Here is a 72,089-nt window from a genome sequence, read left to right as displayed (position 1 = left end):
TTTTTTTTTTTCACATACCTGGGAATAATATTTTGAGAGGAGTAGTCATCGTTGAGCGATTGGCGGAATATTTTTACTCTCAAACACTGATTCTAATTTCCAAGTAATCCTTGAGCGAATGGAGGAATATTTTTACTCACAAACACTGACATTAAATTTCAAGGGTTTGAGCACTATCCAAGAGAATTGGTGAATGGATGAACATTTTTTTCGTTTTCTACAGTGTGAATATATATATATATATATATATATATATATATATAGAATTGAAGTGGACTTTGATATCTTTGAGCACTTTTTTGCTTATTTACAGTTTTCATTTATGGATGAAGAATATATGACAAATGGATTAATGAATGGATGAACACTTTTTAATGTAGAGTTATTCATTTTTTTGATTCTCTTTCTAAATATATTCGTGGACTATTATCAATATTGGGATTTTTTGGGTTTGATACCTGGGAAGATTTGGTTATATTTATTTTGATCATAAGTTACGTTGGCTGTTATCACCATCTGTCAATTTGAGCATAGAGCCTTTATATATTATGTGCTTATCTATCTACACCTGTACAGCGCACCACCCCCTCTTTTCACAATATTTTGATTACAGGAATACCCCGTTTTACATACACTCACTTTACGTACACTCGCGAGTACGGACATACCCGAGAGTGTATGTAAAGTGCCTCGCAAGTATGGACATTCCCGCACCGCGCAGCCGCAGTATAGCCTGGAAGAAGCGGAGCTGTCGCCCGGAGTTGTGAGGCCGCTAGTGAAGTCTACAAATGTGAATATCCCCCTGCTTAACTACACTATGGAGATTTCTTTTTAAATTACATGCATACTGTACTCGGCATTAAGAGCCATATGGATAAGGACTCTGCACTGCATTTATTTTAATATAGGATAGACATCTGATATCACCAGGAAGACAGGAATATCCATCACCTCCTTATATGCTAGGATATCATTAGAGGCCCATCTCTCTATTTGTTCTGGTGAGTGGGTTCACTATTGTTTGGAATACAGCACCAGCACTTTTCTATGAACTAATCCTTCAACACGGTTTTCCAGTTGAAATGTTAAGGACTATTATTTCACTCAGCACTTTATTTATTTGATGTGTTAAGATGCTAATGCATTTATTCATTTCTATCAGCATTTTGTTGCACATTCTATAGATATTGGAGGGATACCTTTGTACCTATAGCGAGAGGATATATTTACCACTATATTTATAATCTTTTTTACTATGTTTATTTTAGTTATCAATGCATTATTTATATCAGTTGTACATGTAAATACAATGTACAATACCCCTGAATAAGGTTGCCAGCCAATCATAAGAGCTGTCAAACCAAGTCTCTGAAATTACCAGAAAATTGAAAATAAACAAAATATAGCCTAACACGATAGAGCCATTTATTCCAAACTGCACAGAGCTGTCTCAGGCTATTTGGCCATCATCAGTAAATTGTATGGAAACCATAGCTTGAATGGAGTAGGGCTTAGGATCCAATGAGACAGTATAACCATAAAGGGTTATTGTGAGATGGGATTAAAGCAATCAAAACACACTCCTTCTAATTACGGTGTAGCACAACAAAGTCTTCTTAAAACAGAAGGTGTTAACCTGCAGTATCTTCTCAAACTATGTTCTCAGGTGTGTGTAGCACTGCCCCCTAGGGAGCTGCTGAGATTGGATTCCCCTGGGTTACCCATAGCAACAGTCTGTAAAACGTATTACTTTATCGCTTGGCTCAGACAATGAACAGTCCAGGGGATTTGGTTTTTATGTTTTATTTTAGAACTTGGATGGAAGAAGGGACGAGAGGGATACTCCATCTTGAACTGTGCACAATTTCTGAGGACAACTGACTGTAGTGTGTGCGGCAAGGCCGCTGCTTCACCTTGCAACTGAAGTGAAGTAGAAGATATGTTCCTGAATGAATTCCTCTTCAGGATCCTAACTTGGCACCCCCTTTCTCACTTCCCATGCATGCTAGCCCCTTGTCCACTGACTCTCCATTGGAGTGGTCCCCTTCCTGGGCAGACCCCTGGCAAGCTTCCCGCTACTCATGGACACTGTTTTTCCCTGGGTTGCTCTACCTTCAGCTCCACTTGTCAGTATCCTGGACCTCCTGGCTCAGCATCACACACTTGGTCCACTAGGCCGACTGCCTGTGACCATCTTCCTTGCTGACAGGAGGAGAGACGGACGTCACCCTCTTCCTGGGACCTGGTGTCCCCCCCAAAGAGGAAGACGTTCTAAGATTGCTGTCTAAAGTGAAGACAAATAAGTCACAGGGTCCTGATGAGATACACCCAAAATTATTAAAAGAGCTTAGTGGTGAGCTGGCAAAACCATTAACAGATTTATTTAACCAATCTTTAGTAACAGGAGTCGTCCCGGAAGACTGGAAATTGGGAAATGTCGTGCCCATTTACAAGAAAGGTAGTAGGGAGGAATCGAGCAACTATAGACCAGTGAGTCTGACATCAATAGTAGGCAAATTAATGGAAACCATATTAAAGGATAGGATTGTGGAACATCTTAAATCCCACGGATTGCAAGATGAAAAACAACATGGGTTTACTTCAGGGAGATCATGTCAAACAAATCTTATAGATTTTTTTGACTGGGTGACTAAAATAATAGACGGTGGAGGTGCAGTAGACATTGCATATCTAGATTTTAGTAAGGCTTTTGACACTGTCCCACATAGAAGACTTATCAATAAACTGCAGTCATTGAACATGGACTCCCATATTGTTGAGTGGATTAGGCAGTGGCTGAGTGACAGACAACAGAGGGTTGTAGTCAATGGAGAACATTCAGAACAAGGTCATGTTACCAGTGGGGTACCTCAGGGATCTGTACTGGGACCAATTTTGTTTAATATCTTCATAAGTGATATTGCAAAAGGCCTCGATGGTAAGGTTTGTCTTTTTGCTGATGACACAAAGATATGTAACAGGGTTGATGTTCCTGGAGGGAAACGCCAAATGGAAAAGGATTTAGGAAAACTAGAAGAATGGTCAGAACTCTGGCAACTGAAATCTAATGTGGATAAGTGCAAGATAATGCACCTGGGGCGTAAAAACCCAAGGGCAGAATATAGAATATTTGACACAGTCCTGACCTCAGTATCTGAGGAAAGGGATTTAGGAGTAATTATTTCAGAAGACTTAAAGGTGGGAAGACAATGTAATAGAGCAGCACGAAATGCCAGCAGAATGCTTGGATGTATAGGGAGAGGTATAAGCAGTAGAAAGAAAGAAGTGCTTATGCCGCTGTACAGAACACTGGTGAGACCTCACTTGGAGTATTGTGCGCAGTACTGGAGGCCATATCTCCAGAAGGATATAGATACTCTAGAGAGAGTTCAGAGAAGAGCTACTAAACTAGTACATGGATTGCAGGAAAAAACTTACCAGGAAAGGTTAAAGGACCTTAACATGTATAGCTTGGAAGAAAGAAGAGACAGAGGGGATATGATAGAAACTTTTAAATACATAAAGGGAATCAACTCGGTAAAGGAGGAGAGCATATTTAAAAGAAGAAAAACTACCACAAGAGGACACAGTTTTAAATTAGAGGGGCAAAGGTTTAAAAGTAATATGAGGAAGTATTACTTTACTGAGAGAGTAGTGGATGCATGGAATAACCTTCCTGCAGAAGTGGTAGCTGCAAATACAGTGAAGGAGTTTAAGCATGCATAGGATAGGCATAAGGCTATCCTTCATATAAGATAGGGCCAGGGACTATTCATAGGATTCAGATATATTGGGCAGACTAGATGGGCCAAATGGTTCTTATCTGCCGACACATTCTATGTTTCTATGTTTCTATGTTTCAAAGATGCCCTGTCACATGTGCCCGTGACTTTTATAACATATCCTAGGATGCACCACTGTTGTGCCAAACCACTGGGATAGTCATAAAAGCTTGTGTGTTACTGGCTGGGTTTTCTTCACCGTCCAACAGGCTCCCCTATTGGATACAGTGGGGACACTCCCTCAGACCAGATAAATCACAAGTGGACACATGCAACAGGCAAAGCTAACAAAATCAGACTCCCCTGATAAGCTGGCAGAGCAAACAATGCTTTTACCTAGCATCTACCTAGGAGGGTGCTACATCTGGTAGGGCTACAAAACACCTCCCTCTATGTGATAGAGCTGAAAGATGGGAAGGTAGTTCTGTACCACACTTCCTGTCCCAGGGTGACAACACTGTTCCTCTATTGAAAAAGGTATGCCAGATCATCGGGTATTGTTCTGTACTTGCAATATTTTGTAAGAGGTAAACCATGGGGAAAGGTGAATGTATTTCCAGTATGCACTGAATACTGTGTTTTTTGTATGCATAGACACTATATTATGACTTAGGTAAATTCCAGCTGGTGTACAGAGGATGAGGGGATTTTCAAAGAATTACAAACTACACATGAATAATTTTTCTTTTCAATGGACGTGCACCGGATTACAGTGGAACGTTTACCCTTTCTGTTACCGTAATTGCAAAGGAATAGTATATACAGTACATATTGTTACTACACACATCCTGCTATTATGAATGAACCAGATATAATTCACACATTTCACCCTCGCAGGGCCAAGTATTCTTTGTAGACAAACGTATCCTGTCATCCTTTGTGGTGATGAGCTGTTTTTCCTACCTCATTAAAAGCAGTTCTCAAGAGAATATTTGCTATTTGAGGATTAATAACACAAGGCTTCCTTTATGTACATGTCATGGGGGAAAAAGGAAGACGTAATTGTAGCAAATGGAATATTTTAATGAGAGAAATGATCTAAAGACATTTGTATGATGTCTATAAATAATCATTAGTAAAGAGGATCATGAAAAAGGTGAACAATTTTATAATCATTTTTAATACTTAAAGTATATAGTGAATCAGTGCAACTTATAACATCCAAATGAAAGATATACCACCAACATGTAAGAAAAAAAAATCAGTTGGAAAAAGGATCACCCCTTGTGTTAGTATTTTTCTGAACCACATTTTTCTTTAACTATAGCCTTTAGGCCCCTTTCACACGGCTTTCCGATCAGGTCTGCCTGTCAGTTTTTCAGGCTGACCTGATCGGATGCTCAATGTACCTCTATTGAGCATCCGCTGACATCTGGTGCTCTCCAATCCGATGTTGTCAGTGAAACCCAGAGGGATGGAAACCCAATTTTCCATCTGTCTGGAGGATCGGATTGGATGAAAACGGACAGGCAGTCCGTTTTTATCCGATCTCCCATAGAGGGGAGCGAGGACCTGACAGCTCCGTCTCTGCAGAGTAAGCAGACGGAGCTGTCATCCGGCTGCTTAGAGGGGATCACCGGATCTATCCCCACTGAGCAAAACGGAGCCCACCGGGAGGAAAGATCGTGTAAAAGGACCCTTAGTTTGTTCAGATATATCTCTACTAACTTTGCATATCTAGACTTTGCAATACTTGCCCCCTCTTCTTTTCAGAACTGCTCATGTTTGTGAAATTTGATGATGATTTGTTTGTGGACTGCAGTCTTCAAGTCATTCCACAGATTTTCAATGGGGTTTAAGTCTGGGCTCTGACGAGGCCATGCAAGGACATTTACCTTTTTCCCCTTCAACCACTGTGTTGTTATTTTTGCTGTGTGCTTTGGGTCATTGTCATATTGGAAAGTAAACCTTCTTCTCATTGATAACTTTCTGGTAGAGGGTAGCAGATTTTCCAAAACAATTTGACAGTATTTTGTCCCATCCATTTTTCCTTCTATGCTGACAAATGCTCCAGTCCCTGCTGCAGTGAAACACCCCCATAACAGGATATTACCACCTCCATGCTTTACTGTAGGAATGGTGTTATTTGTATAGTGAGCGGTATTGGATTTCCGCCTGACATATCATTTGCTGTTGAGGCCAGATAATTAAATTTTAATCTCATCTGACCATAACACATTTTTCCATGTGGCCTCAGAATCTTCAGGTGCATTTTGGCAAAGCTCAGTCGTGACTGCATTTGGCCTTTCTTGAGGAGTGGCTTTTTTCTTGCAACCCTCCCATACAAGCCACATTTGTGGAGAATTTGTGATATTGTTGTCACATGCACCACTCTTTGTCATAAAGTCCTGCAACTGCTTCAGAGTTGCTGTAGGCCTCTTGGTAGCCTCTCTGACCAGTTTCCTCATGACTCTTTCATCCAGTTTGGAGTGACGTCCTGATCCAGGGAGGGTCTGTGTTGTATCAAATACCTTCCACTTCTTAATTATAGACTTCACTGTGCTTCTAGGCATTAATAATGCATTCAAATTTTTTTTTTGTATCTATCTCCTGACTTGTGTCTGTCCACAACTTTATCCCAAAGATCTTTTGACAGTGCCTTGCCACCCATAGTTGATTGTTTGCTTCAGTTGCACTACCTGGGGACTGAAATGCTCCAGGAAAGCTCTTTTTATGCTGAGCTATTCACAATGACCACCGCTGATCACAGTTGAAAGTTAAATGGCTTTGTGTGCCATTGAGAAGGTGATTAGCTATACCAAATTGTGTTTTTTCCAACTCTTGAATCTATTCTTGATTTTTTTTTCTTATATGTTGGTGTGCAAAGTTAGTAGAGACATATCCCAACAGACTAAAGGCTATAATTAAAGCAAAAGGGGGTTCAACAAAATGCTAATACAAGTGGGTGATCCTTTTTCCAACTCAGTGATTCTGTTTTTAAATTTTTTACATTTTTTTTTCTGACATGTTGGTGTTATATCTTTCACTTGGATGTTATAAATACAGCTGGATAAAACAAAAACTATGTATGTCTTCATTTCAGACTGCAAAACAAAAAAATTTGATTATTTAAATTATTTGTTGTCAAATGCTGATGACTGATCTCCTGTACATGCATGGGAGTTGCATCATCTGATTCCACGAGGGCCAATCAAAATGGCCAATGACTGTTACCCAGAAGAAATCGGAGAGAAAGTGTTGACGCTGGCAAAGGACCATTGAAACTAAGGTAAGTATTATGGATGTTAGGTGAGAATTGGACTTAGCAAAGGCACATTGATATGTACTAAATGTTAAAGAGGAGCTACAGTGGCGAAAATATTTATTTGATCTTATGCAAATTTTGTAAGTTTGCCCACTTACAAAAAAAAGCTCCATGCAAGATTTCACCTCATGGGGTAAGGATGATCATGAGAAAAGCGAGGGATCAGCCCTACATGGGAGGAGCTTGTGAATGATCTCAAGGCAGTTGGGACCACAGTCCCCCTCCTCAAGAAGGCACATGTGCAGGCCCATCTAAAGTTTGCCAATGGACATCTAAATGATTCAGAGAAGGTTTAGGAGAAAGTGCTGTGGTCAGATGAGACCAAAATTGAGCTCTTTGGTATTAACTCGATTGCAGTGTTTGGAGGAAAAACACGCTGACTATACCCCTAAGAACACCATCCCTACAGTCAAGCACTGAGGTGGAAAAACAATATGCTTTGAGGCTGTTTCTCTATTTAAGGTACAGGCCAACTTTGTCATATTGAGGGGCCAATGGATGGGGCCATGTATTGTAAAATCTTTGAGAACCTTCTTCCCAGCATGACAATGACCCACAACAAACCACCAAGGCAACAAAAGAGTGGCTCAAGAAGAAGCACATTAAGGTCACTGAAGGGCCTAGCCAGTTTCCAGATCTTAATTCTATAGAAAACTTATAGAGGGAGCATAAACTTCAAATTGCCAAGTGACAGCCAAGAAACCTTAAGAATTTAGAGAAGATCTGTAAAGAAGAGTGGACCAAAATCCCTCCTGAGATGTATGCAAACCTGGTCACCAACTACAAGAAACATTTTACCTTTGTGCTTGCCAAAAAAGGTTTTTCCACCAAGCACTGTCATGTTTTGCTTGGGGATCAAATACTTATTTTATTCACTGAACTGCATTTATAACATTGCCGCTGTGGGCAATAACAGCTTCACAGTAGTACACACTGGATGAATTGATGGCATTCATAAAAAAAGTATTGCTTATAACACTTATTATCACTGCTATAAGCAATCACAGTGCAGAAAACAAAAAATCCTGATCACCTCTCCAGAGTAGTACGGCATCACTATAGCAGAACTGTACTGTTTTGGTCACTGTTTGTCCAAAAAAAATTGTAAAAAAAAAAAAACTTTTGTAATAATAAAGACAACAATATGTAAAAAATAAAATAGTGAATTTTTTTTAATTTCCTAATTTTCCAAAAAAATGTGCCAAAAATTACCAGCTAAAAAAACTGGCCATGCCGCATACTAAATACTTTGGACTGTCTACTTTCCAAAATGGGATTATTTGGGAGGTATTTGTACTGTCCTGGCATTTTAGGGCCTCAAGAATTGATATAGGCCTTTAGTACATCAGGATTTTCATATATATATATACCATAGTTTGTGGACTCTAAAGGCCTGTACACACGATAAGAAAATCTGAAGGGAAATTTCGTCCAACGACCGATCTGCCGATTTTCGGATTGTTAGTATGGTGCTTTGGACAGCCGACTCCGACTTTTCGGTCGACAAAATCCTGATGTGCAGGCTATAAAATTTTTGTCGTCCGTCAAAACAACGTCCGATTTTTGTCTCATTAGTACAGATTTCGATGGAAAAAAATCTTAAGAGCAAGACTAGGCATGCTCAGAGACGAAAGAACACATACAAAACAATCCAGCACATGACATCACTTCTGAAGTAGAATTCTGTTGTACGGAAAAATAACCTCTTCACTTTCCACATCAGACTAGCATGCCACAAAAAACGGACGACAGATCGTTCGATAATCTGATTGTGTGTATGGGGCTTAACTTTCCTACAGACTAAATAATATACATAGATTTGGGTTATTTTTACCAAAAAAAAAAATGTAGCATAATACGTTTTGGCTTAAATTAATGAAGAAAGATTATTATTTGCAACATTTTATAACAAAATTTAAAAAAAAATGTTTATTTCAAAATATTTGGTCTTTTTATTTAGCAAAAAATAAAAAAACCCAGTAGTGATTAAATACCACCAAAAAGTTCTATCTGTCTCAAAAATGATAAAAATGTTATTTGGGCACAGTGTTGCATGACTGAGCAAGGGTCCTTACACATGAGTGGTCCGCTCGGCGGACTCTGCTTTGCTCAGTGGGGGATCGTTTTGCTGATCCCAGCTGAGCAGGTGGATGACAGGTCCGTCTTCGCTCACTGTCAGAGTCCCGCTCTCTTCTATCTAGCTCTTCCGTTTTCACCCGATCCCATACCATCCGATCCTCCAGACAGATAGAAAATAGGGTCAGAATCGAAATTGGATAGTGGCGGTTGTCAGTGAACATGTCACTACTGACATCTGCCGCTCGAAAGGTGTGAATGGAGGGTCTGATCAGGTCTGCCTGAAAAACTGACAGACAAACCTGATCAGAAAGTCCATGTGAGTGGGCCCTAATTATCATTCAAAGTGTAACAGCACTGAAATCTGAAAATTGGCCTGGGCAGGGAGGGGGTAAAAGTGTCCAATATTGAAGTGTCTGCCCTTACATGTTGGAGTCTGCACAATTTCTATACAATGTATTTTATAGTTACTGACAGTTTACAATGTGATTGACTACCTACCATGCCACATCCATGATATCTGGGGTGGATGCATAAATCTCCCTGCCAGGCTATTGTATTTTAAATACTATATCTGATTGGATGCAGCTGCTGTTTGCCCTACAACTTTCTGCCCAGCTCCTTTGACTTTTTAATCAGAAGACGTCGGACAGGAGTGGGCCAGCAAGGCAATTCCAGCGAATTGTGGCCAGTTCATTAGAAACCAGCCAAAAATCACACATTATATGACCAGGTTATGGGTAGCTTTAGATTTACAAACAGAAATCAGATAGGTATTGGCACTACATAGTTTTATAGGACTGTACAGGATAAGTATCAGAAAAGTGTATTTATCCTTTGAATTTATGCTGTCATTGCCAGGTAATCATCTGTTTGGTGCATTGTACTTCAATCTGTATAGAAGAACACAGCGTGGAGCTGGGAGCTCTTGACACCTGATGGTAGAGATAATTGTTCTCAGCGGCTGCGCCCAGAGAGGAGTTTGTAGTCTTGGTAACAATTTCCTTAGAAGAAAGAGGGAAGCAAAAAGCAGTTGTAAACCTACATGAACATAGTCACATCGTGCATATACAGTATATGTGTATATAAAAAAGCCTGTACTGGATGACAGAGGATGACTTCCTCTGAAAATGCTAATTTCCTGGCTGTCTTTGGCCTCAAAGACTGTGGGGGAGATTTACAAAAACTGCTGTACTCAGAAACTGGTGCAGCTGTTCATGGTAGCCAATCAACCTCTAACTTCAGCTTGTTCAATTAAGCTTTAACAATAAGGCCCCTTTGACACAGGCGGACCGTTCAGATCCGCCTGTTCGCTTTTTTGGCGGATCTGAACGGTCCCCCCATGCATTCCTATGGGGCATCGGATGTCAGCGGAGACATGTCCGTTGACATCCGACCCGATCCGATCCGTCAAATCTGGACGGATGAAAACCCTATTTTCCATCCGTCCAGTGGATTGGATGGGATCGGATGAGAACGGACCGACGGTCCGTTCCCATCCAATTCCCCCATAGAGATGCATGGGGAACTGACAACTGTGTCTCCGCACACAGCGTGGAGACACAGCTGTCATCCTTCTGCTCAGCAGGGAATCGGCGGATCAATCCCCCGCTGAGAAAAGCGGAGTCCGTTTGATGGACACAGTGTGTGAAAGAGCCCTAAGGCCCCTTTCACACATGCGTACCATTCAGATCCACCTGTCAGTTTTTCAGGCTGTAAGAATATTTAATAATATCTCGCACTCGTACTTCATTATGTCAGAATATTTATACTGCTCTGAATATAACAGTGTCTATTTATGATTAATAAGCAAAGATCTATGAGGAAGGAGAATCTTCACTTATTTCCACAAATCAATATGAAGCAAATTCTTTTTAATTGATTCATTTCTTTTTAAAAGCATATACCAATCTTAGTGAGTACAGTCTACAGTATGGAATATATATAAAATATTTATTCACAAGACATGTAATCACAATAAATGATCAAACAAGAAGTGACACAAAGAAACAACTCTACATAAAATACTAACTTCAAACAATCAATGCGATGTTATGTTTAGCTCAATAATGAAAGTGAAACTGAAACAAAGTGAAAGCAAAACGAAAGCAAGATTACCATATCTCCAGGTATAGTATAAACCATAGGTAAGTGTTCTATATAAACAGACCACAATTGTCTGCGAATCGCATGGCCGAAAGTCACTTCACTGCAGATGAAGCGAGAATAAGCCATGCAAAACGGAAGACTAAATTTGCAATAATGCGCTAAATCTGATATTAATAAAAATGTATAAAAACAAAAATCAGATTTTTAGAGAAAAATCTACTATGGTTCATACGGCTGGGATTGTAATCTTATTACCCTTAAATATGCAATATAAAACATATAAGGAAGGAAAGAAACAATATTGAATAAAATCAAATAATACAGCAAGGCATATTTACCACACTTAAGATGGCTGCTAGCTTCAAATGGTCGTTACCAGAGTCCTAAGATGGGTGCCTTTCTTAAGATGGTGGATAGTGAGGGAGGAGTTTCGTTTGGCATCCCTCAAAGTTTCAGATGAATGATGGAGCAAAGATGGAGTATGTCTGGATGAGTATATCGAGGGATGTAGTAGTGTGTGTGATGTATGTGTATTGTATGTTGGGCAAATGTAATGTGTCCTATCTCTCATCTGGGTTGTTCCTTTTATATGGTATTGTTAAATTCATGTTAGTTTCAAATGTTAAGTTTGAGCCATGAAATAATCTACGCCAATCAGGTTTGCATTCGTCTCCATATGTTTACTCAGAATATACGCCATACAGCGGTTCACACCATCCTTCAATGAATGTGTGACACAGATTAAATTTGTTACAGACTTTTTATAATACATAAATGGGCACAAGCCCAAGTTACAGACTATACAAAGTTTCACAATATTGCACAAGATTTCATAATACAGTCTAATTACACATACGGTCATCCTGACATTATAATGACGTTGAGTGAAAAGTTAGTCTGACAATTAAAAATGATTGATTGGGGGATTTTTACATTTTACGGTAATAAGGGGCTTGTTTTCATAAACATCTCTTTCCGGGAATCTTATCATTTTTGGAAGAACATTTCATGTTATACTTGACACATATTCATAATAAAGACAACATAACAAACAGACTCAGACTGAAATCCTAAAACTTATTATTTTGAAAGTATATTCAAGGATTAAGAGGGGACTCTAGACTGCCATACTGAATATGGATATATGAACATATAATATAAAAGTCTTTAAGAGTCCTCAATATATTCTCATCTCGACAGTCCCTCCTGAGTTTAGAATTCATCTGTGTCTTTTCTTTTATACTTTTAAACTTCTTCTGTGTCTTTAGGTTGGTTTTCAGGTATGCGGGTAACCATCTCATGGGCCGTCTTTATGCGAGACCTCGAGAGCTCAAAAGAACCAGTATTAGTACAATCATCACAAGTATTTGAAGTAATTTTCAAGCAGCATTTGCATAGCATTGGTACGCATTTAACTACCAGTATAATCAATACTATAACTCCAACAATATACAGGATACCATGCAATATACCTGCGAACCACCCTCCAATACCAGTAAACCAGTTGGCAGGATTTAGCCAAGAAAGCCAGCTTTCCCAGCTACCTCCAATCCAAACAGTTTCGGTATGTTCCTTACAAAAATAAAGCTTTAATTGCTGCACCCTTTATACATGTGAAATGATTGCATCTTCAGCTTTCGTATCATTTCCTATGTAATTGCAGCATGAGGTTCCCACTACGGTACACATTCCTCCCTGACTAGCAGTAAGGTAATCCAACACCAGCCGGTGTTGCAAAACCTCCTTTTTAATCATTTTTAATTCAGTGGCCATTAATATGAAATTTCTGTTATACAGAGCAGTTATGCTATCCATTAAGTCAGCTAAATCTATAATAAAACTGAAGGCTTTTTTGATACAACATCTATTCACCCAAGGTATACAAAATATTGGTCTTATCTCTCTATCATGGGACTCAATATTAATATCATCATCATTTCTTTCTGGGCCTTCATTCTGGGTTGGAATAGGTGTTAGTATTTCAAGATTAGTCTCTTCTTCAGTGTCATCTGCCACTTGTCCGAGGGTAGCCTGTACTGGAATATCCTGTTCAGAATGGGCTCTTTTGAAGAAATGGGCAGGGATTTTATGCAATTGTGTCTCTTTAAACTCATTGTCACTCATGTACCATGTAGCAGGCACAACCCTCCCAAAGTAGCAAACTCCCATGGAATTTAATGGAATCCAAGTGTAAGCTTTCTTTCCACACACGAAATAGTAACCTGGGGGAGCAGCACATGCCTTTCTGTAGTAATATCCCTGCAAACACATTAATAACTTCAAATTGTTCTGGCGTGAATGTTGGCGGTGTGTGAAATCATGCAATTCCTGATATCGATCTGTACTTCACATAACATCTTTACCATCAAACCAATACCTGACATCCGCATTATCCATTCACTGAGAGTCTCCAATCACTCGATCAGTATTCTTGAAACCTTTCTCAAGTAGTTCTGGTGGATAGATGCGGGTAAAGTTAATACATACTGCTGGTATTCTCATTGGGGCCTTGGTAAATAGTAGCAGTGAAATGGCCTTGTCAACCATCTTAGCACTGATATTGCTAAAGTGAGCACCGTCCTCTATCTCAGCTAGGGTACTGGGTATACCTAGTAAGGGCAAAGTCTTGTGTGAGATAGGTGAATGTGTGCATATCCAACACTTAGTGATTTCCAACTTCTTGGCAGCTTGCAACTGCATAGCCACAAAGGAATTATAGAAGGGTTGTCTCAACTTAGCATGTAAGTCTCTCTTCAGCCTTTGATCAAATCCAGACTCTGGGGTAATGTGTAACTTTTTAGTCATTACAGTAGCATTGAGGAAAAAGGTATCATGCGTCTCACCTTTTTTTATCATGTGAGTCCATTCATACATCATGACCGTGATCCACACCAAGGCTCCTCCACTCAGGATAATTCCTCAGAGATCCATATCAGCTCTAGGTATTGTAAGAGACATTCTTCCGTATTCGTAGTCTTCTGGCTCGAGCCCGAGTCAGTGGTGGAGATGACCTAGAAGGTAAAGGTACAGAAAAGTCCTTGCCAGCAGTACACTGGCCTGTATGTTTGTTCAAAGCCACTGCTTTCTTACAATGGGAACCATGCACCCAATACTTGTAATCCTTTAGCTTTACAGCTGTGGGAGACACAAGAATAATCTGGAACGGTCCCTTCCACTTAGGGGACAGAGTAGTCTTCGGGGTGTGATTCTTGATGTACACCCACTCTCCAGAATTTAGTCCATGAGTCTTTTCACTTAGGTCCACTGGTTGTCCTGCTTTGGAAAAAGTATCAGAAAACACATTTGTGTTAAAGTCTTAAAGTCACTGTTTCTGATGTTACAGATGCTGTAGGAAGTTTTTTAGGAGGGTGCCCAAACAATACATCTTCTCCTTTGGGGTAGTCCTGATAGTTGCTAGGGCTATAGGCAATGCTTCTACCCATGTGCTCTTTCCATTAGTATTCATCTTGGCCAGATACCTTTTTAGGGTTTGATTACTGCGTTCCACCATCCCACTAACCTGTGGTCTATATGTGGTGTGTAACTGTTGTTTCAGACCTAAGATATCTACTACCTCTGCTATTAGTTTGTTATCAAAGTGTGTACCTCTGTCTGAAGAGATCACAGCTCCCATACCAAACCTAGGAATCAATTCTCTAGTAAGACACTTAACTACTGTTCTGGCATCCTTATTCGCAAACTAAAAGATACTTAAATAGGCCACAAGGGGGCATATCTGAGAAGTCAATCTGCACAAATTGAAAACGGCTCCTCAGTATGCGGAATGTGTTTCATAGGGGAAGGCACTGGTTTACTTATGTTATGCATTTGACATACAGTACATTCATTAACTTGTTTAGCAGCATATGTGTAAAAACCTGGTGCCCACCACTGTTTGTTCATAATCCCTCCTGTTGAGACATGGCAATGCCCATCGCTCAAGGCCAACAATGAAGGAAAAAGAGTCGGTGGAGCAACCAGTTTATCATTCAACCTCCACAGGCCATCTGGTCTGCAAACAGTTCTTTTTGTAGACCAAGTGGATCAGTGGGGTGAACTTTCCTGTAGGGCCTTGACAACCCCATGGTCCACTTGAAGATTTGTGACCAAAAATATAGGGACTACATGTGGCTGATAAGAGTAAATAGCTTCTTTTGCATATTTATCACCAAAACATTCCCAACCGATACACTGTGATTAAACCCGGTATGTACTTTACATTTAATTACTGTTACTTTAAGAGGCGATTGGACTGCAAACAACAGTCTGTCAATTAACTCTTTGTGTTGAATGGGTGTTCCTGTTGCTATCAGGTAACCCCTTTCCTGCCATAATTGTGCAAAGCTGTGCAATATACCCACAGCATAAGCAGAATCACTGTAGATATTTACCGTATCTAATTCTGCTAGCTCCAATGCAACACAGAGAGCTGTAAGTTCCGCAGCTTGCGCTGACTTAGAATTTAGCAGAATTTCAGTATGCAGTAGTCGGCTCTCACCGTTTACTACCACACAGGCAGCTAATGTTAACCCATCAGGTCATCTGAGGGGGATGAGCCATCTACTAACAAGCCTGCACATACAGGCAGACCAGCAATGGATTCATCCTGAAAATCATATGTGGGTTTTCTTACTTCATCAATAAAGGTAGCACAATCATGTATTAGGTATTCAGAACCATCAATTTCCTCACCGTCAGCTTCCGATAGAAAAATAGCTAGATTCAGAGTCTGGCAGCGCTGAATTTTTAGATTAGAAGCTGATAACAAAATCAAATGATAATGTGCTATCCTTTGTGAAGTGTTTAGTATAGGCACTATTTAACATAGCCTCCAAATTACTGGGGCACATTAAATACAAAGTGTTGCCTAATACAATGTCTACAGTCTTTTTCAACCAGTAGCGCAGACGCCGCTACTGCTTTTGGACATCCAGGTAGCCCACTGGCTAAGCTGTCCAATGGGTAACTGTAGTAACCCACTGGGCGATGTCTGGCACAGAAGTGTTGCGTTAACACCCCATTCGCATGTCCATTTATTTCTGTGCAAAATAAATAGAAATCTTTGCTATAATCCGGCAAACCAAGACTGGGCACTGTTAGCAAAGATTGCTTGATTTGTTTAAATGCTTCCATAACTGAAGGGGTTAACTCTTCTAAAGTAAATTTATAATTGCTTTTTGTTTGTCCTTTTAACAATTCCTGTAGGGGTGCTACACTGCCCCTCTTTGGATCTCCAGTTCTCCCTTTTGACCTGGGGACCCCAAAATTGGAAATGTACACTATTCCTGATGGGGGATAAGGGGTTTCCGTCACCTGTACTGTAGAAACTGACATTCCCCTGGGTTTATGTACCTTTTCTCTAACCTTAGGGACTTGCATTTTCATTATTTTAGTTTTTTCCTTTCTCTCTATTTTTTTCCCTCTCTCTTTTTTTATAACACTTCACAAGCTATCTGTGCTATGTCAACCAACTCGGGACAGGTTTAATTCTCCAGCCCGCTATGCGGAGCTTCATTTTCTTTTCTAATCTCAGACAACAATCCACTTACAAAAATTTTTATCACTTTAGGTTGTTTCATGTCATCTTCACTTTCAGTCACCCAATCACTTTGCTTCTATATCGCATCTTTGAATCTATTCTAATAGTTCAACATCTCCTCACCTTCCTTCTAAACAACATCCAATAACATTCGCATATTCTGTCCTTTATCAAACATACTTGTTACCCATTTCTTTAGAATTTTATTGTATCAATCTTTGTTTCCTACGTATTTTGGCCATCTGCCTGTATCCCCAATATCCCTGATTCATGCACACTTATTTATTTACTGCAAATGTGTTCCATACATACACATATATTTTTCTCTTTCCCGGTACTGCACAATCAATCAAAATCCACATATCTATATATGTAGCTTGCTAAGTTTTCTCCATTCACATCAACCTTTTGTACCATTTCTTTTAAGACTCTTGGCAATGTTTGGGAGATCTTCTACAATTGCCCTAATTTCTTGGGGTTTCTAAGGGACATACAATTTCCCTATCCTTGCTGTATACTAACCTCCATCACCTATTTTTAAGGGCATTTCTACACCAGGTCAGTTACCCGGACTGAAAAACAAGAAACAAAGATGGCTTTGTCTCCTCGTCCACTAGGACGCTAAAAAAAACACATTACTTCACTATAAAAGTGAGTAGCATCGGATGGTATGGCCATCAGTAAAGATGGCACATCAGATACCACTTGTATGCTAAAATCAGTTAAAACTATAAAACTAAAACATTTTCTTGGCTCCGTGCCAAACTTACAAAAAAACTTTCTACTTTTTTTTTCTTTTTTTGTGTAATTTTTACAAAAATCTGACCAGAGGTTCCCCTCCTTCAATAGAGGACACCCCTAAAATACCATTCAAAAACTATAATCAGATAAAAAGTTAATCTGATTTAAAACTTTTGGCTTGGTGCCAACAGGGTCCAATGGTCACACTAATTGCGGTAACCCTTTCTGTGCAAAAATAAATTCCATAATTTTAACGGGACCGAAGATATTTACTGTTGAACCCTTAATTGGCAAGTAGCCAATTTTCAAAATTTTGCAGCAGAGCTCCCTTTCATACAGGGACTTGTGAGCAAAATGTAAATTCTCATTATCTATAATTCTATATATAAAAAATAACCTCAAAGTGTCCTGCCAACTATGGCGAACTACGTTTTCCCTGATAAAACTGTTTCTATTACTCTTCCTTATCTATATGTTAAAGCAGCTTTTTCTGAACACATTTTATAGGGGGGGCTTCACCTATATATTTTTCTTCCCATGCTGCTAGACATTTAATTCCCCCACAATCAGACATTTTAAATAGCAAGTTAAACAAGGCATCAATTTTTAGGCATACTCAGAATAGCCCTCTGGTGGCCACCATTTAGAGGGATCCTCTTCATACGCTTTTTTTGTAATTCTGCACCACTTCACATGATGTTTGAGGGCGTCTGAATCACCACTCACCATCATCTTAACGATGGGTGCATCTGAATGTAATTTAGCAACATTTAAGCCTCTTTTCTTTGCTATTTTTAATACATTTTTGCTTTAGTTTTTGTAAGCCCGAAGTTTTTCATAATGGGCAAAACATTTTTATCAATTAAATTTCCCATTTTATTATTTCTCGTTACCACTTTAAGAAATGACAATATTTGGAGATTCTGGGATCAAGAACTCCGTTTCTTTATCACAACAGCTGCTACCAACAGCCCGGTACTTTATCATTACGACATGTCTTTAATCTGTTCTATACACGTTCGAACGTCTTCTGAACGAGTGAATATAGGCTAGTCTTTCTCTGACTCCCTAATCCAAAGAACACTCAGCAGGTTATACAGACACTGGGGTTTAAGGCAATACCTGCCCTAATACCTCCACATTTGTCTTTCAACACCACACACACACACTCCAGAAAATATTAATATCTCTGCTGAAATCGTCCCTTATATATATATATTGTCATTTCTTGTAATAAGGAGAATTAAAAAAAAATATTTTTTTTAGAAAATAATATTTTTCATACATAGTATTTCCTATTGGTACCATTTAATAATCTCAGTAACCATACACAGACAGAATGCAACTAAATTCAAAGGATACGTGTTACCTTTCGTAGCCGCATTTCCCCCAACCGGCACACCACCACACATCAGAAAAAGACAGTTTCATCATGAGAAATAAAAATGTTTTCTCACCTGAGGCCTCTGTGCTGTCCCTCCTGTTGTACGGTGGCAACCGGCGGTTTCAATGCGAATAGAAAGACACGGTTCTCGGGGTCACCAAATGTTAAATTCATGTTAGTTTCAAATGTTAAGTTTGAGCCATGAAATAATCTACGCCAATCAGGTTTGCATTCGTCTCCATATGTTTACTCAGAATATACGCCATACAGCGGTTCACACCATCCTTCAATGGATGTGTGACACAGATTAAATTTGTTACAGACTTTTTATAATACATAAATGGGCACAAGCCCAAGTTACAGACTATACAAAGTTTCACAATATTGCACAAGATTTCATAATACAGTCTAATTACACATACGGTCATCCTGACATTATAATGACGTTGAGTGAAAAATTAGTCTGACAATTAAAAATGATTGATTGGGGGCTTTTTACATTTTACGGTAATAAGGGGCTTGTTTTCATAAACATCTCTTTACGGGAATCTTATCATTTTTGGAAGAACATTTCATGTTATACTTGACACATATTCATAATAAAGACAACATAACAAACAGACTCAGACTGAAATCCTAAAACGTATTATTTTGAAAGTATATTCAAGGATTAAGAGGGGACTCTAGACTGCCATACTGAATATGGATATATGAACATATAATATAAAAGTCTTTAAGAGTCCTCAATATATTCTCATCTCGACAGTATGAACAAAGGGCTATAAAAATTACCATAAGTTAAGCCCAGAGGGATGAAGCATTATCCCCATTGGTTGGGATATTCTATACCTTAACTGGTGAGGTCAGAGTCACACCTCTCCCTCTCCTAATAATTAACCCCATGTTTGATAATAAAATTAAATGATGATTTCTCTATATTTAAGAGTAATCATAAAACACAACATAAAACTTTGTCCATACTTCCAGTACATACATAAATGTCCATCTGTGTCTCCATCATTCACCTTGGCAAGTAATGCCATTTCAATAATTATATTTTTAATACAATATATATTTTTTTATTGGAAATATCTGAATTATCCCAAGACTGCATTTATTATTATCTCCACAGAGGGCAGTATTGTACCGTTCATTAGATTTTGTAGTTATAATAATTAGAATATATCCTTATCTGATGACCTTATTGACCTCTTGCTAGTGAAAGTCCATTAATTATTTGAGCATGCCATATGCTGTTACACACTTCAGACATTTAGTCTGGATTGGAAGATCTATTCCTTAGTCCATTCTAAAGCAACGCTTATATAAACACTCCTACCACATGCCTTAAAATTAAGAAATTTAAGTGGAATTACTTTTACCTAAGTTAAGATTTGTTATTTAGCAAAAATATAAACCCAACATATGGTAGACAAACAATTTCTAAATATATATGTATATGCCTTACATAATATAATGACATAATTATTGCTAATATCTTCTCACACATAATAATGTATCTTTTAAAACTTATATAGTTTAAATGAACCTATTGTTTATCTTTAAAATACAGACAATTAAGGAGACATCACCCCCTTAACATAGCGTCAGGCTGACTGAGTCTTATCTAAAAGAACCTCAGTTTTCCACTTATTTATGCCCAAAAGAAAACAGAGACATCTGCTGAAAGTATAAGACCCTATTGTAAGAGGACATATATGAACTTTCTTTCACCTTAAAACAAGATGGAAACTATACTGTTCAGAATCTTATATGCATAAGAGGGCTTTTTAAATCCATTTTTATTCTATTAGTTAATTTTCAATCACCCCAATAATCCCGACAAGGCGGATCTGAACGGATGCCCCATGCATCTCTATGGGGCAGCGGATGTCAGCGGAGACATGTCCGCTGACACGGGCTGCCATCCGATCCGATCCTGTCCATCAAATCCGGATGGATGGAAACCCTATTTTCCATCCCCCTGTCCGTTCTCATCCGATTCCCCCATAGAGGACAGCGGGGATCTGACAGCTCCGTCTCCGCACACATCGATCCCCCGCTGAGAAAAACGGAGTCCACCGACGGAGTGGACAGTGTAAAGGGGGCCTTAGGCTCGGTTCACATATATGCGATGCGGGAACCCTGTGAATCCACTGCAGGTTCCCGCATTGCATTCATTTTGCAGGCAGTTCACACTGTCATATGCTAATCGCTGGGGGTGTCAATACAAAGTTAATGACACCCCCAGATCAGTTTGCATATCGCAGTGCGAACTGACAGTTTGGACATGAATTGGATCGCATTGGTGTGAACCACCATGCAATCTGATTCTGCTGCAGACCCAAAAAAGGGTCCTGTGTGTGTTCTGTCCGAATCAGATGCATAGCACAGACATTGCATGTGATTTTCAGAGCAGTGCGCTGCGAATCATATGCAATATCTGTCATTGCTATAGTGTGAACCGAGGCTAAGCCCCCGTTGACATCAGGCCAATTTGAAATGCGATTTGACATGTCAAATCGCATGCTAAATGGGATCCTATTGCCTGCAACGGCACCGTCCGAAATGGTGCGACACCGACTTTGCAGGGCTGCACCAATTGCCAAAAGTAGCTTCTATACTTCTTTTGGCGGCTTTGGGGGTGATTTCAATAGACATCTGTGCAGAATCCCGTACAGATGTCTGTCAAATCGCCCCCGAACTCACATTAACATGCGGTTTTGAAATCGTGCGAGTTCAGCTGGTTTCAAACCCACCCTCAGTGTTAACGAGGTCTAAAACCTGGAAGCTAATTGGTTTCTATGCAGAGCTGCACCAGATTTTGCACGCTCCAGTTTTAGTTAATCTCCCCCACTTTATCCAGAACAAGTATACACTTAATAAAAACAGAAGAACTCTGTAAAAGTAAAGTACAGAGGCTTTGGATCAACATAACAGCCAGGCAACTATCATCTTCAAAATGGGAGTTTAAAGTGATTGTAAAGTCTTCTTTTTTTCTATTAAAATAACAAACATATTATACTTACTTGCTCTGTGCAGTGGTTTTGCACAGGGCAGCCTGGATCCTTCTCTTCTTGATTCGCTGGCTGGAGCTCCTGGCCCCTCCCTCCTGTTGAGTGCCCCCACAGCAAACTGCTTGCTTTGGGGGCACCTGAGCCGAGCTGCAGCTCCGTGTATCCATTCAGACATGGAGCTGCCGTTCAGCCCCACCCCCTCTCTCCTGATTGGCTAACAGTATTTGATTGACAGCAGTGGGAGCCAATGGCACCACTGCTGTGTCTCAGCGAATCAGGAAAAAGAGTCCCGGACGGCTGAGGCACTGGCCGACATCGCTGGATAGAGAGGGGGCTCAGGAAAGTAGGGGCTGAGGGGAGCTCCTACACACACAAGGTTTTTTATCTTAATACATAGAAGGCATTAAGATAAAAAAAACTATTGACTTTACAACCCCTTTAATAATGGCAGATTTTCTTAGTACAGGTTTTCTTTTCTTTCTTCCTTGGTTTACCTGAATGGACTAGTGTCTTTTTTTCAACTGAACTATGTCACAAAAACGCTGTTTTTATTGTATTTTCATATGCTATCAATACTACATCAGTAGTTGGTTGGTTTTTGTGCTAAACATTCGTATCAACTTAATTTTTTTTTTTTTAATTTGGTATGAAAAGGTGTTATTACTATGTAGTAGTTGTGGCTGTGTGTGAAAATGAAGCACACTGACTGTCTACTTTTCTTCCAGAACACAATGGAGCCAGAGGAGAATACACAAAACAAGCATTGTGTAAACCATTTAATAATAAGAAAAAGATAATTCTCTGACATTAGTGTAGGAAACTGCTTTCTTCTAGCGTTTGTATTCGTAAATAGATTTTGACTGGTAATTATTATAGAGTTAGTTGTTTATAGAGCGATACTTCCTGTCCCTTCGAGCTGGGTCAGAAACTCTGACTGGAAAACTGTGATATCTTGAAAAGGGGAGTTTCCTGGAAGTAGTGACCGAATTGGACCACATGACCTTTCATGTAGAAGCAGCTGCTGTATTTCATTCAGACCAGAAGCAGAGACTATTAGACAAGTGTTCCTGTGTTTTTAGTTTAACAGTCGTTGCTTATGTATCTGACTACTGTTGACATACAGTAAGTTTCATTGTCATATTGTTATTATTTTACATATATAGTGCCATGCCATATAGCTTGATCTGTGCTACTGTGTGTGTGCAGTGGTCATCTTGCAGTATATTACTAGGTGAACCTCTTTTTTTAAATAGAGTTTATATGCAGCTCAAGTTACTTTCATTCTTCTAGCCTGCTGTCCCTTCTAGCCTGAGACTCTTTAGCTCAGTGCTCAGTAAACAGCATAGGGTAGAGTCAGGTTATGCATCTGATGGCTTTTTAAGCCTCAGGCACCCTGGACGTTTTTACAGCTGCTGTTTTTGACTTCAGGCATTTTTTTTCTGCAGCCAGTAAACTCCCCAGCATGTTATGCTATGCGTCCGTGCACAGCGTTTTTTGGCAGGGGCTTTTTCTGGCTGGAAAAAAAAACAGAATAGGTGGGTTTGAAGAGGAGTTTTTCAGCTGTAAAAGCGCTCTAAGTCTGAAAAATGCAGAAAAACGCGGCTATTTGGCATTTATGAGCATTTTTGAGCCATAAGCTTCTGTGGGGTTAGCATTTTGATAGAAAACGCAAACGCTAAAAATAGGCTGATAAACGCTACTGCAAAAATGCTGCAAAACTCATTCTACAGCTACAGTTTTCTACAGCTAATGCTACTGGCATTTTTATTACGGCCAGTGTGCATGTGTAAGATTCTGGTACCTTTGGTACCCTTATTGCCCATTTTCCTTTCTATATTGCGTCCCACCTTTTTAGTTAGGTGGAACGCATATACCTTTAAGCCGGATGACATCATCGCTGAGCGCCGCTCTGAGCGGCTATTTCAATCGCCGGCTTTCTCTCTCACATTGTTCGTTCAATGTTACCGCAAGCTCACAAGCCTTGTCTTATGCTGCCGGAGCCTCCAGCTATTCTCTTAACCTGGAACAGACCGGAACCTCGCTACTGATCCCGTATCTCGCTACCGGATCACTCCCTCACTACCGGACCCCTCTACTTACTAACCTTACTAGTGATAAGTACCCCACAGGGGATTCCTCCATAACTAACTTACACTATCTACCTCTGCACATTAAGGACTGTTACTATCTATGCATACTAATTCTATCATCTGCACTGTTACATAGATTGCTAGCTCTTGAGTCTACTACCATCTATCCTTGCACTGGGTTAGTCTATCCTGTATATATCATCTGCTGTCCTCACCACCTGTTACCATACATGATCACTAACCTATCTGCATTCTACCTATTACCATCTACTACTCTCCTGAACATTTCTATCAAGTGCTTATCATTGCTGTCACTGCTCACACCTGTCCCTTCCGCACATCACCTCCATACTGTCATATACATCCCATCACTCCAGGAACATCTTATTGAGTGTGTGTATATCTGTTTGCTGAAGCAGACAGGCCCACAGTGATGAGTCTGGAGAGTTGGATCTGGTGTTTCAACACATCTCTACATGACTACTGAGTGGAGATTCTGCAGCTGCAAATCCAGCTTACTATAAAAACACAGGAGCGTTACAGATTGAACGAACCTAAAAAATGGATTCAGCAGAATTACCCACTCAAGTGACACAATTAACACAACAAGTAAATGCATTAATACTTGCTCTTACTGAAGTAAAAGATGAAAACCAGACTCTGAGACAGCAGGTAACCCGTCTTTCACAGCTTACTGCTGCTCAGCCCCCTGAACCTAAAATAAACCCTCCTCTAGTGTTTACAGGTGATCGGAAAAAATTTAGTGAATTCAAAAACACATGTCAATTGCTTTTTTTGCTAAAACCTCGTACTTACCCTACTGATCAAATTAAAGTTTGTACCGTTATTTCATATTTAACAGGTGATCCACGGGCCTGGGCAGACTCTCTCTTTGAGAAAGATGATCATCTTCTCAACTCCTATCCTTTATTCCTAGCGGAACTCGCTAGCTTACATGAAGACCCCAATAGGCAGAGTACTGCTGATATCCAATTGAGGGCTTTAAAACAAGGAAGGAGACCTGTTGAAGACTTTGTAGCAGAGTTCAAAAGATGGACCCTTGATTCAGGGTGGAATGATACATCTCTGCGAACTCAGTTCAGACTCGGGTTGTCAGAAGCCGTTAAAGACGAGCTCGCCCGAGCGGATTTACCTGGCACTTTGGATGCCTTAATACAACTCAGTATCAACATTGACAGGCGACTGCGAGAAAGAAAGGCTGAAAAAATGGGAATGCCATTGTCTAGTCCTTCTTGGATTTCGGCCGTTGACCCTACTCCTATGGAGGTAGGAATCATACGCCCACCTTTATCAACTACTGAACGAGCCAGGAGAAGATCCAGAAACCTCTGCATGTACTGCGCATCCCCGGATCATTTGATAAGCGTCTGTCCCCTTGTCCGCAAAAAAGAGGGTGAGTGTTCACATGTCTTGCTAGGGGGATTAACGACTTCCTTTTCTAATCCCTATCTCTTTGTTCATTTAACATTACAGTGGGACCAGACTAGGATTACCACCAAGGCTATGATCGACACAGGATCTTGTGGGAATTATATCGATACACGTTTTGTTACTTTAAATAAAATACCTATTATTTAAAAACCTAAACCTGTCTCTGTTAGTTTCATTAACGGTATTCCGTTATCTTCTGGTCCAATCACCAATCAGACACAAGCACTCCTTGTCACTGCTAACGAGTCTCATACGGAGACCACCACTTTTGATGTACTATCTTCACCCCATTTTCCCATTATCTTGGGACTTCCCTGGTTACACACACATCAACCAACCATAGATTGGAAAACACGGACTATAACTTTCCCTTCTCACTATTGCGAGATTACATGTAACCTCCCATCTTATGGAAAGATCCTGTCTGTGGTGTCAGATGAGATTGCACCACTATGCTATCAAGATCTGTCCGAAGTTTTCCTTGAGAAAAATGCTCAAGTGTTGCCTCCCCATAGGGATTATGATTGCACTATCGATCTACTCCCTAACAGCAAATTGCCTTTCGGTCATGTTTATCCTCTTTCACAGGATGAACTCTCTCATCTCAAGGAATACTTGGATGAGAATTTGACAAAAGGGTTCATCAGACCCTCTACTTCTTCCACAGCTGCAGGACTTTTCTTTGTCCGCAATAAGGATTCAAGTCTTAGGCCTATTATCGATTATAGGCAATTAAATACCATTACGATAAAGGATCGCTATCCTTTACCGCTCATCCCTGAACTCATTGAACAAGTGCGTGGGGCTACCTACTTCTCTAAATTGGACCTAAAAGGGGCATACAACCTAATCCGAATCCGTGACGGAGATGAGTGGAAGACAGCATTTAGAACCAGATACGGGTTATTCGAATATCTTGTGATGCCATTCGGGTTGTGTAATGCTCCCGCAGCTTTCCAACGGTTCATAAACGACATCTTTAGAGACTTACTTGATGTCTGTGTTGTGGTATATCTGGACGATATACTTATCTATTCTCGATCTTTGTCTGAACATATAAAACATGTAAGACTTGTGTTATCCAGATTACTCGCACACAATCTATACGTGAAATTAAAAAAATGCCTATTTCATAAAGAAGAAATATTATTCCTAGGATACATCATTAGAGATGTCCCGAACTGTTCGCCGGCGAACAGTTCCCAGCGAACTTCGCGTGTTCGCGTTCGCCGCTGCGGGCGAACATATGCGATGTTCTGTCCGCCTCCTATACATCATCATTGAGGCAAACTTTGACCCTGAATCTCACAGTCAGCAGACACATTCCAGGCCAATCAGCATACCTCCCTCCCACACCCTCCCACCTCCTATAAATAAGCAAGGGCAGCATCCATCTTAGATCATTTCTGTGTTACTGAGAGCAGGGAAAGTGCTGCTGCTGCTGCTGTTATAGCTAGGGACAGTTAGTCAGTGTTCCCGGTCTTGTTAGCCAGTGTTCTTGGTACACTCCTGCTGTAAGGACAGCACCCCAAAAAGCCCTTCCTAGGGCTGGTATTTGAGGTTTTTTTAGGATATATATATATATATATATATATATATATATATATATATATATATATATATATATATATATATATATATATATCTATTGTCCCCAAAAGCCCTTTAGAGGGCTGGTATTTGTGTAATTTTTTTTGTTCTGTGATATATATATATATATATATATATATATTGTCCCCAAAAGCCCTTTTGAGGGCTGGTATTTGAGTATTTTATAATTTTATATATATATATATATATATATATATATATATATATATATATATATATATCTATTGTGCACTGCAGTTACCTGCCCGCTGTGTGTGAGAGGCCACAGACCCACCACAGACTGTACTGTGTGCACACCACACTCATTTCGGGTGGCACAGGCACAGTACCTTGCATTTTAAAAAATATTTTTTCTTTTCCTCTGTCATAATTGCAGTGAGTGCTGTGTCAGGTCCACAGAGTGTACTGTACCCACTGCAGTGCACTGCCCACCACTGATATATATACGGTGGCACAGCATCTTGTTGCAAATTGAAAAAAAAAAAATACCCACTGCAGTGCACTGCCCACCACTGATATATACGGTGGCAGGCATGACTTTTTTTGGATTAGTGTCTGGGGGGGTCTAAAAAGCGTACCTGTGAAGTTTCAGCTCTGTAGCATGTCCAGAACCAGAAAAAAAAGATCATATAGGTGTAAAAGGGGTTCCCACCATCCCTGCTCTATTGAAAAATTATCTTTTTTTCTGGTTCTGGACATGCTACAGAGCTGAAACTTCACAGGTACACTTTATAGACACCCTAGACGTTAAATCACACAAAAAAGTTCTTAAAAATTGTCATTTTTGATAGAGAGACAATTATTGGAAAAATTAAAAAAAAAAAAAAAAACTTAAAAAAAAAAAATTCTTTGGATTTATTGTCTGGGGGGTCTAAAAAGTGTACATGTGAAGTTTCAGCTCTGTAGCATGTCCAGAACCAGAAAAAAAAGATCATATAGGTGTAAAAGGGGTTCCCACCATCCCTGCTCTACTGAAAAATTATCTTTTTTTCTGGTTCTGGACATGCTACAGAGCTGAAACTTCACAGGTACACTTTTTAGACCCCCTAGACACCAAATCACACAAAAAAAGTTCTTAAAAATTGTCATTTTTGATAGAGAGCCAATTATTGGAAGAAAAAAAAAAAAAAAAAAACTTAAAAAAAAATTCTTTGGATTTATTGTCTGGGGGGTCTAAAAAGTGTACATGTGAAGTTTCAGCTCTGTAGCATGTCCAGAACCAGAAAAAAGATCATATAGTTGTAAAAGGGGTTCCCACCATCCCTGCTCTACTGAAAAATTATCTTTTTTTCTGGTTCTGGACATGCTACAGAGCTGAAACTTCACAGGTACACTTTTTAGACCCCCTAGACACCAAATCACACAAAAAAGTTCTTAAAAATTGTCATTTTTGATAGAGAGCCAATTATTGGAAAAATTAAAAAAAAAAACTTTAAAAAAAAATTTCTTTGAATTTATTGTCTGGGGGGTCTAAAAAGTGTACCTGTTAAGTTTCAGCTCTGTAGCATGTCCAGAACCAGAAAAAAATAGAATTAGGGTTAGGGCTAGGGTTAGGGCTAGGGTTAGGGTTAGGGCTAGGGTTAGGGTCAGGGCTAAGGTTAGGGTTATTTTTAGTGCTTAGGGTTAGAGGGTTAGAGTTAGAGGGGTAGGGGTAGGGGTAGGGCTACTAACTCTAACCCTAAGTATCTCACCGTAACCCTAACCCTAGCCCCTAACACTAAACCTAACCCTAACCCTCTAACCATAACCCTAACCCTCTAACCTTAACGCTAACCCTCTAAGCCTAGCCATAAAAATAACCCTAACCCTAAACCTTTTTTCTGGTTCTGGACATGCTACAGAGCTGAAACTTCACAGGTACACTTTTTAGACCCCCCAGACACTAAATCCAAAGAAATTTTTTATTTTCTTTTTCTTTTTATTTATTTTTTTTAATTTTTCCAATAATTGGCTCTCTATCAAAAAATTACAATTTTTAAGAACTTTTTTTTTGTGTGATTCAGTGTCTGGGGGTCTAAAAAGTGTACCTGTGAAGTTTCAGCTCTGTAGCATGTCCAGAACCAGAAAAAAAATTAGAATTAGAGTTAGGGCTAGGGTTAGGGCTAGGGTTAGGGTTATTTTTAGTGCTTAGGGTTAGACGGTTAGGGTTAGAGGCGTAGGGGTAGGGTTACTAACTCTAACCCTAAGTATCTCACCGTAACCCTAACCCTAGCCCCTAACACTAAACCTAACCCTAACCCTTAAAGCCCAGTTCCTGTCCCATTTTGGTCGGTTCTGATCTGTTTGCGGTTGTTTGCGGTGCGTTAAACGGGGAGTTTGGTCTGTCACTGTGAAGCGGGCGTAACCCTTACACTACCTGATCGATACAACATCATACCTGATCGTATACACACACTGGATGTTTTAAAGCACGTTATTCAAAACAATTTAGGAATGTTAGGTGATTTATGCCCTTTATGGAATAAAACCCAACTCTGCTTCAACTACGTAATTTTCCATGGGAGTTTTGCCATGGATCCCCCTCTGCCATGCCACAGTCCAGGTGTTTGTCCCCTTGAAACAACTTTTCCATTACTATTGTGGCCAGAAAGAGTCCCTGTGGGTTTTAAAATTCGCCTGCCTATTAAAGTCTATGGCGGTTCGCAATGTTCGCCGGTTCGCGAACATTCGCCGATGTTCGCGTTCGCCGTTCGCGAACGGCGAATTTTATGTTCGCGACATCACTATACATCATATCCAAAACCGGAATCAAGATGGATATGAGCAAGATATCCTGTATTCTGGATTGGCCTATACCAACAACTCGTAAGGCATTACAGCGATTCCTTGGATTTTCAAACTTCTATAGGAAGTTCATCAAGAACTTCTCTGCTATTGTGAGACCTCTCACACAACTTACAAGTATAAAGAAACCATTCAAATGGTCAGAAGAAGCAAATGGAGCTTTCCGCTTGTTAAAATCAAGCTTTACTTCTGCTCCCATACTACGCTATCCAGACCCATCCCTCCAATATATTCTGGAGGTAGATGCGTCAAACATGGCAGTAGGAGCAGTTCTCTCCCAACGACCAACAAATACTTCACCACTCCACCCAGTTGCTTTCTTCTCTAAATCACTAAGCAGCCCAGAGGTGAATTACCCAGTGGGTGAAAAGGAGTTGCTTGCCATAAAACTGGCACTGGAGAATTGGCGACATCTACTTGAAGGTACCCGATTACCAATACTCATATATACAGATCATAAAAACCTTCAATACCTCCAGACTAACAAAACTCTTTCCCACCGGCAGGTACGATGGTCATTATTCTTCCTAAGATTCAACTTCCTAGTGACCTACACGCCTGCAGACAAAAATAAAAAAGCGGATGCGCTATCACGATTAACCGAAGATAACTGCGCCGAAATCCCTTCTATTCCTATAATACCCTATGAACGTATTATTGGTGTTGTTCGTTCCCTGAAGGAAGAGATTTTGCACAGTATAGGATTGGATTCACCTCCACCACAACTAAGTACTGATGCAGAAGGCTTCCTCTATTACAACGACAAACTCTACATACCCCCTACTATGCGCACCAAGATCTTGGAATTATCACATGATGTGCCTATGGCAGGACATATGGGTATGACGAAAACCCTTAATTTGCTTACCAGGCAGTTTTGGTGGCCTGATATGAAGACGTCTGTACAAAAATTTGTTTCTTCATGTGACATCTGTGCAAGGTCCAAAATTGACACTACAAAACCATCTGGTCTACTCTGCAGTCTACCAATACCCCAGGTTCCATGGGAAGTTGTGTCCTTAGACTTTATAGTAGAACTACCACCTTCCAAAGGATTTAATACCATTCTAGTGTCAGTGGACCATCTGACAAAGATGGCACATTTCACTGCTATTCGCAGACTACCTTCATCTAAACAAACAGCGGAACTACTAATGAAACATGTGTTCAAGTTACATGGAATTCCAAAGACTCTTTTATCCGATCGTGGTTCACAGTTTATCTCCAAGTTTTGGCAAGCTCTATGTCAAATACTACGGATTGGGCGAAAGCTCACTTCTCCTTACCACCCTCAGACCAACGGACAGACTGAAAGAGTCAACCAGTGTATAGAACAACATCTGCGTTGCTACACATCATACCTACAGGATGATTGGGTGGACCTCCTCCGTCTGGCGGAATTTGCTTATAACAACGCAACCCACAGTACTACTAAGCAAAGTCCGTTCTACTTGAACTATGGGTTTCATCCCACACTTCTTCCACCACGCATCCTACCATCAAGTAACCCAGTAGCCTCGGAATTATCTTACCCAAATAAAAGACTCTCTGGGTTTACTTAATACCACCATCTCACACGCTCATAGTCAACAAAAAAAGTACTACGACCTTCGTAGAAGACCTTCTCCGCAATATGCTATTGGGGACCTCGTTTGGCTATCGACAAAAAATTTAAGGTTAAAGATCCCTAGCAAAAAGCTTGGACCTTTATTTCTGGGACCCTTCCCAATTAAGAAACTCATTGGTAAAGCTGCAGTGCAACTCACCTTACCGGCAGATCTCAGAATACATCCCATCTTTCATGTGTCGCTACTGAAACCACATGTTCCTAACCAAGGAATAAGGCCTACCACCTTGCCTCCACCTCCAATACAAGTTGAAGGCGGAGAAGAATATGAAGGGGTTGGGAGGTGTTGGTATGGGGCGCTACCACCTTTCACAGCGAATTTCTTCGTTGTATGTGATCCAAAAGTGAAAGTGCACAGTGCTTATTGGTGAGCAGATATTGTGCAAATTGAAATTATTTTATTGTATAAAATCTTAAATGTGCAATATAGTGCAAATATAAAAATATAAAAAGACGGTAATTATCGTGTATCGATTGGATTGTACCGTATATGTATCACTCATAGAATGTAAACAATCATATATAAGTGACCAGTGCCAAAAAAGTGCTAAGTGCAATTGAGTGATTAAACAATAAATTCTTTATTGTGGCCTCCTTTAAAGAGGAAACTGACATCCGTGGTGAATGTTACAAACACTATGCAGTGTAAAGTGAGAGAATAAAACGCCTGTTGCGCGTGTTGAGAGTGAGGAGTGCTAATACCGTGGGTAAAGCACTTACCAATGTCCTCTCCCTTCTCACTCTAGTATACTGTATCACCCTTCTCCTGATGCCTGTAAGAGCTGGTTGTTCCGTGCATGTGGTTGCGCTTGCATCTAGGGAGTCAGTGTACAAAAGACCAAGAGAGCTTCCATTGCGTAGTATAGTACAACATTGAGGGAAAAAATTAGTATCGACTCACTGTTAGGAAGTTCACCGTCAGCTTGTTTGGTGTGTCTCCAGTGTTCGGCCGCGCGGTGCTTCCGCGTTCCACCGACCGGAGCCACCTAACCGGAAGTGACGTATGACGCTGCTTTGCCGCTCTACGCGTTTCGTCACTGCGACGTCATCTGGGGCGGTCAGAAGAATATGAGATTAAGGAGATTTTGGATTCTCGTATACACAGAGGAAGACTCCAATATCTCATAAGATGGAAGAACTATGGACCCCAAGACGACACCTGGTTGGATACTTCTGATGTTCACGCACCTAGGCTTATACGAAGGTTTCACTCTAAATACCCGGAGAAACCAGTACTATAGGCCTTCCGTAGCCGGCCTTAAGGGGGGGGGGTACTGTAAGATTCTGGTACCTTTGGTACCCTTATTGCCCATTTTCCTTTCTATATTGCGTCCCACCTTTTTAGTTAGGTGGAACGCATATACCTTTAAGCCGGATGACATCATCGCTGAGCGCCGCTCTGAGCGGCTATTTCAATAGCCGGCTTTCTCTCTCACATTGTTCGTTTAATGTTACCGCAAGCTCACAAGCCTTGTCTTATGCTGCCGGAGCCTCCAGCTATTCTCTTTACCTGGAACAGACCGGAACCTCGCTACTGAGCCCGTATCTCGCTACCGGATCACTCCCTCACTACCGGACCCCTCTACTTACTAACCTTACTAGTGATAAGTACCCCACAGGGGATTCCTCCATAACTAACTTACACTATCTACCTCTGCACATTAAGGACTGTTACTATCTATGCATACTAATTCTATCATCTGCACTGTTACATAGATTGCTAGCTCTTGAGTCTACTACCATCTATCCTTGCACTGGGTTAGTCTATCCTGTATATATCATCTGCTGTCCTCCCCACCTGGTACCATACATGATCACTAACCTATCTGCATTCTACCTATTACCATCTACTACTCTCCTGAACATTTCTATCAAGTGCTTATCATTGCTGTCACTGCTCACACCTGTCCCTTCAGCACATCACCTCCATACTGTCATATACATCCCATCACTCCAGGAACATCTTATTGAGTGTGTGTATATCTGTATGCTGAAGCAGACAGGCCCAAAGTGATGAGTCTGGAGAGTTGGATCTGGTGTTTCAACACATCTCTACATGACTACTGAGTGGAGATTCTGCAGCTGCAAATCCAGCTTACTATAAAAACGCAGGAGCGTTACAGCATGAGGCCTTACACTGCTGTATTCTCTGCAGTATCTTCATTCTTGTAAAAAAAAAGCTCCAGCGTGTGAACTTTGCCTCTAGTTAACTGGATCTAGCCTTGTTATTTAAAACCTTACTGTTTTACTGTATAGCCGATATACATATAATGGGGCCTACATGTAATGGCAGCTATAGCATTGGGGGGGGGGGGGGGATATGTGGGGTTTTGGTGCATACTACTTTACTGTACGTGGTGACATGTTGGAAACAAAGGGCAGTCTGTGTCAGCAACAAGTGTATGCTTTGCTATCCCTAAATCAAAAAGGTCATAAAAAGAGAGTTTAAAAAAAAAAAAGCCCTCTTTTTGGGGACAGGCAGACAGCCTTTTGCTATAGGATTTTGACCTTTTTTTTTTGCTGCTGCCTGCCCTTACTCCTTGCTGTAGGATCTCCCCACTTCATTTTCTGCTGCTGCCTGCCCTTGTGTTAAGGACAAAAGCCTTTCCTTGCAGCCTCTACATCCAGTGCACTGACTATAATTCATTTTCAGAAAAGTGAAGATTGTCCCATTCCTTCTTCCTCCACATCACAAGGACCCAAACCTTCCTCCTTTTCATAGTTTGCGGTAGTCAGCAGTCTTGTGGGTTAGGAGCTTCCTTCTCCAGGGAGAATAAATTAAGCGATTGTAGACGCTCTTCATAACTAACCACTTGCCGACTGCCGCAAGTACATATACTGCGGCGGTCAGCCCCTCACAGGCAAAGTGACGTATGGGTACGTCACTAGCCTGTGAGGCTCTGGGGAGCGAGCGCGCGCCGCCGGAGGCACGCTCCCGCACGGTCACGGACCCCCCCGCGCGTGTGCCCGGCGGACCCGATGTCCGCCGGGCACTGGCGATCGTCCATGACAGCGGGAGAAAGGCAGGCGGCTGATGTAAACAAGCCGCCTGTCATTCTTCCCTGTGTATGAACAGTGATCATACGGTTCTACTATGTAAGACCGTTGATCACTGTTCCTACACTTCAAGCCACAGCCAATCACAGTTATAATCACGCCCCTAGGGACACACACCACCCCTCCCTCTCAAATAAAGTTAACCCCTTCACTACCAGTGTCATTTTAAAGTAACAGTGCATATGTATAGCACTGATTACTGTAGTAATGTCACTGGTACCCCCAAAATTGTAAAAAATGTCAGTCAAGGGTCCGATCTGTCCGCCGAAATGTCGCAGTCCCGCAAAAAAAATCGCAGATCGCCGCCATTACTCGTTAAAAAAAAACAACAAAAATGACAAAAATCTTTCCCTTTGTTAGTAAACGCGATAACTTTTGCATAAACCAATCAAAATATGCTTTTTGCGATTTTTTTTACCAAACATATGTAGCATAAAACAAATCGGCCGAAAATGTTAAAAAATTTTGATTTTTACATTTTTTTGGGGAATTTCATATAAAAAAATGTGAAAAATATTGTTATTTTTGCAAAATTGTCGCTCTTTTTTTGTTTATAGCGCATGATCAAAAAATCGCACAGGTGATCAAATACCACCAAAAGAAAGCTCTGTTTGTGGGGAAAAAAGGACGTAAAATTTGTTTATGTACAGCATCGCACGACCGCGCAATTGTCCGTTAATTCACGCAGTGCCGAATCGCAAAATACCCCCTGGTCAGGAAGGGGGTAAAATCTTCCGGGGCTTAAGTGGTTAAGAAAGGGTGGGCAGCTTATGACCCTAGGATTCTACACCCAACTTTGTGTCGCTGCTTGTCCTTCCCTTCCTGCACATCCATTATGTGAAACTCCTGTTCCACCACATCCCAAAGGTGCTCTATTGGATTGGGATCTGGTGACTGTGGAGGCCATTGGAGTACAATGAACTCATTGTCATGTTCAAGAAACCAGTGGTGAGATGATTTAAGCTTTGTGACATGGTGCATTATCCTGCTGGAAGTAGCCATCAGAAGATGGGTACACTGTAGTCATAAAGGGATGGACATGGTCAGCAACAATACTCAGGTAGGCTGTGGTGTTTAAACAAAGCTCAATTGGTACTAAGGGGCCCAAAGTGTGCTAAAAAAAATCCCCCACAACATTACACCGCCACTAGCATCCTGAACTGTTGGTACAAGGAAGGATGGATCCATGCTTTCATGTTGTTTACGCCAAATTCTGACCCTACCATCTGAATGCCGCAGCGGAAATCAAGACTCATCAGAAAAGGCAATGTTTTTCCAATCTTCTATCATCCAATTTTTGTGAGCCTGTGCGAATTGTAGCCTGTTCTTAGCTAACAGGAGTGGTACCCGGTGTGGTCTTCTGCTGCTGTAACCCATCGTTCAGAGATGGTATCTATCATCCCGAACTAGTCTGCCCATTCTCCTCTGTCCTCTGACATCAACAAGGCCTTTTTTGGTCCACACAACTGCTGCTCACTGGATATTTTCTCTTTTTCGGACCATTCTCTGTAAACCCTAGAGATGGTTGTGCGTGAAAATCCCAGTAGATCAGCAGTTTTTTAAATACTCAGACCAGTCTGTCTGGCACCAACAATTATACCAGGTTCAAAATCACCTAAATCCCCTTTCTTCTTCATTCTGATGCTCGGTTTGAACTTCAGCAAGTCTTCTTCATCACGTCTAGATGCCTAAATGCATTGAGTTGCTGCCATGTGATTGACTGATTAGCAATTTTTTTTTTTTTTTTTTAAATCAAAAATAAAGTTAATTGAACTTCAAGAGACAGACATAGCATATACAACCAAAAGAGATGACATGTGTGGTATTCCAATATGTCTGTGATCCATATAAAACATAGTACTACCAGCAAAATCAGGCACTCTCAAAGCATAATCATATGTAAAATGTATATCTACAAACCATACAAACACAGTAGGGGATTAGACTTACAACTATAAAAATAACATTTATACTCATTCTTCTTACCACAAATTTTGCAGTTTTTCACAATTCGCGGGTGCTCTAGGAACGTAACCCCCACACATTTTGGCGGATGACTATATATATATATATATATATATATATATATATATATATATATAAACATATATATATATATACACAGTATCTAACAAAATTGAGTACACCCCTCACATTTTTGAAAATATTTTATTATATCTTTTCATGTGACAACACTGAAGAAATGACACTTTGCTACAATGTAAAGTAGTGAGTGTACAGCTTATATAACAGTGTAAATTTGTTGTCCCCTCAAAATAACTCAACACACAGCCATTAATGTCTTAACCACTGGCAACAAAAATGAGTACACCCCTAAGTGGAAATGTCCAAATTGGGCCCAAAGTGTCAATATTTTGTGTGGCCACCATTATTTACCAGCACTGCCTTAACCCTGTTGGTCATGGAGTTCACCAGAGCTTCACAGGTTGCCACTGGACTCCTCTTCCATTCCTCCATGACGACATCACGGAGCTGGTGAATGTTAGAGACCTTGCGCTCCTCCACCTTCGGTTTGAGGATGCCCCACAGATGCTCAATAGGGTTTAGGTCTGGAGACATGCTTGACCAGTCCATCACCTTTACCCTCAGCTTCTTTAGCAAGGCTGTGGTTGTTTTGGAGGTGTGTTTGGGGCTCGGTATAATGATGGAATACTGCCCTGTGGCCCAGTCTTCGAAGGGAGGGGATCATTCTCTGCTTCAGTATGTCACAGTACATGTTGGCATTCATGGTTCCCTCAATGAACTGTAGCTCCCCAGTGCCAGCAGCACTCATGCAGCCCCAGACCAAGGCACTCCCACCACCATGCTTGACTGTAGGCAAGACACACTTGAATTTGTACTCCTCGTCTGGTTGCTGCCACACACGCTTGACACCATCTGAACCAAAAAATGTTATCTTGGTCTCAGCAGCCCACAGGACACGGTTCCAGTAATCCATGTCCTTAGTCTTCTTGTCTTAAGCAAACTGTTTGTGGGCTTTCTTGGGCATCATCTTTAGGAGGGGATTACTTCTGGGATGACAGCCATGCAGACCAAATTGATGCAGTGTGCAGTGCATGGTCTGAGCATTGACAGGCTGACCCCCTACCCCCTCAAAAGCAATGCTGGCAGCACTCATATTTCCCAAAGACAACCTCTGGATATGACGCTGAGCACGTGCACTCAACTTCTTTGGTTGACCATGGCTAGGCCTGTTCTGAGTGTAACCTGTCCTATTAAACCTCTTGGTCACCGTACTGCAGCTTAGTTTCAGGGTCTTGGCAATCTTCTTATAGCCTAGGCCATCTTTATGTAGAAAAACAATTCTTTTTTTTATAGATCCTCAGGGAGTTTTTTGCCATGAGGTACCATGTTGAACTTTCAGTGACCAATTTGAGAGAGTGAGAGCGATAACTCCAAATTTAACACATTTGCTCCCCATTCACACCTGAGACCTTGTAACACTAACGAGTCACATGACATCGGGGAGGGAAAATGGCTAATTGGGCCCGATTTGCACATTTTCACTTAGGGGTGTACTCACCCAGCTGCTTAGAGATTAATGGCTGTGTGTTGAGTTATTTTGAGGGGACAGCAAATTTACACTGTTATACAAGCTATACACTCACTACTTTACATTGTAGCAAAGTGTCATTTCTTCAGTGTTTTTACATGAAAAGATATAATAAAATAATCACAAAAATGTGAGAGGTGTACTCACTTTTGTGAGATACTGTATATACTGTATATCTGGTAAATGAGACTATGCTGGCAAAGCAGAGTGAATGCAATCCAACCACTGACTGCACCAATACCAAAAAAATAAAATAAAACATATGAATCTATAAATACATGTACATTTTGTTTTTAAATAACATAAGTAAAAACAAACAAATCTGCCACTCTGGCACAAATTTCTATTAGATTATATGGAAGGGGCCGCAGCGCAAAAATTGTGGACAAAGTGGGACTCTGTTTACCCCCTGCCATTGAATTGCACTGTGCATCCACTTTACAATATTTTTTGTCTATTGTCACTCAAAAATTATACTCAAATGTTTCTTTCATGATAAAACCTACTTTGTCACTGCCTCTAATCTTGTATCCTAACCAAGCTGCTATTCAAATGCTTATGTACTGTCCTGGTACTAGACCAGTAGAAGTTCTACCTAATAAATACCGAAAGCCAGTGTTTTGAACATTTAGGGAATATTTGGGGATAGAGGCAGGAAGGTAATGGGGTTTGGGGAATGTGTGGTTGTGGTTTAGCAGTGCATCACTGCAAAAAAAAGCTCACAAAATATTTTATTATGCAACTGTTGTGCCACTGGTCAATTTCTAACAAGTTGAGGGCTTTTTCTTTATTATTTATGTATTTATTTTTTTTTTTTTAATTAAACATTTCAATAGCTTGTAGATCTGCTGTGGATCTTCAGGACTTCCTGAAGACGCCATCCTTGGTAAAAAGGTACGTAGAAGCATAGGCCCACTACTTCTGGGTCCTGTATGACATCACATCCGGGCTGAGAGCTGACAGCGAGACTTAAAACACATGCTGGCTTTTGACAGGCACGGCGGAGCGGAGTTATACCCACACACGCTGTACATACTGGTGCAGGTTTGAGGCACCCATACAAATGAGTGTAGCCATTGATGTTTTATTGATTCACAACTTTTTATTAAATATTACACAATGAGATTTAAACCACTTGCTTACTGGGCACATATACCCTCTTCCTGCCCAGGCCAATTTTCAGCTATCAGCGCTGTCTCACTTTTGAATGACAATTGCGTGGTCATGCAGCACTGTACCCATATGAAATTGTTATCATTTTTTTACTAACAAATAAAGCTTTCTTTTGTTGCTATTTAATCACCACTGGGTTTTTTATTTTTTGCTAAAACAATAAAAAAATTGTGAAAAAATAAACAGTTTTTATAGTTTGTTATAACATTTTGCAAACAGGTAATTTTTCTGCTTCATTGGTGTGTGCTGATGAGGCTGCACTGATAGGTGGCACTGATAAGGTGGCACTGATAGGTGGCACTGATGCGATGGCACTGGTGGGCACTGATCAAGAGGCACTCTTAAGGCTGCACTGATAGATGGCACTGATGGGCACTGATAGGTGGTACTGATGGGCACTGGTAGGCGGCACTATAGGGCACTAATAGGCGGCACTGAAGTGCACAGACAGGTGTCCCTGATGGCCACTGATAAGCACTGGTAGGTAGCACTGATAGGTGACACTGGTAATGAGGCACCAATGGGCACTGATTGGCAACACTGATTGGGCATTAATATGTGGCACTGGCAGGCACTAGTAGGTGGCACTGGTGAGCACTGGTTAGCATTACTGATGGGCACTGGTAGGTGGCACTGGTGGGTGCTGGTTAGGAACACTGGTGGGAACTGGTTAGCAGCACTGGTGGTCACTGTGTGGGACCAATGTCCCTTTTATCAGCTTTACATTTTTGTTTACATTATATGATCAGCTGTCATTGGCTGACAGCTGATCATGTGGTAAAGGGCAGCGTGAGAACGGGGGGGATGTCCATGTACACCCTCCCAGCAATTTAAGCCCACTCTGTAGCCATCTTTCAGACTATAGCGTGGGCACCAAGTGGTTAAAGCGCTTGGTCATCATATCATATCAGGTACTATCACCCAAATTGGAGGAGGATTTTGAGGTCTAATTCCAAGGTGCTAAGAGCCTCTGAGGGCAAAAGCGCAATTTGACCTACCTGTAAAAAGGGATCAAACATCTCTGGTGAGTGTGCATTCACCATTTTGTTGGGCACAAGTGGTGAAGATATGGATTCATAGAAGAGTCACTGTAGAATTGTTTTTGGTGTTGAGAACAATATCACATTGGACTTTTTATATATTCTCTTGTTCTTTACAGTTGGTGTATATTTAAATTCTTATGGTATAGAGGTATATATTATTCACTTATAAGGTATGTAAGTGCCACACTTTTTATGATTTACTATTGCTTTTATGATTTACTATTGCAAGGTGGATTTTTTTCACTTAAATGGGCAGCTACAGTTGTTTACATTTTATTCATGATTTTGGCGCCGAACAATGGTCTGACTTGTTATCACTATTTTATTATGCCCGATTGCAGGAGCCCTAAAAATTAAAATCAACACATATCAAGTAACACCACATACAGTCTAAAATGATTTTAAAGTCATAAATGTTTTTGCTTTAAAATAAAACAGAGGTTTATACTTACCTGCTCTGTGCAGCAGTATTGCACAGGGAGGCTCCCTTACCTCCTCTTCTCGAGTCCCCCACTGGCGCTGTCCCCTCCTCCTCTCCTGCATGTGCCCCCATAGCAAGCTGTGTGCTATGGGGGCACACATGCAGCTGCACTCGTGAGCTGGGCTATGTGCATCTCTAGACACTCACAGCCTGGCTCAGCCACGCCCCTTGCTCTCTCCTTATAGGATTTCACTGACAGCAGCAGGAGTCAATGGCTCCTGCTGCTTGCTCTGTGTCCTTTGAGAAGAGGAAGAAAGGAGAGCAGGGCTGCCGGCGAGGACAGTGCTGGATCGAGAGAGGTGACAGGTAAGTGTTTGCATTTTTACATTAATACAGTGAATGCGTTAGGGAAAAATGTTTTGACTTTTTAACCACTTTAAAGGCCTCCCTGAGCATGTATTTTAAAGGATTGGTGTTTTGCCATGTCACTGGTATTTTTTACATTGTTAAACGTGTCCCATGGTAGTGCCCAGCTCCCCATACAATTTTTTTTTTTTTGACAATACCTCACCTATTAGCCTTAAAAATGCTCAAACTGAAGTATCAAGAATCGTCCCCCATAGACTTCAATAGTGTTTGATTTTAGGTTTGGGTTTTGTGCACCTCACATAGAACTCAACCAACTCCCCACAAATCAAACCGGGGCAGGTTTACCCTACTCCCCTGTCATGTAGTACAGTGATGTGTGGTAGATCTGTTTAAATCTGGGGACTGGATGGACAGAAACACAGACCCTTTGGCAGATAACACAGCTCTCATGTATGTATTTTATCTGCATATTTAGCTTTCTGTTTGATGTTCAGCTTTCACATAAATGAATTTCACAAAGTAAAATGTGAATTGAATCATGAACAGTACTGAACAACAACGCCATCTTCTGGGTAAAGGATGAAAATGTTTGGTACATTTCTAACAATGTGCTTGTGATAGATAATACTATGAAAGACAAATCTACTGTAATTAAACTAAAAAAAGATCAGATTAATCATGTTGAAACAAAACTATTATAATTAATAAATAGAATACCAAAGAGGCAACATGGAAATTATCCAAAAATTGAGTATTGACCCATACCCCATACAGAAGTAAATTTAAAGTTGAACCCCAGGCACGTATAAACATACAAATAAATGCAGCTCTGTAATCAATCATTTCTGATAATTCATATTTTTTTTTTTTTAATGCAAGCAGTGTGGGTACCTGACTTTGTCTTGGTATCAGCTTCTTGCAGTCCATGTACAGCAGACCTCACTCTGCAAGAGGGAGAAACAGTACAAGGAGCCAATCAAATAGGCGGCAGTTCTCATATGATACCAAAAAGCATGCTGATTGGAGGAGAGAGCATAGTGACAGAGATTAACTCATTAGTTTGCTGCTTTTTTTTTCACTGTCCAGTCACAGAGGGGAAAGAGGGACAAAACCTGTAAGTGTTACATAACGTATTACTAAACCCAGGACCCTGCATTCACTATATCTGGTCTCCCACAGTACACAGAACATAGAAATGCAATTAATTTAGTAACTATAAATTGCTAAATACCTTTTCTCATCAGCAGTATATAGCAGTCTTGTGACTTCTATTAGTGTCCAGCCAAGCACTGGTTAAAGCTTGTAGGAGGAGTTTTAGTTCTCCACTAAAACAAAATAAATCCGTGCTCAGTGAAAATACAAAAGCAGCCACTTTAAAACTGTGATACCAATCAAACAGAAATAAATACAAAGCAAAGCAAAGCAGCGCTAAATTACATAAAAGCAGCACATAAATAACACATGGATTGTACATATCAAATAGTGCAATAAAAATATTGCATAAAAATCAATATAGTATGAATAAAATCGTCCAAACAATAGTGCATCAATTCTTCCAAGAAAGCGCAGTGCAATTGGAGACCAAAGAGGGGATCGCCACCTCAGACACCCTCCAACACACGCCTCTTACTGGATCAGCAGGACCATAACTTATAATGGTCCAATGCGCTCAAGCAAGCAGGTGAATAAAGATGGTCATCACAGGTGGAAGACTTATGGGCCATACACACTATAAGATTTTCTGAATACTTTTTCCTTTAGACTTACCAAAACCATATACTATGAGGTCAAACCTAAACACTTTCAATTTGTATGTAATCTGGCAGGCCCTTGCACTACAAATTGTGAATAAAAACAGAATGCAATGATGTGAAAGTTTCACATTTCAATATTTTATTCAGAATACAACATAGATGACATATCAAATGTTTAAATTGAGAAAATGTATCATTTTAAGGGAAAAATAAATTGATTTTAAATTTTATGGCATCAACACATCTCAAAAAAGTTGGGACAAGGCCATGTTTACTACTGTGTGGCATCCCCTCTTCATTTTATAACAGTCTGCAAACGTCTGGGGACTGAGGAGACAAGTTGCCCGAGTTTAGGAATAGGAATGTTGTCCCATTCTTGTCTAATACAGGTTTTTAGTTGCTCAACTGTCTTAGGTCTTCTTTGTGGCATCTTCCTCTTTATGATGCGCCAAATTTTTCTATGGGTGAAAGATCTGGACTGCAGGCTGGCCATTTCAGTACCCGGATCCTTCTTCTACGCAGCCATGATGTTGTAATTGATGCAGTATGTGGTCTGGCATTGTCATGTTGGAAAATGCAAGGCCTTCATTGAAAAAGACGACGTCTGGATGGGAGCATATGTTGTTCTAGAACTTGGATATACATTTCAGCATTGATGGTGCCTTTCCAGATGTGTAAGCTGCCCAAGCCACACGCACTCATGCAACCCCATACCATAAGAGATGCAGGCTTCTGAACTGAGCGCTGGGTTGTCCTTGGGTTGTCCTTGTCTTCTTTAGTCCGGATGATATGGCGTCCCAGTTTTCCAAAAAGAATTTCAAATATTGATTCGTCTGACCACAGAACAGGTTTCCACTTTGCCACAGTCCATTGTAAATGAGCCTTGGCCCAGAGAAAACGCCTGTGCTTCTGGATCATGTTTCAATTTGGCTTCTTTTTTGGCCTATAGAGTTTTAGCTGGCAACGTCGAATGGCACGGTGGATTGTGTTCACCGACCATGTTTTCTGGAAGTATTCCTGAGCCCATGTTGTGATTTCCATTACAGTAGCATTCCTGTATGTATTGCAGTGCCGCCTAAGTTCCCGAAGATCATGGGCATCCAATATGGTTTTTAGGCCTTGACCCTTACACACAGAGATTGTTCCAGATTCTCTGAATCTTTGGATGATATTATGCACTGTAGATGATGATAACTTCAAACCCCTTTCTGATATTGCTCCACTATTTTTCGCCGCAGCATTGGGGGATTTGGTGATCCTCTGCCCATCTTGACTTCTGAGAGACACTGCCACTCTGAGAGGCTCTTTTTATACCCAATCATGTTGCCAATTGACCGAATAAGTTGCAAATTGGTCCTCCAGCTGTTCCTTATATGTACATTTAACTTTTTTGGCCTCTTATTGCTACCTGTTCCAACTTTTTTGGAATGTGTAGCTCTCATGAAATCCAAAATGAGCCAAAATTTGGCATGACATTTCAAAATGTCTCACTTTCAACATTTGATATGTTATCTATATTATATTGTGAATAAAATATAAGTTTATGAGATTTGTAAATTAGTCCATTCCTTTTTTACTCACAATTTGTACAGCGTCCCAACTTTTTTGGAATTGGGTTTGTAGATGGCTACAATTACTGTACCTTATAAAGGTCAAAATCAGGCACAAATGGTAAGTTGTTCCAGCAAGCTGATGGCTTTCAAACACTTGTTCGTGGCTCTTCATACGTGATGACGTCACCTCAAAGCCACCGCCGACGTGTTTTCTTCACCAATTGATGTTTTTAATTTTAATTATCACAGTTATATGCACCCATTCTTTCATTGCAGATTCATTAAATGCTGCACTTTTTAAATGCTACATTATCAATTGACTACGGGCCCTAAATAAGAGAGACTATGGGGTTGATTAACTAAAGGCACATAGACTGTTTACTTTGTGCAGTTGTACTCTGAAAGGGAATTATCCCAAGGGATTAGTGAATGAGGTGAAGCTCTTCCGACTTCCAACATCCAATCATGTGCAAGCAAAATGCATTTTTTTCCCCCTACACATCATTGGATATTATTTGCAAAGTAAGGCTTCAACACATTCTGTGAGCATTGGGGAAAATTCAATTGCAGAGTTCAACTTCACTAGCAAGGTAAACAGTGTATTTGCTTTGAGTAAATCAACCCCTATCTGTCTATTGACCAATGTGTGATTTCATGGAGTCAGGAAGTGCTTTCACCAAGCCATCATATTCAGCAAAAAGGCAGTACCGTGTAATAAGGCAAGAGGTAGATATGAAGTCCAGAAACCATGCAAGCTGCATTTGCTGCAATCAATGGGGGAAGTTTAAAGATTTAGGCCCCTTTCACACTATCACACCGTCGGACGGATTCCGCTGAGCAGGAGGATGACTGCTGTGTCTCCGCTCTGTGTGCCGAGACACAGCTGTCAGTTCCCCATGCATCTCTACGGGGGAAATCGGATGGGAACGGACCGTCGGTCCGTTCTCATCCGATCCCACTCTATCCGATCCGCTGGACGGATGGAAAATAGGGTTTCCATCCGTCCAGATTTGACGGATCGGATCGGATGTCAGCGGACATGTCTCCGCTGACATCCGATCCCCCATAGAGATGCATGGGGGGACCGTTCAGATCCGCCAAAAAAAAAACAGGCGGATCTGAACGGTCCGCCTGTGTGAAAGTTGAGACCTTTTATGTAACATTTGCATCAAGCAAATAGATATAAAGCCTCAAAAGTGCCCACCCTTGTGAAACATTACAGTACCTAAAATTGTCCATATGCTACACTTTAAAGGAGAAAGATGAGAAAAATGGCCAAAGCTATTACGGCTCTAATTATCCTATGGATCACAGGAGTGCACTTAGTTCTGCACTCATGTGGCCCGTATTCAGCCGGCAGTGTGCTAAAGTCCGCCGTCAGCTGACGTCATTCGGCCAGTCTAGGCTCTTGAAAGATCCTGACTTTGCAGTCGGATCCACCCAGATGCCTGGGCCGGGAGCTGGATCAGCCTCTTAGCATGCCGCTGGGAGACTGAGCCAGTCGCTGCTGCCCCCTCCACAGCCCAACACTCCAGTGAGCACTGGAGGGGCCGAGCACAGAGCCAGTGACTGACCCATCACTGGCTTTCTGCAGACTGAATTCTAAAAACTGAGCGATCAATGGTCTTTGATTGCTCAGTTCTCAGTGCAGAGCTGGTAAAGGAACAGCTGCAGCTGAAATTGGTGCTACAACCATCTAGGTAAGTATGATTGTTTTATTTTTTTCTATTCCCGAACTTCTCTTTCAACAGCCTTTACAGATCATTAATTTCAATGTAACAGTGAATGATAGACCTAGAATTATTGCTTTCACTCCAGCATGCATAATGATAACTTCCACACACGACATGCACATTTGCATTTGTATGCACGTGGTGTGGGGGCTGTTAAAAAAACTCCAAAGAAAGCTCTCATGCATGCTCGCTCCCAAAACCAGCTCTCTGCGTCCAGAGAGCACGGCTCAGCCCCCACTCCCACCCTACTGGCTGTGATTGACAGTAGTCAGAGCCAATGGCTTCTGTGGCTGCATCTCCGTCAATCATTTCTCTTTTCAGTTTTTTACTTTGTAACTTCTGCAATTATCTTTTATGATTTGCTACATTGCCACACATACATTTCCTTTCGGACCCTTTTTATTCATACCAATAAGATCATCGCCATCACACTTGGCACATTCTAATTCTATACACACTTGGGATTTGCAGTTGACAGGAATTGATGAGATGTTATGTAGCCTGTTTTAACATCTTTACATTTTATACAAAACATTTTATACAGACTTTGCTGTTGGCTTTTTAACAATTCCTCTGGGGTTATGCACTGCTGAGCAGTTTTTCCTGCTCTGTACTTTTACTTCTTTCTATGTTGCTGATCCCTTCACTTGCAGCCTGGTGAAAAGGTTTTCCTCTGGAACAGTGAGTAAGGGGAAATCTTTTAAACAAAGTGTGGCTTTTGGATGAACCCCATGCCATTTTTTGCAGGGGGCTCACCCTTTAAATTTATATCATGCCCTCATTAGGGATAAGGGTCTGGTATGGGCTTTTCTGGGGGAAATATTTTGTCTGTGTGCGGCAAGCCCTTACAATCCATATCAGACCCTCATCCAGAATAAGAGTCTGGTATTGATTTTGAGGAGCATCCCCAGTAGCTTTGTTTACAAATAAAACAAAGTGACTGGGAAATGTCATTAAGCTGAAATTTTTTTATTTTGTCAAAATGTTTCTTCTCTATAGTACATCATACAGGTATGCTACTATGCATGCAGGTTATTTCCTTCCCAAAGTATGGTATTTAATGGACTTCAGTGGGGTTCGACTTATACTTCAGTGGAGTTCGAAGGGTATGTTTTCCAATTATTTGGCTGAGAACCAAACTGCTGTTAACCTTCAGATTATTTCTTGCTTATTAAAACTAATTATATGACCCCGTCTGAACAGAATAGGCACAAAGAAGGGGAAGAATACGAGACCTTAGTGTGTGTAGATTTAAACTTGTGCTACTGAGTTGTGTAAACAACTTGGTTTTTCAAACAGAACAGAAAATTATACCTTGGAAATAATGTGAAAGGAGGTCAGGAGGTTCACCTGTGGTTTGAGTTGTAAGCTAATATAATATTGCGTATTTACCTCAATAGAAAATTAAATATTCATCTGTTTTAGTGAAACAGAGTCTAAAAATGATTCCTCTAGATGTAGCAAATAGTAATTTAAAGTAGAGACACGTATTGCTTGAGCTCCAGCCATCTGCTCAATATATCACCTTTTTCTATGCAGCTATACCTCTTAGTATGAGCGCTGCAAAACGGAGGAAGGTGAAAAGTCTTTACAGAGCCTCTCCCCGGTTCGAGATCCAGCAGTACTTCTCCGGTTCCCATTCCTCTACATCCTGGGCCCGTACAGTGTAGACATGTGGCGCAACCCATTCTACCTCACCTTCTCCTGCCTCTTCGGCAGCTTCAGAATCCCTGCTGATCTCTCGCCCACCGAGCTCTCCAGGACCATCTGCTACCCCTTCTTCTCTGCTGGGAGACCCTGACCTCAGAGCCCTTCTTCAAGCACTACCAGCAAAGACGAACATAAAGGCACTGATACTCTGCCTGGAAGAGGCACACCAAAGGGACCTGCATGCAGTCCATGCTGAAGTACAGCAACTTTTAGACAGGATCTCAATGGGTGAGACATCTTTAACCTCCCTGGAAAAACACATCTCACAGCCAGAACAAGCCCAGACATCACAAGTTGCCCATGTCACATACCTACAGCTGAACTTGGAGGAGCTCGAAGATCGGAGCCACCATAACAATCCGCAACTTAGGGGCCTCCCGGAGGCTATAGGACAGGAGTCACTACAACCTACCGTCCTGACGATATGCCAGACGCTTGCTACCTCCATACCTCTCCAGAACTTGGAATTTAATAGGGTACACAGGGCCCTCGATCCCCGCTCGGCAGATCCTAATAGACCTTAAGATGTCATATGCTGCCTACATCGGTACTCCCATAAAGATCACATCCTGCTAAAAGCATGGGAGGTAGGTGAAATTGACTTTGATAGGGCTTCTATTAAAATCCTCCCAGACATGTCCAGGGCTACATTACAGCGTCGGGCACTGCTTCACCCTCTCCTTGACAGGCTTTGGCAACTGAGATGCACATACCACTGGGGATTCCCCATCTCGCTGACAGTACGGAAAGGCCCGGCGTCCTTTGTACTTTTCCACCCCAATAACCTGTCAGACCTATTTGCTTTTCTAGAGATTGAAGCGCTCCCAGTACCGAACTGGCTGCAACCTCTACTGAGACCGACAAGGCACTACTCTCCCTCCTCCACTGGCCCTGGACTCCCTCCTCGGACACCGAGGGGACGTCCTACATCTAGCATCACTTCTCAGCCTGGGGATCATGAGTCTTAAGCTCCTAAAGGAAATGTTTATTGAGAAGCTGTGCATCTTTATCATTTAAGTTTCTTATCCACCATAGTTTTGTCACTAATCTGATGTTGCCTGCCTCTAACTAATACAGGTTTGCCATAATTTTGATTTGCTTGTGGTAGGGCTTTGTTCCCTAAGTGTTTTGACTGGCTCTTTTCTAGTAACCTACATTATTGGGAAACCCTAGCTTCCCCCCAGGCACTGCATCTGGTGTGTTTTGCGGTCTTCTTGACAGAGTATGTTTTCAAGTCTCACATTTCTTGAGTTTTGATGCTTGGCCCTCGGTCTCTACTCTGACAAATCTGAACGGCCAGTACGGATTGAATTTTTGGCAAGCATTTCACCTTCATCATTATCTTCGAACCTTAGATCCCCAGCACACTTCCGACATCACACCTAACCAACAGCAGAACATTATCTATCTTGCTCTGCAGTTATCCATATGTATACGCGCGCTCAGGAAACCAATTACAAACTACTAACACACTGGTACTACACTCCGTAGGTTCTATGCAAATAGTTTCCGGAGGCTTCGGATTATTGCTGGAGATGCAATGAGGAATAGGAGACTCTGCTCCATATTTTTTGGACTTGTCCAAAACTTAAACAGTACTGGTCGGATGTGAAAAAGATTACTCAAAATTTACTGACTTCCCAATAACTAACTACTTCTAGCTATACCATGACCTAGATAAATGAGAACCTTGTGACAGTGTCCCTTTTAATAAAAAAATAAATCTAGCCATATTCAAAAAAACTATAGTGCCCAAAATGGTGCAGTATTGAAGGTCCTTACTGTATGCAGCTTTTAATATTAGTTCTACATCAGTCTCCTCAATTATACAGTCTCCTTGTTTTATATGCCGCACATTCGAATGAAAGCTGGACTCTAGATTTACCTTCAGTCTCGAACAGTTGTGCAGGATCCTCTCATATATTAAAGTTGCATACTCTGAGAAGCAGTTCAAGTGATGATATCTAAAATAAGGTATGTAATAAAAATTAAAAGGTTCTATATAAAACATATCATGTCGATGAGTGGGCAGGAAGGAACAATTGAAGGCAAAGTATAGGTAGAATAGACTTTAGTTTTTATTATCAAACAGTTATGTTGTGTTTTATTAGTGACCAGTGCCTGTGCATGGTCTTAGATCATCTGTATTTACTTTCAATTGTCAAAGGTAAAACATGTCCGCAAAACGCAGAAAGAGCAATATGTTCCATCAGCCTTTTCTGTAGCGGTTGTTAGACATACATCAGTAGCATTTTCTGTACATATGGTTTCATGCTCCCCACAGTAGGTTTCTTCCAATTCTTTCACTGTGACTTTTTTGTCTTGTCTGAAAATTAGGAAAGTACCTGAAAGTTAGAAAGGTTTTGCTTACTTTCCAGGCCTTTAAAAACTAAACATGTATCGTTAGCCACATTTTAAAAAGTGAATAAAAGGTATATATACCGTAAATTGCAATAAAAATCCAATAAACATTATAGTAATTCATGGTATATTATACAGCACCAAAGCATGTACCTACAATATACATTTACATGTTTTGAGATTGCAATCACATAACATAGTGGGTTTGATTCACTAAAATGTGAATTGAAGTGCAATGTAGTAAATCTGTGTTCCTTTCAATGTCCATCCATAGACAAGAGAACCATTTTTTAAAATTCCGCTATATATGATTAGATTTTTAGGTTCACTTTATTACAATACATTTAATTTCATCTCACTTAACACTTTAGTAAATTAAACTCAGAGCATCAAAAATGTTGTGAATCTATGGGATATTATTGTTTCATAACATATGATGGTAAAGAGAACCTGCACACTGGAAGTCGTGACCAAAAATGGCAGGAAAAGGTCACTAGTGTTTTCTGTGGGCATCCTGCAGTTGATCTTTTCCCTACTACAAACTTACTATTCTTTTTACAGGCAGTCCAAAGGTTACAAACAAAATAGGTAGGTTTGTTATTAAGTTGAATTTGTTTGTAAGTCAGAACAGGTAAATATTTTAAGTGTAGCTCCAACCAAAAAAAAAAATATTTTTAAGTTTTTTGGATATCATAGGGAAGGGTTAACACCCATGTAATGTTTGCTTTGCTGTCCGTGCCCCTGTTCATGATATTTCACCTCACTTTCTGTCCCTGTGACAATTGGATTTTGAAAATGTTGGGTTTGATATGGATACAAGGATTGGTGATAAAGATTCAGTGGAGACTCCTTTTCCTATGATAACTCTTACAGGAGTGAATTTCTCTTCCTAGGGGTAGATTTCCTCTTACTTCCCATTGTCTCCCTCCATTATTAAGTAGGGGTTGTTTTTAAGTCAGATGTTTGTAACTCGGGGACCACCTGAACTGCACTGTGTCTCTCTGGAGGTGGCCATCTAGGTAGAGGAGCAAGGTTTTGCTCCCTGATGGCAGAGCAACTCTAATGACTGGCCATCTGATAACAGGTAAGGGAATATTTAAGAAACAGCAAAATATGTGAAGGAGGTACAGATTCACAGAATGAAAGATTAAAAGCAGGGAGGGGCATGCAGTGTGGGTCTTGAGGTAAAACTTCCTCTCCAGCAAGCAGTCCAGTAGTGGCATCACAAATTCACACTCCAAAATCATGTGAGACTCGCAATCAGAGGCAGCAGTGACAATGGGCCATAGGTTGGGTAGGGGTAATGCAGCAAAAGCTGGCACAAAATAGTAGAAAAAAAATCATATTTTAAAATGTAGCTGTACATTTCTTTGCTATTACTATAACCAACCACTAAATAACAACTCAAAATACATTTTCCTGCTCCTGATGATCGCAGTCAGACCACATATGTAAAAGTAATATGTTTGCACCCATAATAGGGCCCAGAAACAATAGTGCACATTTTGCTTTTTTTTTTTTATCCTACCTAAAACACGCTGACATGAATATTAAGTGACACTGATAAAACGTTCTGACCTTGGACTCTGACCATGACCTCTGACCATAACTCTAATGCTGACACTGACCTAGATGAAACTATTATCCAGCTATTTTACCTTTTTTATTTATTTACACACTTTTGTTTACACTTTTCTTCTTTAGCAAGGCAAAAATTACACAATGGGGTTTATTTTCTCAAGCTGGAGTGTGCAAAATCTGGTGCATTAAAACCAACCAGCTTCCAGGTTTATTTGTCAAAGCTTAATTGAATAAGCTGAAGTTAAAAGCGGATTAGATACCATGCACAGCTGCACCAGATTTTGCGCTCTTCTTTCGTTTTAAAAAAATTAACCCCAATGTGTCATTTTTGCCAATCAAGAGGAGAGAAAAAAAAAAAAACAGGGGCAGGCTGTACAGTGACTGCTAACTGTGATAGCCAATCAGAGGCTACGTCAGCCTTCTGGTGATTGGGAGCTGGGCCTTCCAATTAGTACAAGCCCCGGGGCTCTAGGTGAGGCCTCTGTGTTTGGAGAGCGCTGTGCTCTGTCTCTGGGCTTGGAGAGCGCTGTGCTCTATCTCTGTGCATGGAGAGCACTGTGCTCTGTCTCTGTGCTTGGAGAGTGCTGTGCTCTGCCTCTGTGCTTGGAGAGTGCTGTGCTCTGCCTCTGTGCTTGAATAGTGCTGTGCTCTGTCTCTGTGCTTGGAGAGTGCTGTGCTCTCTCTCTGTGCTTGGAGAGTGCTGTGATCTCTCTGTGCTTGGAGAGTGTTGTGCTCTCTCTCGCTGTGCTTGGAGAGTGCTCTCCTCTGTCTCTGTGCTTGGAGAGTGCTGTGCTCTCTCTCTCTGTGCTTGGAGAGTGCTGTGCTCTCTCTCTCTGTGCTTGGAGAGTGTCGTACTCTGTCTCTGTGCTTGGAGAGTGCTCTGCTCTGTGTCTGTGCTTGGAGAGTGCTCTGATCTGTCTCTGTGCTTGGAGAGTGCTGTGCTCTGTCTCTGTGCTTGGAGAGTGTTGTGCTCTGTCTCTGTGCTTGGAGAGTGCTGTGCTCTGTCTCTGTGCTTGGAGAGTGTTGTGCTCTCTCTCTGTGCTTGGAGAGTGTTGTACTCTGTCTCTGTGCTTTGAGAGTGCTCTGCTCTGTGTCTGTGCTTGGAGAGTGCTGTGCTCTGTCTCTGTGCTTGGAGAGTGTTGTGCTCTGTCTCTGTGCTTGGAGAGTGCTCTCCTCTGTCTCTGTCTCTGTGAAGCAGAATCCCAGAAGAAGGGTAGCGGCTGCCTCCTCTTCTGCAGCAGTTGGTGATGGTCACAGGCAGTCGGCCTGGGGAACATACAGTGTGGAGCTGAACCCAGAGGTCCAGGAGAGCTGACTGGAGGAGTTGGGGCACTGCGAGAATCTGGAAAGCAGTACCGTAAATACAGAGGATCTTGCCCAGGGGTCTGCCCAGGAAGGGGACCACTCCGGAGAGTGTAGTCAGTGGACAGGTGTCAGCCGGTATAGTGAAAGGGGGTACTGGGGGAGTACCCCGAAGAGAAATACAAACAGGAACATTTATCTCAGCTTCATTCAAGTGGCAGGATGAAGTAGCGGCCTTGCCGCATCCTCAATTTAGAAGTACTCGGAAACTGTAAATAGTTCAAGGTTGGAGTATTCCACTCATCCCTTCTCCCATCCCAATATAAAATAAAAACAACAAAAACATCTACCCTAAACCGATCATTGACTGACCCAAGAACGTAAAGTGCTAAGAATTCTGCATGCAGTTGCTATGGGTAACCCAGGGGAATCCAAAAGTGTAAATCACCAGCAGTCCTCTAGGAGGCAGTGCTAAATTTGGGGGCCCGTCCAGGATATCGCCTTGGGTTACCAAATTGTTGCTAATGGCAACAGCAGAGAAATTTTGCAAGAGAACATCATCCTTTCTCAAGAAATGCGCTGGAGTGCCAGAGAGGAGAATGAGGCCTGCTCTACAGGAGTTAGGGAGAGTGGGATGAGGAGTCAAGTTCACAGTGATGGTTGCCAGCGGCAACAGATGGACTTTTTTGGGGACTATAATCTGTTCTCTCAAGAAATGTGCAAGAGAGTTAGAGGAGTAGAGATGCATCACGCTGTACAAAAGGACTGTGTCTGCTTTACAGTGACTGATGCAAGTGTGGACGGAGAAAATAATGTATCTTGCACAATAGCAGATCGTACGATTTTTGTTTAATCAGTACAGTTTTTGTCTGAAAATGTAATACAAATAAGAAACAAACACTAATCTGCTGCAATAGGTAGAAAACAATAAAATAATACACGATACCCACAGTTTAGCTGCTAGCACAGTATTGTTGGTCAACAACATCATGACAACGATGTAATTTAAAGATGAAACACGTAGGAAGGAGTTGGAGACGTGTGACGTTACTGTATGCCGGGATGCGGCGGCCATCTTGCTGGTTAGAAAAGCCAGATGTTATACACAGATATGCGTGTTTTTACCATCATAATGTGAGTCCATTCTTTATGGAACCACCTTTCGCTGCAATTACAGCTGCAAGTCTTTTTGGGGATGTTTCTATCAGCTTTGCACATCTAGAGAGTGAAATTGTTTCCCATTCTTTACAAAATAGCTCAAGCTCTGTCTGATTGGATGGAGAGTGTCTGTGAACAGCAATATTCAAGTCTTGTCACAGATTCTCAATTGGATTTAGGTCTGGACTTTGACTGGGCCATTCTAACACATGAATATGCTTTGATATAAACCATTCAATTGTAGCTCTGGCTTTATGTTAAGGGTTGTTGTTCTTCTGCAAGGTGAACCTCTGACCCAGTCTCAAGTTTTTTGCAGACTCTAACAGGTTTTCTTTTCTTTTAAGATTGCCCTGTATTTGGCTCCATCCTTCTTCCCATCAACTCTGACCAGCTTCCCTATCCCTACTAAAGAAAAGCATCCCTACAACATGATGCTGCCACCACTATGTTTCACAGTGGGACTTGTGTGTTTAGGGTGATGTGCATTTTTAGTTTTCCGTTATACATAGCATTTTGCTTTTAGGCCAAAAAATTAAATTTTTCGTCTCATTGCACCAGAGCACCTTCTTCCACATGTTTGCTGTGTCCCCCACATGGCTTCTCGCAAACTGCAAACTGGACGTCTTATGGCTTTCTTTCAACAATGGCTTATTCCTTGCCACTCTTCCATAAAGGCCACATTTGTGGAGTGCATGACTAATAGTTGTGACAGATTCTTCCACCTGAGTTGTGGATCTCTGCAGCTTCTCCAGAGTTACTATGGGCCTCTTGGTTGCTTCTCTGATTAATGCTCTCTATGCCCGGCCTGTCAGTTTAGGTGGACGGCCATGTCTTGGCAGGTTTGCAGTTGCGCCATACTCTTTCCATTTTTGGATGATGGATTGAACAGTGCTCCATGAGATGTTCAAAGCTTGGGATATTTCTTTATAACCTAACCCTGCATTAAATGTGTCCACAACTTTATCCCTAACCTGTCTGGTGTGTTCCTTGGCCTTCATGATGCTGATTGTTCACTAAGGTTCTCATTCAAACCTCTGAGGGCTTCACAGAACAGCTGTATTTATACTGATATTAAATTACACACAGGTGGACTCTATTTACTGATTAGTTGACTTCTGAAGGAAATTGGTTCCAGTAGAGTTTAGTTAGGGGTATCAGAGAAAAGGGAGCTGAATACAAATGCATACCACACTTTCACATATTTATTTGCAAAAAACTTTGAAAACCATTTATCTTTTTCCTTCTACCAGTTTGGGCCAGTTTGTGTTGGTCTATCACATAAAATCCTAATAAAATACATTTACGTTTTTGGTTGTAACATGATGTAGCACTACCCCCTTGTGAGTTGCTGGTAAGTGTATGTTCTTCTGCACTGCTTTGACCCTGTAAACCGTCCAGCCCTCCTGACACTCTAGGTTCAGACATGTTGTATATATACCTTTAAGTAAAACACTGACACAGTATAAATGAGCTTTAACTTTACTTAAAAGATGAACTTGTAAAATTGTATTAGTCAACTAGACCCTGGATAAACATCCAGGGTTCAGCTAAACGGACATCAAAAAGACAACGAGAAAACAGGTTGTAATAACACCAAATGATATTAATAAACACAATCTCTGAGAACATGCACGTAAATTTCTCAAATAGCTTTATATTATCACTCAGGCTAAAGGGGAACCTTGGGCTGGCCTATACCATCTGTATCCTAATGAGAGATAATGTAATCTAGATTCCAGTAACGTGTCCCCTTTAAGAAGCAATAGTATAATAATGTCCTACTTGCAAGGCCTTGCTAAAGTCTTTACTGGCAGTTGGAGCTCATAACATGAACAGTTTCCAATACAACTCAGTGTATAGCAAGTAATGCAGAATAGTTGATTATAATCCTAAGTGGCTGATTCAATTGCAGAGTGTCTGTATTCAGTGTAACTAGAACTGTAATAATTTCGGTCTGAACTCTGAGCAGGTGCCCTCTCACCAAATCCTAATGTCCATCAATGAGGGTACTGGGGAAACAGGCAATGGGAATCGTGCACGCTCTGTGGCCTCAAGATGGCTGCGCTCTGCTGTCTCAGGGTGTCCCGCCGACTCCACCCCATCAGCGATGCTGCAAGGATGTCTTCAATGCTGCGATGAACATTTGTTCCGCCAGGGCTGAGTCTGCAGGCAGATGAGGCGGTGTGCAGTAGGCCGCAGTCTGCAATCTCACTCTCTGTACAGCAGATTGATGTGCACACGATGGGTTCCAGGAAGCAAGAGGCCCTAAGCCTGTTCAGCCGATTCCGTTATAGCCTCTCCCAAGATGCTCCTTTGTAATCCAAAGTTTGCTGGGAAAGGTAGTTCCTAAACAATCCAGCAGCATAGTCATAGCTTTACAGAAGACTATAGTTCCCACAATGCCGTTCTCCCAGTCTCTGCAATATGATGATTTAATCCTGAAACCAACACTAGAGGGATACAAAGACAATCTGAAGGAACAGAAGGTGAGTCTGCACTTTCAGATAATGGTAATCCGGTCCCGGCTACATCGACAAAATGTGGAAAATTTTAAGCGGTATAAATACCTTTTCAAGACACTGTATATTTTAGCACTGAACCATTTTTACCTCAAATACAATACAATACATTATATCACTTCCACATTTTTATTTTATTGTACGAGGATTTTTGTAACTTTAGTAACTTCTTCATTTTCAATATGAGATAAGCATGCAAAAAAGAAAAAGGACAATCATTTGTCTGATAATCTTGTCGTGTGTACCAGGCTTAAGACTCACCATACAATCTGTCTATACAATTTCTGTACAATCAGCTTTAGATCTTCCAAATATAAGTAATATGTGGACCTACCTAGATTAACCAGTTTATATCCCATCAGGCAGGCACTGGCTCTTCATAGCCATAGCACATGGTAAACCTAAAGAAGATTTTACAATCAGATTATAATGTGTGTGGGGACCTTAGATGTCCTAGTGTGCCCCCCACCTTGTGCCAAAGCATAGTATGTAAGATAAAATAATTTACAGAAGCCATTTTATATTTATCATTGGTTTTATTTGAAATCAAAATACAATGCTTCCCAAAAGCTTTAGAGCCTGTTTACATTGTGTGGTACGTTAATGCATTATGTGACGCGTTAACTTGTTGCGTTAGGGCGACTTATTAAAATAAATGGGTTCTGATCCACGAAAACATCCCATCAATCGGACATATCACAAATGCACTATGGTCCATTGCTGTTTGTTACAGTTCATGTGCACTGCCTTGGTGCGTTGAGTTGTTATTTCAAAGCAATATGCATGTCAATGCATGTAACGTGTATTGCAGTAAGGCCTGTAGTGAGAAATTAGAACTCCCAGATTATTTTTTGTTGAAAATAATGTAACCATTACATTAAATTCAAGGCAGTTTTTGTTAGTACTGCATGACAATATTGATAAGAAACAAGCACCAAGCTGGGAAATCTCTTCATACACCAATCAAGGATCCATGATGTCACAGGCATGTAGCTATCAATCACATCCCATGAGCAAGACCTACTCATGTCTTCATTCTCAAGAATATCAATGGAAAGATCCCTTCAGCAACATACAGTGTATACACAGTAACTGATGCATTTCTTGGGCCAAAAGCATTGTTTCTCAACCTTTTTTCAGTCAAAGCACCCTTTAAAAAATTATGGACAGTCTCAAGGCACCCCGTCCTAAAATGTCAAAAACGATTCTAATAGTTTTGCATAATGCGGCAGCATTAACCACTTAAGCCCCGGAAAATTTACCCCCTTCCTGACCAGGCGATTTTTTACTGTGTGACTTTAACGGACAATTGCGCGGTCGTGCAACGCTGTACCTAAACTAATTGGATGTCCTTTTTTTCCCACAAACAGAGCTTTCTTTTGGTGGTATTTGATCACCTGTGCGATTTTTTGATCATGCGCTATAAACAAAAAAAGAGCGTCAATTTTGCAAAAATAACAATATTTTTCACATTTTTTTATATGAAATTCCCCCCAAAAAAATGTAAAAATCAAAATTTTTTAACATTTTCGGCCAATTTGTTTTATGCTACATATGTTTGTTAAAAAAAAAAATCGCAAAAAGCGTATTTTGATTGGTTTGCGCAAAAGTTATCGTGTTTACTAAGAAAGGGAAAGATTTTTGTCATTTTTGGTGTTTTTTTTTTAACGAGTAATGGCGGCGATCTGCGATTTTTTTTTCGGTACTGCAACATTGCGCAGACAGATTGGACCCTTGACTGACATTTTTTACACATTTGGGGTTACCAGTGACATTACTGCAGTAATCAGTGCTATACATATGCACTGTTACTGCAAAAATGACACTGGCAGGGAAGGGGTTAACTGTATTGGAGAGGGAGGGGTTAAGTGTGTCCTAGGGGCGTGTTTCTAACTGTGATGGGACATGGCTACTGGTGTAAAAACAGAGATCAACGGTCCTACATAGTAGAACCGTCTGATCTCCATTTTTACACAGGGGAGAATGACAGGCAGCTTTTTTACATTAGCTGCCTGCCTTTCTCCCTTCCCGGCGAAAGATCGCGAGTGACCGGCGGACATCGGGTCCGCCGGTCACACGCACTGACTTGTTAGGGAACGAGCCGGGGTGGGTGCGCGTTCGCCCGCTATTGGCTCACAAGCCAGTGACAGGCTAGTGACATACCGGTATGTCACTTTGCCTGGCCGGGGCTGACCGCCGCAGTATATGTACTTGCGGCGGTCGGCAACCGGTTAAAACCTGTAGAACACCCATCATTAGAGGTGATTTATTCTTCCAAAGCAAATACACTTTTGCACACTGGTACTGACTAGTATTCCAGTGTTTCTCCTCTCCCTCAGTCTCTCCATCACTAAGCTAATGTGACCCCAGTGTTGACAGAGAGGGGCAAGTGAGGGTCAAACAAGGATGCTGTGCAGACGATCAACACCCTTCTTTTTCATCACTGATGACATCACTTATGACATCACTGGTTGTTAGGACTCCTGTGGCTGGAAGGTTGAACTGGTACACAATAAAAAACTGTAGCTTTGTGAAACGTTGATCTACCTGCTGGGTTGTATACATTTTTGGGCAAATTTTAGGCATTTTAACGAGGCACCCCTGAAGAAACCTCAAGGGCACCCCAGGGGGCCTGGGCACACTGGTTGAAAAAGGCTGGTCTAGAGGATGGGCTTGTTCCTTGTGCCTTCTTCCTCAACCCTTCTCTCACTATGTGCATGTAACTCAGCTGCCTTATTTTTGTGCAAATGTTTGCTACTGTAGTGGAGTTACTGCAATGGGGCAGACCTAACACATTTTATATAAGCATTGGTGGAAGAACTAAATACAGGCTTATTACTTGCCTCCTTTCCCTTGCTGGTTTGCTTTAAATAACAGAAATTACATTAGGTTGACGTATATACACATGCTTTGGCCTGTACGTAGATTCTGCCCTAATGAGAACAAAGAAAACATGTAGGCTTGTGAGCCGATATGACTCAGTTTGTTCACACAAACTCGGGTTTATAAAACAATCTGTAAATTAAGAGTCTACAACTAATATTTGTGGAACAGTCAAAGCGGATAGCACTGCTTCATTGTCAGGTACCGTTTTAAGATTTCTTTCTTTGATTTTGTATTTTAGGGTAGTTTTCAAATAATTTTAAATTTGTTTCAAAGTCCACTTTGAATGTTTAAGTTTTATATAAGCAACAATATGATAGATGTGTCACTATCTTTATTGCAAAATAAGAAAAAAAAATAACAAAATTGTGATCTTGAAATGGCTTTTTGATTTAGTGTTGATAAATGCTACAAAAGCAAATTTGATTGGCTGTTTCTCAAGCTCCAGTCTACACAATGAAAAAAAAAATAAGTGCTTGTATTAGCCATGTATAGTATATGCACTACCTTGAATCCACTCGTGCATGATCTTACCTGAGGTATTCATATGAATAATGGAAAAATGAGGGAATAATATGGAAAAATTAGGGAAATTATTTATCAAAACCTGGGGCCTCTAGAAACTGAGCAGTGACTCTTGTAATATTCTGTGCTGATATATTCTAGTCCAGGGATTCCCAAACTACGGCCCTCCAGTTGTTCAGGAACTACAATTCCCATCATGCCTAGTCATGTATGAGAATGTCAGAATTTTACAATGCCTCATGGGATGTGTAGTTCTGCAACAGCTGCAGGGCTGTAGTTTGGCAATCCCTGTTCTAGTCCATATTATATTGCAGAAACCAATTTGCAAAAAATATATTTTGTCCCATTTTGTTTGAATAAGCCCCATTATGAGAAACCTTTGAATGGGGAATTTTTATATAAAACAACTGTAAATATGTTTGTGTGAAGATGTTATATAAGGTCAGGAAGACCAGCTTTTGCTCTTTAGATTTTACATATTTTTAGAGCAGTACACTTCATTGGAAGACCTGAACACAATCATTTGTTGGGGTGTTCACTACTAGGTTTACACTGCCGTGACTTTTGCGCGACTTTGTATCCAACATTCCTACGTGACTTCATTGCACTTTGCATACAACTTCTCTAACAGAAGTCAATTCTAGTCGCATTGAAGTCACACCAAAAGTAGTGCAGGAACCTTTTTCTAATTTGGAGCTACTTGAGTCGCACCAATTAGAATGGTTTCATTGCAGTTAATGGGGCGCAACTTGTCATGTGACTTCGAACTCTCAAGTCGCATGACAAGTCTGAGCAGTGTGAACCAGGGCTTAGCTATGTACTTGTAGATGTGATGGTCAGCTGTCCTCAAACCTTTTGTCATACAGGGCAGTCGTGCTATATAGTGTCTAAATAATGTTAATAGTGTCATAAACAGAAACAGATTTTGATTACATTTGTGAGCTACAACATACTGAATATCTGTATATCTACAGAAAATGTTTCAAAGCTTAAAAATATACCCTACACGGCCCAATGATTGTGTTTTAGTTAGGAAGATATTCTTACTTCCTTCATGGCAAAATCAATTTACAAGAAAATCTTAGTAACAGAATATTCATCTGGTTGTTGGATATAATGGTTATAGAAAGCATGGCATTTTGTGGCTAATACATGTAATGATAGTACGCCATATAAAAATTCCTTAATTATTGATATTTATACATTTTAATTATTTTTTCTACTACAAAAAAACGGTTGTTGTAACTGCTGTAAAAGTGTTAGCTGGAGTTGGCGTTTCATTTGTGTGGCTTTTACTTAATGTCCATCTAAAATATCATGTCCATCTAAAATGACCCTGTTCACAGGGTCACAATGCTGAAGTCATTTTAGTGCAGAACAAACATTGGACAGGAAGGGAAAAATTAGTCTGTCGGCATGATAAACAGGTAATCAACATATGTTACAAGGGAGGATGGTGCTCACAAAAACAAAAACTGATGTACTAGTCTTCTATGTAACGTCCCTCTTAGATTGTAAGCTCTAACGAGCAGGGTCCTCTGATTCCTACTGTATTAAAGTGTATTGTATATGTACTGTCTACCCTCAAGTTGCAAAGCGCTGCGTAAACTGTCGGCGCTATATAAATACTATATAATAATAATAATATATGTATATACACTGAATAAAATTATAAATGCAACACTTTTTTGCCCCCACTTTTCATGAGCTGAACTCAAAGATCTAAGACTTTTTCTATGTACACAAAAGGCCTATTTCTCTCAAATATTGTTTACAAATCTGGCTAAATCTGTGTTAGTGAGCACTTCTCCTTTGCCAATATAATCCATCCACCTCACAGGTGTGGCATATCAAGATTCTGATTAGACAGCATGATTATTACACAGGTGTGCCTTAGGCTGGCCACAATAAAGGCCACTCTAAATTGTGCAGTTTTATCACATAATGCCACAAATGTCCCAAGTTTTGAGGGAACGTGAAATTGGCATGCTGACTGTAGGAATGTCCACCAGAGCTGTTGCCTGTAAATTGAATGTTCATTTCTCTACCATAAGCCGTCTACAAAGGTGTTTGAGAGAATTTGGCAGTACATCCAACCGACCTCACAACCGTAGACCACGTGTAACCACACCAGCCCAGGACCTCCACATCCAGCAAATATGTAATATATTGCAGATCCTTCCACATTCAGTCCTTAGATGTTGTGGACGCAGCTGACATGACTCTGGCCCTCTACTAACTTACAAAATATAGAGGGACGTGGTTCTATAGTCCTCAGAAATGGCTAGAAACAATGCAAGTCAGCACATGCAAAGAACACAGGGATTTACCAGCTCACAAGATTTCTGTGAACATCATGTTTTTTTTTTTTTTTTTTGCAACTTATTAAACAGATATAACAAAACATTTGCAATTGTAGGTTTACTTTTCAAGGAAATGTACCCAGAGCTAAGGGAATAAGGCGAAGCTCTGCTAACTTCCATTATCCAACAATGTGCAAGCAAAAATTTATATGCGCACATGTGGTATTCCATGGAAAATGAATTTTCACCATATTGCAATGTCTTCTCTAGATTGGACTTTAGATAAGACTATATATGACATGTATAATGATGCAATGATGCAATGTGTGATGAAGAAAAAATTATGTTCCTTTCAGATTTAACTCTCTTCGCCCAAGCTTCTAGCACTGCCATGTTTTGGTATCAAGGAGGTACACAGTACTGAAACAGGCTTTAAAGTGGAACTTCCAAATCACAAAAGAAACAAGTACAGTGTCTACCTCCTGGACCCTCTTTCCATGCATTACGCCAAACACTTTATTATGGACACAACTTCAAAAATGGCTGTCCACATGAGTCAAGTCACACAGCTTAGTTGTGCATGGTGGATGTGTGTGTGTGTGTGTTCAAGTTCACAAACCTCTATTTTAATTTTTTGAAAAATGCACTAGCAGAAGATAAAATTGTAATGCATAATTTTGAAAAACCTAATAAACTATCACTTTCTCATCTTGGTAAGTCATATACAGGGTCATTTTAGGTCAGATCATAAATACAGCAAATTTAAACATTTTTTTCCATTCAAAGTGCTTTATTAGTTGAGGTTTGTGCAGAGTTTTGATTTAATCTTTTATGAAGAAAAGAGAAAAAAAAAACAGAGAAACCATATATTAATTGATTTCTGAGTTTGGGAGCAATCAAGCTTTTTTAAACTAACAGTACATAAGTTAACAGTATGGCATTCTACAAAGGTACCTGAAAAGTTCAGTGGTATATTGGGACTGTTTATTGGATAATCATTTGAAAAAATGTTTTGACAAGAACTAATTGAGACTTTAGACCGACAACAGCACAATTTAACAGTTGGGGACTGCAAGCTTAAGAATAAAGGTAATGTTGAATGTTGAACTCCTAATACAAAGGGCTGTGTTCACAGATAAACCCTGGATTCGTTTTGGGAAATTAAAGTGAATATGCCCAAGGCTGAATTTGGGCAAGAGCTCAGTCACTGGCGGTTTCCGAGCACCATATATTGGTTTCTTTTGCAGTATTGGTTTGGAGGGTCAAATTAAAAAGAACTGTGTACACAGATAAACCCTGGTTCAGTTTGGGAAATGAGACATGGTTTTGACTGTCTGTAGCTGAAAGCACTTTGACATCAACAAATTACTTCAGTGGAGTGGTAAACCTGGCATTAGCCACTCATGAACTCAATTAAGAATGAAATTGTTCAACAGGATAATGCTCACCCTATAGTAGAGCCATCACCTTGCAAGTATTGTCCACTAATCAGGCAATAGACTGGATCCACAATGGGATTCAAGCCATGAATAAAACTGGTCACCAACCAAATCTAAGCATATAGTAATGTAGCATAGCAAGTTAGGTAATATAGTGTGTATTGTTTTGACTAGTTAGCTTAGAAATGTCAATAAGGTAATTTTGATTGTGCTTCGACAAGGCCCTTTCCTCACATTCTGTAATCATGTGTCCCTACTGCAGCAGAGTCAGCAAAATGCAACACTGTCACTCTTTTGCTGCGTTCCCCAGAAATACAGCTCTGTGCTGTGTTATCACATTATGATAAATGTACATAGTTTTTGGAAACCAACAGCACTGTGGTATAGAGTGCTCTAAGATGGCATAAACCCTCGCACCATGCCATACAGACTTGGGCTGTATTACATGCTGTTTATACTCACTCAGTCACTATGAGATTTGTTTCCTGTATTCTGCAAAAAAAAAATGGTTGATCCTGCTGCTCTCTATCTACACCTTCTGTCCATATCCCCAATTTAACTAGAAATTTAGCAGCTGTAGTGGCAACTCTGCACATGCTCAGTCTTCAGTGTTTCTATGCTAAGCGTTTCTTCCCTATCACAACTGAACAGCCCATGTGACTATAGAGCTACATATGTGGGTGTATACACAGTGGTAAATGACAGCCCACTCCCTCTCCCCTCCTCTATGCCCACTAACCAGCTAAACACAATGGGGAAAGGATATTACATGTAGGTTCTTAGAGGCTTCACCTCCTTCATATTCTAAGACAAAGGCTGAAGGGGTGGGACACTGCCTGTGACTGCCAAGATTCCACCCATGCCATGCTATTGCCAAAAAATAATAAATATATAATTTCAAATATATATTTATATGACAATTTATACAGTGTATTGATATAATTTGTTTATTTTTACTATATTCCAAAGACTGTTTTTTTTGTTATTTGGAACATGAGACCAGTAGCAGAGGGCTAGAAGCTTCTCCTGCTTATATTTTCAGGCTGGGAAAAATCTGGGTCATGTGACAGCTGTATATTGATTGGATAAAAGGTACTTCGATTTTTTTAAAAACGTTTTTATAATTACAGTGCCATCCTTCATATACAGAAATAAAAGGCATAATATAAATTAAACTGTGTGTTTAGTTTTACTTTATTGGCAATGGAGCACCATTCTTTTTTTTTAGGTAGGTAAAGAATTTTTTTTTTGGTCTAAATTTATATAACTACAATCATGTTGGGACTTGTATTAATGAATATTGTTGGCATAAATAGCCTTTTGTTTTTTTAAGAAGCTATCAAACATATTTTAAATTTGAAGCTAAGAATACAAGTTTAAAAGTAAGGTTAAGAATACATTAATATATCCCTGAAATCAGAGACCATAAATTACATTTAACAGAAAAAAAAGATTTCATAGTTTAACAGTTTTGCCTATGTTCCATATTAAATAATTTTACAAAGTGTGGTAAACAAAAAATTTAATTTTTATAGTTGTGTTTCAGCCATTAGATAACAGGCCTGAAAAACACTTAAACAGAGGCATACAATGAAATAAAAATAAACTTTGTATCTAATCTTGTCTTTACAAGGAAGTTTTACATTTTATAGAGATTATCCCCACCTACAGTACTTTCATTCCTCTGTATTTACAGTAAAAATAGGCAAACTGTAACTTCTGTACCTTCCTTTCCCCTATTCATTATGAAACCTGACAACATTGACCAAAGCAAAAGGTAATTTTTTTAGGCTCCATTCAGTCACGGAGTCTATTTCTGCTTTCCTCCTATAATACCTGCAATGAGATGTTTTCTTGCGGGTTGCATTTCCTTCTTAGATAAGGGGGTGTGTTCCTGTCTTCTGATGTACGGATGTCATTATTATTAGCGCTTTTTATGTTTTGCATCCAAGGGTATTTACAGTCAGCAAACAAAAGCAACTCATAAAAAAGGGAACCACAACAATGCACATAGTACTACATTTTTCTAAGTAAAAATGTGACGTCACCCTCAGAGACCAGTAATTGGGAAAATTATAAACAGAAAAGGCGTAATGGCATAATGCATAAAACCATAATATTTTAGTCTCAACTTTAAAAAGGTGTGCCCACAGATAAGTTATATCTATACGTTCAGGAATGTGAAACAAGGAAAGTTTATGTGAACTTCTTCAATGGAACTATACTGGTAACCACACAAATTAACCTAAACATTAATAGATGACCTTCAAAGCAGTAAAACAATTCTTTTTTCAACTACTGGATGTATATGTGATTCAAACCTTATCTATGTCAGTTTATGTTTTTTATTGACATGTATAGCTGTAAATAAACACTATTTCACTGTATTATTTTTGTCTTTAAGCCTTAATGGCACTGGATAACAAAGGTTTTGCTTCCTGAATACTTTGTTTGTGTATTTTATAGATTTGTGTCTGTTGATCATAAAAATAACCTCGAATTTAAGGAATCACATTTTTTAGAAATCTTCTGTTTTTGCAGTTTGCAGTAGCTGTTGGCTATGCTGCATATATGAAAGAAACATCCGAAAACATGGAACTAATGTTAAAGCACATCCAGTACACCAAGTACAACTAGAATATCTGTGGAGATCTAAAGGTAGTAGCCCTGCTGCTTAAAATGCAGTTTGGAAATATCAAGTACTGTTGTAACATATGCAAATGTGACAGCCGTGCAAGAGAGTTACATTCAGACATGCGTGATTTTTTCATTACAAATTGAAATTTGGATGAAATTTAGTTATCGCAATAATAAAAAACTTCATCGAATCTGAAATAAATTATAACAAAAACAACAAATTAATTCACACATTTTTGTTTCATTCAGATGACATGATGCAATAGTCTGAGCCTTTTATTAATGTTCAAAGCATCCAAAATAACTGATCTATTCATGTTTATTCTAATGACCGTAGTTTGAATATTCTAATGAGATTCTTTTTGTATTGGGGTTCAACTTGAGAGCCCATTCATTTAATTTGTATGTGCACAGCCCAACAAACAAAGGGCTTGTTCACACTTGATTAAAATAATGACGCTTAACAAATGAGCCTATAGTGTTATTGGTAGTTGTTCATTGAGTTTGATGTATTTTTAATGAGAGCTTTAAAAACACTCGCCAAATGCCTTATGCGCATTTGACGCGTGTTACAGGAGTGGTAAAAATGCAATCAAGATGTCTGGTTTTCTTTGGCTTTTGTGAACCATGCCTAATGCACCACATATGCATCACAAACAAGGTGCAAATGCATCGCAAACTATTATGATGCCTTACCATAGACTTGAATGGAAGGAGTTGAGATGCTTCAACTCCTTCCAAACTCCACATGAAGCTTTATTTTTGAAGCGTAGTAATGCTGCACGATGCAAACACTTCATATTTTGATAATGTGAACAGCACTGTGTGCTGTCCATGTTATCAATTGCAGACTGCTTTACAAGGAGTTTGAGGAGAGTCGACAACATGCCTCAAATGCCTGCTTTTAATGCCAGTGTGAACAGGGCCAAAGCCAGTTGGGAATATGAATTCAACTTAGTAACCTAACAAATAAGTATTTATGTTTCAGATGAGAGCAGCACTTTAGTCTTTAGACTCCTGGTTAAACAGCTGATTCTTTATGCATTGATTTATTTTTCACTATTATAAAAAATGCACTAATTCTCCGAGCTATAACGTAACGAATGAATTGGACATTATGGATAACTAATAATCACGTTACAACAAATATAGCCAAACTTCCAAAAATAATCCTCTGAAAATATGAATCGATTTTTGCTCTTTTTTCTTGGATATATCTATTGTGCTGTTTGGGTGTTTTGAGACCAGCTCTCTCCTACGCCTTTGGCCTATTAGCTTTGCTTTACTGAGTAGGTAACCTTTCCTGTTGCCTGCTCTTTATCTCTTTTTCTACTTCTTCCCTCCTGTGCTCTTCTCCCCTCGCCCCTTTTTTTTTCTCTCCCATCTTCTCTCTCCCCTTTCCCACTCATTTGCCACCCTTAGATAGGGCCACTGGTAAAATGGAGCCTGTTTGTCTCACTTCTATCAATGAGAAGGGACTGAACACCCCGGAGAAATGCTCCACGATGTGCACCAACCTAAAACTTCTGACAGCTCATATTTGTTTCCTTCAAGAGACACATTTTTGTTCTGACAAATTACCTAAACTTTATTGTCACTTCTTCCCGACAGCCTACCAAAGCTGCTCTCCTCATTCAAAATCAAAAGGAGTTAGCATCTTGATCTGTAATTCGACCCCCTGGATGTTTCGGGATCGGTGGTGTGATGCAGAAGGTAGTGCTATTTTTGTAAAAGGAACTATAGGGCCTAATACAAACTAGATCACCTTTCTGGGACCGGTTCTTTGCCAAATTGGATGATTTTGCATAATGTGCGGTGATAAGGGGGGGGGGGGGGTGAGCTTCACCATGGACCCAGCTCTGGATGCCTCTAGAAATGCCTCCCATGTCTCCTATGCTGAATTGAAACACTTAAAGAAGAACTTTCATGCTTTCCACCTTGTAGACGTTTGGCGTATACTCCACCCTAATCAGTGTGACTATACATTTTACACTCACTGCGATGATTCTTACACTAGAATTTACCTTTTTGACCTCCATTGGTTCAATCACTTTCTCGGACCATGCTCCGGACCATGCCCCGGTTGCTCCTTTTGAACGACGCCGAGAAGGCCTTTAATAGAGTAAACTGGGTCTTTCTGACAGAGACTGTTAGACATATTGGTCTGGGTAATCCATGCTTTGGATTAATGCTATTTGTCCCCTCTCCCCCCTGATGTTTATCTTAACTCTTGGACCCTTTTCACGTTTAGTCAGAAACAATCCAGATGTTTCCGGCCTTCATTTAGATACGGCGCTGTCCCCTAAGATTGCAGCATACGCTGACGACTTACTGTTCTTTTTCTCCAATCCCTTGGTCTCTCTCTCAAACCTGCTCTTAAAACAGAAGTCCTATGAAGAATTGTCTTTTTTCGGATCAATTATCAGAAATCAGGGGGGGAAACCCGGCAGGTTTGCTCTAGGGCGTTCCCCAATTTCCCTATTGCTTTGAGCCCTTCTCCGCTTACCCCCATAGTCAGCAATCCTGCCTTCAGCTCCAGCCTACATGACTCCAGATTCCAAGACTTGAAATCTGCTGGGTTGTTTTAGGCCCGGCATTTTGTTGTAAATATGTGATGGGTTACTAGGCAGCAAATCATAGATGGCCCGATGTATGCAGGACTTTCTTTCTGGCAAAAATTACAGCTGGCCCAGTTCACTGGCTCCCTGTCCTTCCCCAAATGTCTTCAGGAGATGCCTCACTATGTTCAAGCTTCTATGTCTAGAGCAATTTCCATTGCGACAAGCAGTTTCTCAGACCAATTGACTGTTGATATCTCCTCCCCCAGACCTCCCTATATCACCAGGTGGGAAAAAGACTTGGAGTTGAACTTGGATAAACAGGTGGAGAAAATTCTTCTGTTCTCTTACAAAACCTCTATTTGATCTAACCATCAGGAATCCGGGTTCAAAGTGTTTACCCAGTGGTACCATACACTGGTAAAGATTCATAGGATGTTCCTCCAGTGCTCAAATTATTGTTGGAGGTGTGGGGAGGACTCCATTTCCCTTCTTAATATTTTCTGATCTTGCCACCTTCTACAGTAATACTGGATAGAGGTTCAACGTATCACCCAAAAATTCACTGACCGTGTGCTACCAAAAGACCCTGCATTTTTCCTTCTACACCACCACTGGTTCTCGAGTAAGGTCTACAGGCAATCCATTTTACCTCTGCTGCTTACAGTTGCAAAGAGCTGTATCCTGCTTTTTCAGAAGCAGGCACAGCTGCCTTCCATGGCCATTTGGTTAAAATAAAAGTTGAACTCAATTAGATGGAAGACCTAGTGGCCATGGAGAAAGGCGTATAGGAGAAATTCCTTAAAAAATGGTTCTACTGGCACACATTTTTCTACTCTGAGGAGTACAAGGAGCTGCTGAATTAAATCCCCTTTACTTGAGACTATTACAGTGGATCCCTAGGCCTTGAAGGGCTGGCAGTATGTTTGGCTCCCTCCCCCTCCCCGATTTTTGCTCTCAACCTCCTTCTCTCTCTTCTATGCTATCCTTTTCATTTTGTGCGACCCTTTGGTCATTCCTTTTCTTCTTCTTTTATAATAAGGCTGTCTACTGTGTAAAATGCCATGTGGGGTACAGAGACTTCCTTGAACAGTGGTTCTCAACTCCTGTCCTCAGGACCCATTAACAGGCCAGATTTTAAGTATAAAATTTAAGGAGAATTATATCGGTGCAAACATACAATAAAACCAAGCTGCTAAACACCCAGGTACAAAAAACAACACCAGATAAAATACAATAGAAAAACTATGGTGCAGCGCTACATTCACAATAAGGATAAATAAATAAATATTCATAAAAGTCCATAAATGAAGTTAAGCATGAATAAATAAATGAATAAAATCTTCTATAAACAAGAGAAAGTCCATCCAGGCTTGTAAGACCCAAAAGTGCACAGTGCTGTAAACTAGTCCAAAGGGTACTCACACTCAGTGAATATCCTCCACCAGTAATACCAACCTCTCACCTGAGAGCTGTGTAAACACAGCATATAATGATATCCACACACTGGCCTCTGGATGTAACACTTAAGATGGTAAGAAACCAGATATCCACTTTCCAAAAACTGGACTCCTTACTCCTCTTGTCAATCAGAAAATCATGGTCCCCTTGCCTACAGGAGATCACAGCGTATCAGCAAAAACAGCCTGTCAGCACATCAGGTACACACAGAGCGGCTGGCTTCTGAGTGCCTCTGCTCTGACTACCGACCGGACTGCGGACTGCGGGTGACGTAACGTACTCCTCCCTTCGCACGTGTTACGTCCCTAGGAGCAGGACTTCCTCAGCAGTGTGGGAGGAGGATTAGAACGTCACCTTTATACCCAAACTCCGGCTCTCTCATGTATATCGTTGCCTGGGAACCATCTAACAGGAAATGAACCAGAATTAAGCTGCTGGAGCAGCCATATTAGACTCCAGGGTAACCTTATGATGGTAAATAAACCCGGAACCGGAAAGAGAGTACCCGGATACATAGCCCATAGTATATACGGAGACACTGCTCCTGGATTGTAGCCAATTTAAATTCATGAATAAATAAATAAATAATCCCATCTATTAGAGTGCATACTCTATATAGATAGAGATAAGGATGAGGAGAAACCCCTTATTAAATAAAAGTACCAATATCATAAGAGGCGTAATTAAAATAAAATTAAATGAAAAACTCCAGAAACATAATAAATATATTTCCGGAAAAAATGGGAGGAGATACTAAAAACATCACCCGCAGTCACCTGGGTTACAAGCATTCTCACAATATAAATATACTAAAAAAGAATAGAATGAATAGAAAATACTAAACAAAATATACTAAACAAAATATAATTATGGACATATAAAACATTAAAAATTGAAAATTATTCAATAAAATAGTATAAAAATGATTGGCCCGAAATAAAACAAGATCAAAATCAACATTGAGACCACAAAACTCCCACTTTTGTCTCAAAAATCCAAAAGGACTCACGTTTGCTAAGCTGACGTACAAAATTGCCCCCCCTCCAATGCTTCTTGACCTTCTCTAACCCCCAGAATTTAAGGTCACTGGGGTCTTTGTTATGATATTGCTTGAAATGTTGCACAACATGATGTAGTTTGCGGCCCATTTTAATGCAATCCATATGTTCTGCCACCCTAATTTGTAGGGTTCTCGAAGTGCGGCCAACATATTGCAGGCCGCAATTACATTCAAGCATATATACTACCCCTGTGGACGTACAGGTAATCAGATCTTTAATTTTGTAAGACTTGAACGTAGTGTGGGCTACAAATTCCTTTCTCTTCCTTGAGTTAATTTTGGATGTCCGAAAAGCCACGCATCTCCCACATGCATGGAATCCAGACAGGAAGGAAAACAATTTGTTCTCACTGTATACTGGAGGGTCAATCACTCCTGGCGCCAACATATTTCTAATAGTAGGAGCTTTTTTATAAACAAATGATGGTTTGGCCGGTA

General features: G+C 40.4%; 1 pseudogene across 1 annotated transcript; it reads right to left on the bottom strand.

Moving 5' to 3' along the window:
- Window positions 1-14,170: 14,170 nt before the first annotated feature.
- On the bottom strand, window positions 14,171-54,183 carry LOC309548814 (annotated as a pseudogene). Its single transcript has 4 exons — window positions 54,059-54,183; window positions 49,647-49,828; window positions 15,815-15,990; window positions 14,171-14,932 (listed from the first exon to the last, which is right to left on the bottom strand). The product of its transcript is annotated as an uncharacterized misc_RNA (transcript).
- Window positions 54,184-72,089: the final 17,906 nt, after the last annotated feature.

Source organism: Pelophylax lessonae (assembly GCF_965119305.1).
Source record: "Pelophylax lessonae genome assembly, chromosome: 1".
Taxonomy (NCBI): domain Eukaryota; kingdom Metazoa; phylum Chordata; class Amphibia; order Anura; family Ranidae; genus Pelophylax; species Pelophylax lessonae.
The sequence above is the reverse complement of the archived record's forward strand: the minus strand, read 5'-3'. Positions and strand labels throughout refer to the sequence as shown.